Here is a 72,089-nt window from a genome sequence, read left to right as displayed (position 1 = left end):
CTAGCAAGCCGGGTAACTATGCAGTGCCATTGACAATACTCACTCCAGTTTACCACTTCCTGAGTCTGCTAATCTACCATGGGATTGTACAGAGTGAGCCAAGGAAGTCCAAGAACCACAGGAGAGGGCAGATCCTCTAGCAGATAACAGTCAAATACTTCAGAGTGCATGGCCCCTACCTGAAGATGTAAACTTCGGACTACTTGAGTAAAATACCCCTGTCTCAAGGGGGCAGAGTCGATTGGCAATAATGGGTATGGGTCTGGACAGTGTATGTAGACTGAGGCCCCGGACAGACCTAGCGTTTATTAAGTTAAACCTCGCCCCACTATCCGGAAATGCAGACATATCTACCTTAATTTCACCCAGCTGAATTCCAACTGGCAGAAAAAATTCTCTCTTACCCACGAAGGTGATAAGTACACCTGGGTTGCTAACCTCCCCGCAACCTGGCCTCCTTAGTTTTCCGGTGGCTGTTTTACAGTGAGGTCGGGAAGGACACGTGCCCACAAAATGGCCCTTTTTGCCACAGTAAAAATACCCTTTGCTTTTCAAGATGAGATGCCGCACCCAACTGCATGGGTTCCCCAGATTACTCAGACCCGATTTCCCTTGTCTTTGGCCCTCCCACACATTGGGGTGTCTCCCTATGTCTTTAGCAAAGACGGAAATCAACCCTGATGGCCAGAGACATGGCTGCCTCAAGGGAAACTGGAGTCTTACACAGGGCTAAGGCATTCTTCACCCTTACTGATAGCCCCTCACAGAACAGTCTACAGAGTGCGGCGTCATTCTACTTAGTGTCTGTGGACACCTCTGCAACCCAGAGCAATACTCCTCCGCTGACCGGTCTCCCTGCTGGAGCTGGCGCAGTGTGGACTCAGCCAAGGAGATGCAGTCAGGGTAATTGTATATAAGACCCAGCACCAGAAAAAATTCCTCCACCATCTGAAGCGACTGGGAGTCAGAAGAGAAAGTGCCCATGCTTGCGAGTCCCCCTGAGTGAGCAAGATTATTAACCCCACACGTTGCTCCTCTGTACCTAAGGAACCAGGACGTAGCCTAAAGTACAGTTTACAGGCCTCCCTGAAAACAACAAAGTTATCAAGCCCAACAGAAAACCTGTCAGGCAAAGCAATCTTGGGCTCCACTAAGGGTTAGGGTGCTGCAAAATGATAGTGTGCAAATCTGCCACCACCAGGCTGAGCTATTGCAGTTACCCTGACAGAGCAGTATTAGGATCCATAATGGATCAAAAAAAGGTTTTGGTCAGAGCTAGTGTCACGACTCGGTAGTCAGGTGACCAGAGACCAGGGGCTCCTTCCCTGTCCCTAACATTAGGGGGTGCCCTAGCTTGCCATGTTCCCTGGGTTACTTCTGAAAGTGAAGTTCCCCGAGGCCATGTACCTTGCCTTATCTCCTGAATCTGCCCTCCATTTGTACCTTTCCCCCACCGAGGGAAGAGGGGAGTAGTTGTACGTCGTAGTACACCAACCAGACGAACAAGGTAACACGAACAGAGGCAATAGAAAATAACAGGCATACAAATATTCACTCACAAATAACAGAGGAATGTACCGGGGAGTGGATGATGGGGAAAAAGCAAAATAGAAGGAAAGCAAGCAACAGTCACAGATAAATCCACTTAACGCCTTCTCAAAAACCACAAACAACTATCCTCACAGCCATGCAGCATAAGCTAGCTCTGACGATGTGTGTCAGTCAGGACCCAGACTATATAGGGTATAGAAGTGGCTAACCGTGCTCAGCTGAGAACCCTAGCTTCCAGAGCTCTCAACATGGCAGATTAACCCTTGCACTGCTGGAAGAAATGTACACCGTTTAAAAAGAAGGTGAAGTGCCTCTTTTCAGCACAGAAGTAGGAGCAATCAGAAGCTGCAGTCTTCTGGCTTCTATCTGTCCTGGAAACCCTGTGAAAGGCAATACACAGCAGAGGTGGAAAGCAGAGCAGGAGAGGATGTCGCTATCTGTATTTGATTTTTTACAGCTATGCAGTCATTTCAGCACCACTACTTTTGTTAAACTGCAAAAAACCCTTTAAGAACAACAACAACACTGTAAGAAAAAAAGAAATGGATTATAAAGCCAAGTTTCATAAGCCTGCTATCACTGACTATATATCTATTTATCTAAAAAAAAATGGAGGCAACATAGCAAAAAAAGTGCAACATTACTGGAACGTTTCGGTTCACATTCTGAACTTTTTTCAAGGTTCTATCTACTGAAAATATGAAAAAAATAAAAGCACTAATAATCTGTACAAAAACGGTTGAAAACCCTTCAAAATTATCACCAAAAACCTCTTACGTAAAAAATACTCCAAAAATGGAGGTAGCACTCCAAATTTAGATGAAAAAATGGATTTTACTTAGCCCATGGGCCATTTGGTCTGAAAGCCTTTCTCTCTTTATTGAGATGCCACATGGGCTAATTAAAATCCATTTTTTTCATCTATCTATCTATCTATCTATCTATCTATCTATCTATCTATCTATCTATCATCTATCTACCCACCTTTCTAGCTAGCTCATATCTACTTGCTTACTCACCTGGGTAAAACTTGAATGGTCCCAATCAAACACAGGGTGGCCAAGTATTTGTTTGTGATTTTCCTATTTTCCCTTCCCATCTCGGAGGGAATATCAGTTATTTAGTGTTTTGTTTTTTTTAATAATTGCAGTGTTTGTGTTGAGGGAGAGGCCTGGGAAGATTCACAATGTCAATGGCCATAAGTTTGTCTTCTAACCCACAACTCCCCACTCCAGCCCCAGCTTCCTGCACCCACTTGGCTGTTGGACATCCAATGATCACTGAGTACATGTCTGGAGGACTAATAAAGTCTGCATTTACTCCATGACCATGTTCCTTTTCTGTGACCATGTTCCTTTACTCTGACCATGTTCCCTGTCCTGTGACCATGTTCCTTTCCTGTAACCATTTTTCAGTCCTGTAGTCATGTTCCTTATTTGTGACCATGTTTCTTTTATCTAACCATGTTCCAGTCCTGTGACCGTGTTCCTTTTCTCTGTCCATGTTCGTTTCCTGTGACCATGTTTCAGTCCTGTGACCATTTTCCAGTACTGTGCCATGTTCCTTTTCTGTGGCCATGTTCTTTTTCTCTGACCATGTTCCAGTCCTGTGACATTGATCCTTTTCTCTGTCCATGTTCCTTTCCTGTGACCATGTTTCAGTCCTGTGACCATTTTCCAGTACTGTGCCATGTTCCTTTTCTGTGGCCATGTTCTTTTTCTCTGACCATGTTCCAGTCCTGTGACCATGTTCTCTTCCTGTGACAGATAGGGCCCAGAGTGCATAGAGAAAGGACTTATAGTCCGGTGTGAGCAATGACACATTCTTGGGTGTCCCTAGCAGTGAGAGGAGACCATGACAGAGATGGCATGATGCAGAGCAGAAATGACGAAGAGTAAATGAGAGACAGTGGTTTACAGGAGACGGGTCCTGGGAGAGGATGCCTAGTAGTACGGCCCAGAGTTTATAACTCCTAAAGGTAATAGGTCTAGACAGAACAGAGTGTTCAAGATGAAGATAGTGCCCCAGGTGGAAGTTCCAGAGCATCAGCATCAGAGAATATAAGTATTGGCCATACTGGCACCATAGCTCCCCTAAGGGGAAAGAAGAGACCTGGCATCGAAGGTTGAGTAAAGAACTCTTGCTACCTGAACTGTAGTGTCGAGCTGGGTTGTAGTGAAGTAGTGAGGATAGGAATAGAGAAGACAGAGGACAAGTAAAGAGGATTGAATTTGTGTGAGGAAAATGTTACACATTATGAAGGAAACGTTTGAGAAGATATTTTCCCGCTATCTACTGTATATAACCCTCGACAAGCTAATGTTCAGTAAAAAGTTTTTTTGACTGTGGTCTCTTTTCTAAACATCTGGTCTCGGCCAACCAGCAACATCGGTTACATAAGGCTTCACGCCACTTTACTTACAGGCACATTGCAAAGCTGTGGGCACCACGTCTGTTCAGCACCATATTCTGCCCTAGACATAAAACCTATAGAAATGTACCCGCAGGTGACACGGTGTCCATATAGAGCAATAACCTACATACAAACCTACATTATCAGTACAGATAGTATGCAGAGAGCTGCTCTACTCCCTCTAGTGGTGACTGCTGAACCTCTCAATTCAAACACAGTTTAGTGTAAGTTTTTGTGTCTTTTATAGTGTGTTTTTCAGAATTCATGGATATTGCCCCCCCCCCCCCCCCCCCCTGGCTACAAACACCAGCTCATAGCCGCCACAGAAATGGCGCATCTGTAAGATGTGCCAATTCCGGCACTTAAGACCCCGTCACACATAGCGAGATCGCTAGCGAGATCGCTGCTGAGTCACAAGTTTTGTGACGCAACAGCGACCTCAGTAGCGATCTCGCTATGTGTGACACGTACCAGCGACCAGGCCCCTGCTGTGAGATCGCTGGTCGTGTCAGAATGGCCTGGACCTTTTTTTGATCGTTGAGGTCCCGCTGACATCGCTGAATCGGTGTGTGTGACACCGATCCAGCGATGTCTTCACTGGTAACCAGGGTAAACATCGGGTTACTAAGCGCAGGGCCGCGCTTAGTAACCCGATGTTTACCCTGGTTACCAGCGTAAATGTAAAAAAAAAAAAAACAGTACATACTCGCCTTCTGATGTCCGTCAGGTCCCTTGCCGTCTGCTTCCCGCTCTGACTGAGTGCCGCCGTACAGTGAGAGCACAGCACAGCAGTGACGTCACCGCTGCGCTCTGCTCTCACTGTATGGCGGCACTCAGAGCAGGAAGCAGACGGCAAGGGACCTGACGGACATCAGAAGGCGAGTATGTACTGTTTTTTTTTTTTGGGTAACCAGGGTAAACATCGGGTTACTAAGCGCGGCCCTGCGCTTAGTAACCCGATGTTTACCCTGGTTACCCGGGTGCTGCAGGGGGACTTCGGCATCGTTGAAGACAGTTTCAACGATGCCGAAGTCGTTCCCCTGATCGTTGGTCGCTGGAGAGAGCGGTCTGTGTGACAGCTCCCCAGCGACCACACAGCGACTTACCAACGATCACGGCCAGGTCGTATCGCTGGTCGTGATCGTTGGTAAATCGCTATGTGAGACGGGGCCTATAGCCTCTCTCTTCCCACTGCCTTGTAGTGGTGGCATAAGGGGTTAATATCACCTTTGTATTGTAAGGTGACATCAAGACAGCTTAGTAATGGAGAGGCGTCAATAAGACACTTATCCATTACTAATCCTATATATGTTACAGGATTAAATAAAGACACAGCCAGAATAAAGTATTTTAATGAAATAAAACACAACACATTTTTCCCATCTTTATTGTACGCCTAATTCTTGCTATGCAATCGATATCCTGCAATAAAAAAGTAAATAAACCAACACAAATACTCCCTGGTCCGATGTAGTCCATTTAATAACGAGTGACCCACGACAATCTCCCCTATAGAGCTGTCACATCAGGAGATGTGACACCTCTACAGGGCCTCCAGGGACACACTGACAGGAGACAATAGCTCCTGCAGTGTTATTACTGATGGTTCAATGAGTTCATGCTCTCACTTTACGGCACTGCTGCGTGAGAATTTTCCCATGCAGCGGTGCTGCAAGTGACAGTATGAGCTCTACTGAACTCACAGCGGCAGAGGGATACAGTGCGGGGGATTACCTCCTGCCATTGTATCACTGGAGCCCCTGGAGAGCAGTCACATCTTCCGATGTGACAACTCTCCACGGGCGATCGTCGTGTGACACTCGTTATTAAATGGACTACATTGGACCAGGGAGTTGGTTTATTATTTTATATTTTTTACAGGTGATTGAGGGAGTCGGGGAATAGCTGTATGGTGAGTATCTACTGTATGTTGTATGTACTGTATGTCTATACTGTATGTGTGTATGTGGGGGTTTTTTACACAGTAGCCGGATGATGGGACTACTGCTGTCCGATCATTGGCTAGCTGTCACTGTAGCAGGCATAGCCGGATGGGACTAGTAGTCCCATTGGACGATACCTGCCTACACAAGACCCACACACACACACACAGCCGCACACACACAACTCCGCACACCCCCTCACACACCCGTAGACACATACAGATGCACACAGACACCCACACACAGACACACACATCTTCTCCACACACACACAGTCTCCGCCCACACACAGTCTCCGCCCACACACTCTTCCTCCTCCCTATCTGCAGCGTTTCTCGCACCCAACTCAGCAGCAAAACCGCAGATCTTTTTAAACCTGCGATTCTGCAGCGGATTTGACTTAATCAATGGAAGTCAATGGGTGCAGAAACGCTGCAGATCTGCAAAAAGAATTGACATGTTGAGGAAAATAAAACGCTGCAAATCCGCTCGTTTTTTTCCGCAGCATGTGCACACCAATTCTAGATTTCCCATTGACTAACATTGCTTGTGCACTACACTGTGGATTTGATGCAATTCCGCACGTCCAAAAATGCTGCGGAAACGCATCAAAATCTGCAACGTGTGCACACAGCTTAACTGATGAAGGTCAGAACTATCGAAACGTTTTGCAGTACTACAATTCTGGACTGAATTAAAAGTTCTTCTTCACTTCATTAAGTTGAGTGCCGGGTTATACATTTTACTATTACATGGTGTGAGAACCTACCTTGGCACCTCCCTAACAGTAGTGCTCACGGTGTTTGTTTGTTTCCATTGCACTGAGGAGAGGCTTCCTTCGGGCCACTCTGCCATAAAGGCCCGACTGGTGGAGGGCTGTAGTGATAGTTGACGTTATGGAACTTTCTCCCATCTCCCTACTGCATCTCTGGAGCTCAGCCACAGTGATCTTGGGGTTCTTCTTTACCCCTCTAACCAAGGCTCTTCTCCCACGATTGCTCAGTTTGGCTGGACGGCCAGGTCTAGGAAGACTGCTGGTGGTCCCAAACTTCTTCCATTTAAGGATTATGGAGGCCACTGTGCTCTTAGGAACCTTGAGTACTGCAGAAATTCTTTTGTAACCTTGGCCAGATCTGTGCCTTGCCACAATTCTGTCTCTGAGCTCCTTGGCCAGTTCCTTTGACCTCATGATTCTCATTTGGTCTGACATGCGCTCTGAGGTCTTAGGGTACCGTCTCACATAACGATTTACCAACGATCACGACCTGCGATACGACCTGGCCGTGATCGTTGGTAAGTCGTTGTGTGGTCGCTGGGGAGCTGTCACACAGACCGCTCTCCAGCGACCAACGATGCCGAGGTTCGCTGGTAACCAGGGTAAACATCGGGTTACTAAGCGCAGGGCCGCGCTTAGTAACTCGATGTTTACCGTGGTTACCAGCGTAAAAGTAAAAAAAAAAAAACCGTACATACTCACCATCTGATGTCCGTCAGGTCCCTTGCCGTCTGCTTCCCGCTCTGACTGAGTGCCGCCGTACAGTGAGAGCAGAGCGCAGCGGTGACGTCACTGCTGTGATCTGCTCTCACTTTCCGGCCGGCAGACAGTCAGAGCGGGAAGCGGACGGCAAGGGACCTGACGGACATCAGATGGTGAGTATGTACGGTTTGTTTTTTTTTACTTTTACGCTGGTAACCACGGTAAACATCGGGTTACTAAGCGCGGCCCTGCGCTTAGTAACCCGATGTTTACCCTGGTTACCAGCGAACGCATCGCTGGATCGCTGTCACACACAACGATCCAGCGATGACAGCGGAAGATCCAGCGACGAAAGAAAGTTTCAAACGATCTGCTACGACGTACGATTCTCAGCAGGGTCCCTGATCGCAGTAGCGTGTCAGACACTGCGAGATCGTAACGATATCGCTAGAACGTCACGAATCGTGCCGTCGTAGCGATGAAAATGCCACTGTGTGACGGTACCCTTATATAGACAGTTGTGCGCTGTTCCAAATCAAGTCCTATCAGTTTAATTACACACAGCTGGACTCCAATGAAGGAGTAGAACCATCTCCAGGAGGATCACAAGGAAGTGGACAGCATGTGACTTAAATATGAGTGTCTAAGCAAAGGGGCTGAATACTTATGACCATGTGATATTTCAGTTTTTCTTTTTTAATAAATTTGCAAAAATTTCTACACTTCTGTTTTTTTTCAGTCAAGATGGGCTGCAGAATGTACATTAATGAGAAAAAAAATGAACTCTTTTGAATTTACCAAATGGCTGCAATGAAACAAAGAATGAAAACTTTAAAGGGGTCTGAATACTTTCCGCACGCCCTGGATATATATATATAAACGAAAAAAGGAAAACAGCACAAAAAACTGAAGAAAAAAGTGGATAAGGATGTATTATCCTTGAAAAAGGATAATACATCCGAAACGTTGCCGTTTGGGCAATAAAGTCCACTTTTTTCTTCAGTTCTTTGTGCTGTTTTCCTTTTTTTGTTCTTATTGTTGCAAACCATTGGACTACTGGTTGGGTGGTTGGGAAAGCTTTGCATGATACTTGAGGTAATATCGGATGCTGTTCCAATTTTTTCCTATTATATATATACAGTATATATATATATATATATATACACTCACCGGCCACTTTATTAGGTACACCATGCTAGTAACGGGTTGGACCCCCTTTTGCCTTCAGAACTGCCTCAATTCTTCGTGGCATAGATTCAACAAGGTGCTGGAAGCATTCCTCAGAGATTTTGGTCCATATTGACAGTTGCCGCAGATTTGTCGGCTGCACATCCCAAAGATGCTCCATACAAGGCAGGATGGATCCATGCTTTCATGTTGTTTACGCCAAATTCTGACCCTACCATCCGAATGTCGCAGCAGAAATCGAGACTCATCAGACCAAGCAACGTTTTTCCAATCTTCTACTGTCCAATTTCGATGAGCTTGTACAAATTGTAGCCTCAGTTTCCTGTTCTTAGCTGAAAGGAGTGGTACCCGGTGTGGTCTTCTGCTGCTGTAGCCCATCTGCCTCAAAGTTCGATGCACTGTGCGTTCAGAGATGCTCTTAGGCCTACCTTGGTTGTAACGGGTGGCGATTTGAGTCACTGTTGCCTTTCTATCAGCTCGAACCAGTCTGCCCATTCTCCTCTGACCTCTGGCATCAACAAGGCATTTCCGCCCAAAGAACTGCCGCTCACTGGATTTTTTTTCTATTTCGGACCATTCTCTGTAAACCCTAGAGATGGTTGTGCGTGAAAATCCCAGTAGATCAGCAGTTTCTGAAATACTCAGACCAGCCCTTCTGGCACCAACAACCATGCCACGTTCAAAGGCACTCAAATCACCTTTCTTCCCCATACTGATGCTCGGTTTGAACTGCAGGAGATTGTCTTGACCATGTCTACATGCCTAAATGCACTGAGTTGCCGCCATGTGATTGGCTGATTAGAAATTAAGTGTTAACAAGAAGTTGGACAGGTGTACCTAATAAAGTGGCCAGTGAGTGTATATATATATATATATACTAGATGGTGGCCCGATTCTAACGCATCAGGTATTCTAGAATATGCATGTCCACGTACTATATTGCCCAGCCACATAGTATATTGCCCAGCCACGTAGTATATTGCCCAGCTACGTAGTATACTGCTCAGCCACGTATGTCACAGGTTAAAAAATAAAAAATAAACATATACTCACCTTCTGAGGGCCCCTTGTAGTCCTGTCGCCTGTGTGCGGTGCACGCGGCAGCTTCCGGTCCCAGGGTTGGTATGAGCGCAGGACCTGTGATGACGTCGCAGTCACATGACCGTGACGTCATGGCAGGTCCTTCTCGCGCAGGCGCGCAGGGCATGTGATGCCGCTTGCATGGAGCGGTCACTGGAGCGTCGCGAGGAGCGGGGAAGGTGAGTATATAATGATTTTTATTTTTTTTTATTATTTTTCACATTAGATCTTTTTACTATTGACGCTGCATAGGCAGCATCAATAGTAAAAACTTGGTGACACAGGGTTAATAGCGGCGGTAATGGAGTGAGTTAACCCCGGCATAACGCGGTCCGTTACCGCTGGCATTAACCTTGTGTGAGCGGTTGCTTCGGGGAGTATGGAGCGGGCGCCGGGCGCTGACTGCAGGGGAGTAGGAAGGGACTAATCGGACTGTGGGCATCGCTGATTGGTCGCTGCAGCCATGACAGGCAGCTGGCGAGACCAATCAGCGTCGCGGGATTTCGGTGACGGAAGTTGCCGACAGAAAGACGGAAGTACCCCTTAGACAATTTTATATATATACAATATATATATATATATATATATATATATATATATATATATATATATATATATATATATATTGCGCTGCATGTTTTATTTAAAAATAAAAAAATGCACCAAAATAGCGTGTGCCCGTATTTGGGTGCAATTTTTTTTAAGGAGTATGAATAGATTTTATTTTCATGTCAAATTTGAATTAACCCCTTAGTTCCTAGAACTAATTGTGAGACCTTTATAAATTAAGTTTACTGCGTCGGGCTAAAATAAGTACATTCGAGCGATGGAAAATGTTATAACGTTTATTTTAAAGTTATCTAAATAGCAATTTTGTGGCAGAATCGCCACGTACACCAGCAATTCTCCCATCATGCACAGTGTCATTTGGTTCTGTTTAATGGAAGGAGGGGGTGCGCTTTGGGCCAGAAATAGAAGGCTTTTCCTTCTGCCACGTCTTTAGTCCAATCAGCGCTATGTTATTTAGTGAGCCTCGGCCCAGATGTTTTCTGTCTTGCAGGGACATGCAGCGTAGAGGCAGCTGCTGCTCTTTGATTGCACAGTAATCAGGTTTGTACATGGAAGAGACCGTAATAATCAATCTCAGATTACACAGTGTAATCCTTTTATAGCACTTTTGTCACTGAATTTACCCTGAAAGCAAAAAAAAAGCCCAAATCCGTTTAGCACATATTTTGCCAGATTGCGTCAGGATCAGGGTCCTATCACCACTATTAAAAGAACAGTCAATACATATTTTTTATTTTTTTTATTTTATTTTTTTGAATGTATATCTCTTTACTTTTATTTCAGAGTCAATATAGTCTAAGGCATACCATACTAAAACATATTCCTGCAAATGTGAGACATCGATTGCAAACAAGATTTGCTGTTTTGCACACCCCAAAAAGTACTTTCCCTAATAAATTCACTCAAAACCATGTAGCAAAAATGACTACAACCCTATTAAAGCTTTAGTTGCAAAGTTAAAGTTTAGCCAACAAAATTCTTATTTGCAAAAATTCAACAACCAGTAAGTCTAATTATTCATTAAGCAGGTGTCCAGGAATGGCACCACATGGAAGAGAAATGTCACAAGACCTGAGAAAGAAAATAATTTCTTTACACAATAAAGGTGAAGGCTACAAGAAGAGCAGCAAAGCTTTACACATCAGTCAGAACACTGTAGCAAAAGTGATACATCCAGTCCAACCATGGAAGTTAACACCTAAACAGCAGTGTGTTTTGACGGGAAGGGTTGAACAAAATTGACATGCAAGTTCACTGCAGTTAGCTAAAGAAGTAGAAAGCCAAAGCAAAGTGAGTGTTTCTTGCAATGTTATACTGCATAGACTGCAGAGGCATATCATGCATGGTGTGGCCTAGAAAGCCTATCCTAAAGCCCATGCACAAAAAAGCCCACCTACAATTTGCCTAGACCCATTCTAAACTATATGAAGACTACTGGGACTATGAAGTGATGACACCAAGATAAATGTTTTTTTGGAACTGATGGTTTCAAAACTGTATGGCATTGCAAAGGTGAGGAGTACAAAGAAACATGCATGTTGCCTACAGTGAAACATGGTGGTGGCTGTGTCCTTATATGGAACTGCGTAAGCACTGCTGGTGTTGAGGAGCTACATTTCATTGATGGCATCATGAATTCACAGATGTGCTGCTCTTTCTTGAAAAAGAAGATGCTGCCATGCCCTTGGTAGACATGCACTTTTACAACATGACAATGATCCAAAGCACACATCTGTTGCATTTCTGAAAAAGAACAGGGTGAAAGTTATTCATTGACCAAGTGTCTCCTGATCTGTACTCAACTGAACACAACACCTATGGGGAATTCTGAAGAGAAAAGCTGTCATCACTCTCCATCCAGCATCCAGACTCTAAAACAGCTTGTTCTTTTAGAATGAAGAAATATAGATGTTGTAGTATGTCACCAATTTTCTCAATCCATGCCTAGAAGACTTGGTGCTGTCCTTAGAAATGACGGCGGTCATACAAAATGCTAGATATAGCAGTTTTTATGAGTGTGTACTTATTTGTGCATCAATCACCATATTTTTCAGACTATAAGACGCACTTAGTGGCGCCGGTGGAGCGGGGTCACAGGAGGCAGGGTTGCCGCTGCAGAAAGCTGGTGGCTGCAGGAGGGGGCAATGCTGCGGGCCTTGGTCTGGAAGAAGGGGGTGTCCTGGCGGGGCAAGGCAGAAGCCATTGATCTCCCGGTGGTGAACTTCTGGAAAATGACGGTGGTGCAAAGTAGGAGCAGAGTCCCTGCTACGCACATTTATTGTCACTCTCTTACTGTCTCTGTTAAAGAAGGGGGGCCTCAAACTGTCCCTGGAATTAGGACCCTAACTATCCCTGTCCCTGGGGGGGCCCAAGTCTTCGACCTTACTATGCTCCTGTTAAACCCTGATCTGTCCCCTCCCCAGAAATGTAACGTAAACAAGACACAAAGACAAAACAGGAATAACAGAAAGCAACAAACATACAAACACTCACCAAAGGTAAAGAGATACAGTATATAGAGAAGGAGAGGAATGTACCAACCAAATGGGAATAGGACAATATGGAAAGCATTCACCCAAAACCAGCACGCAACAATCTCCAGCAGCAACAACGATCTCCAGTTCAGTACAGCATCTCCAAGGAGCTAGGAAGCAAAGCTTTCACTGGCAAGGCAGAGAAAGTTTGGCCATGTTTTATAGGGAGAGGTAATGACCAGATCAGAAGCAGCTGAAAATGGAGCTGAAAGTTTCTGACCAGCATAGAAAGGGTGTTTAACCTCTTCAGCACCAAAGGAAACCGCATCCATTTAATATGGGACACAAACACACAGGCTAAATGCAAGATCTGTGAATCACAATACGAAGTGATCTTCTAGCCCCAGATCTCCCAGGAGGACGTGACACACTCGTGACATTTATCTCCCGGTGGTGGACTTCAGATGGCGCCAGTGTCACCTCATGCGCAGATTTAGATCTTGGCTCAATGACAGCTGAAATTTTTATCATTACCATTTTGAAATCTGTATGCCTTTCTAATCTCTTTTTATTCAATTTTTGTGAAAGGAGAGGGGACCAAAAAAAACCTCAACAATTCCGCCATTTTACCATTTTGATTTTGTATTTCCATTTCAACGTTCATCCCATAGAACAATATATTATTATGACATTTTATTGACTAATAAAGTCGCGAAACTTAATAAGTTACTTTTTTATGTTTTATTTTTATTCTGGGATGGTAATGTAAACTTGAATATTTTTCACTTTTAAAAAGTATTTTTCTTTTTTTTCTTAGTCTCCCTAATTACCTGATCGCTGTTACACCCGAAGTTGGAACACATGTTTCGGGCTTAACAAAGAGGAGCGTATCTAAGCGGCTACCTGGTGTTCACTGGAGCTCCTGATGGTGGAGAGTCAGGTACGCAGACACGGATAGGACTCTGCCTCTTTTCAAACTTCTAGATTCTAGAACCTCTGCACAATGGTTACTGACATGGACACGGACTTGGGCTCCATTCAAACTGCTGGTTCAGGATCCACGGGTAGTACGGTTACTGACATGGAGTCTCAGACAGGGCTGATTCAGAGACTGATAGGACAGTCTGGATACACGGAACACTCTGATAGACAAACGTTCAGACACACGGATCTCGGAAACTGAATCAGGTACTGACTGCCCTCAGACTAGGGGACGAGGTTCAGGTGCTGGCCACATTGGGACCAGGGGTTCGGATTACAGGGACTAGCCAAACATGGACCAGGGGACAAGGTTCAGGCCCTGGCTTCACTAGGACCATGGGACTACGGTTCAGGACTGGCCATGCAAGGACCAGGGTCTTCAGGTTCAGGACACTGGACACACCAGGACAAAGGGACCTAACTAGTTGCACCACTATCACACTAATGAAACTCGTTGCTTCCATACCTCCCTATAGGGTAGGGTACCTGTTATCCAAGATACCTCCCAGCTATTGGCCAGAGACCATCTTGCAGGTGGGCACTGGCCCTCTAAGAACAGGGCTGCGCACGCATTAGGCACGCCTCCAGGAACAAGCCCAAGAAGGAGGAAACATGTCAAGGGACACGCAGAGCAACCGGGAGGTAACACGTGGCCGTGGCGGTGAGTCTGTCGACATCCCTGCATGGAAAGGGAGTTACTATTGCTTGTGCAATACACTAGTGTATTGCATTGTATTTTATCATTACTAATCTTCTATCCTTTAGTTGTTCATGGCTGCCAAAGCCAAAGGCATCGCACTGGGAACAATGGGTGCCGGAAGGTAAATCCAATTTCCCCATTTCCAACCTCTTAAATGCCACTTTCATGATTGACTGTAAAGGTGGAAAAGAGGATGTAATACCCCTCTGAAGTCCCATGGGTATGGTGGTGACCATAAAGAAGACACCTTGAGAGAGCAAGTCTTCGGTCCAGAGTGCGTTGTGTAGCAGGTAAGTAACCTGTTTGTTACAGATCCTGGTCACAGGCAATCATTGAAAGGAGGGGCGGGTGTAAATGTTGGAGAAGTGGACATAGTACACCCTCTGAAGATCCCTGTTGTTATATTCTGTGCAAATTGTATTTTTATTGTATTGTTTTATCCTGCTAATGTCTCCAGTTCCTGCTAGTCAGGGGTGTGAGGGTTAACTGTAGGGCCGGCCCAGAGTTGAAGTGGAGTAATGGGAACTACTGTCTTTAATTCCTGGTTTTTATATTCATATTGTATCACCGAGACGTAAAAGTCATGACATTTTGGAATCAGAGGACGGATAAACATGTTAATGATCTGTAAATGATGAAAAAAATGGAAACAACATTTTCAAAACATCTCGATCTATTTAGTACCAAGTATGAGCGCAACGTGCAGAAGTAACAGCGTCTCAAAGAAAATGGACTCTCAGCTTACTGTGGTGTCAGGGAAAGTGAGGACCAGAGTGAGAAAGCAGAAAGATTGTGCTGAGCTTTCTAACAAGTCTTTTCCTCACTGCAGAGGGGGATTCACATCTGCACAGCGCAGTACTGCTGTATGATTTCCTCTGCTGTTTATCTCTGTGTGATAACTAAAGAATGAGGATCAGGAATCCCTTTCTGTGTGCTCTGCTGTTTATGGGAGACATCTATGATGTCTCCTCCTTCCAGCTCAGAGTCAATTGCCAATTAAAAAACAGAGCCTGAGGAGGGGAAACTGGTGAACATGTCAGATAATGGCCAGAAATAATTTTATTCCTCATGTATATAGACATTGCAGCTCTTTGTAAAAGGTTATATGAAAGTTTAGTTACCCTGCTGGATAAAGGTGGCCTTAGGACAGGGGCGGACATATCGTTGGTACAGCCAGGGGCCCAACAGTTAACGGGGTCCATTTTCACCTCTTAAGGTGGTGGAACTGTGTATTATGATGAGCTCTTGGGCTGCAGAGGGCCCATATATACTGTTCTTGCGCAGGAGCCCTCTCTTGACTACTCTTTGGAGTAGAAGATTAAACGGGGTTGGAGGAACACCTAAAACTTTTCAATCTTTACAACCTCTTCTCTAAATAAGGACCGTCTGGCATCATAATCCCAACCATCAGGATCAAGCTGGATGAAGTTGCTGCCAGCCGCACATTTTTTCTGCAGTGACCTCTGTAGGAGAAGTTTGGTATTACATTAAGTCTTTAAATTCCATGTGTGATCACATAACATATGGTCATGCAAAGTCCTCCAGTACAGTACCCCCAGGCTACAAAAGGGGAGTCTCATATTTAAAGTTTCTATGCCCAAATAGGCCATCAGCATACCGATGACAATTTTTTATTACGGCTCTTCCAACAAATTTTTATAGAAGGTCATATAACCAGAACCAAAAACCCCACTGTGACAGACATTCACACTGAAGAACTGTGAGCAAATTTATTTTGGCTGAGAGAAGCACTACTTTTATGAATATTTGAGCATAGAGATGGAAAAAAAAATACACAGCGGATTTAAAGGGGCTTGACTTTTTTTTTTTAATATGGCCCATAAGAGATGACTGACTACTAACCACATGCTTGCTCTTGGTAATGGCTCAGACCAAATACATAAATAAACTGGGATAGGACTGTATATTTTGTAATGCCAGGCAGGAAACATGATTCACCGAGCTGTCAGTTCACCTCTTACAAGCAAGTATCTATTGAAAACTCACATCCCGAAAACACGACAGCATCACTGTACTCTGTAGGTGAGAACTACACCAACTTCATATGGAAAACAACTAACACCTAATGCCACAAAAACATCGGGTATCTGGACGCTCCTAGCTGGCCTACTCAGTGCTGGATTTACAGCTACACTGCTCAGTGGTACTGTATAATGACCTCCATGTTGCTGCTGCAGCTGCTTTCTAGTATTTACCTAACCTACATTTTTAAGTCATAGCTAAAAATTTGTTCATTTTCACAGATTTTTTTTATTTATTATTACTTTGGTCAGATTCAAGTTATTTCTGTGACCATTGTGGGTCTTTCTGTCATTAAACGAGGAGTACCAACAATTTTGACCACGTGTGTATTTGAAGTAACAATGAGATCTCACTTTGCAATGAGGAGGGGCAACAGCCTGAAACACGTGTCTGCAAATAGATATTCTGTTTTGTCTTTTATCTTAAGTCACAGGTCAAGGCTCATTAATCGGTCGATATTGACTTTTAGGATTGCTACTTTCAATACAAGGCACTAGAGTTCTATTACTCTTCCTCTCTGAAGAGGAAAAGACAATTTACATATTTAATTTCCCAGAGAAGCGTTGCATGGCCTATAAGTCTCCTTATATTGGAATACAACTCTCCACAAGAAGAGACGTCTGAGTTAGAGACCTCTCACAGCGAAATCTCTTGCTTTGCACTGAGGAGGGGCAAACACCAAGGAACACGTCTGCATATAGAGATTTTGGTTTGGCTTTTATCGTAAGCCAGGGGACAAGGCTCATGAAAGGGCCAATATTGAGTTTTAGGATCTCTACTTCCAGTAAGTGGCACTAGAATTCAAGTCCTCCTCGTCTCTGAAGAGGCAATTTTCATATCTAATTTCCCAGAAGACCATTGTATAGCCTATAAGTCTCCTTACACTGCCATGTGAGGCATTTCGCTCCCCACAATGACTTCCAATAGGTGGCACTAGAGTTCAAGTCGTCTTCGTCTCTGAAGAGGCAATTTTGCATATCTAATTTCCCAGAAGACTTTGTATAGCCTATAAGTCTCCTTACACTGGCATGTGAGGCATTTCACTCCCCACAATGTCTTCCAATAGGTGGCACTAGAGTTCAAGTCATCTTCGTCACTGAAGAGGCAATTTTCATATCTAATAATAATAATAATAATCTTTATTTATATAGCACCAACATATTCCGCAGCGCTTTACAGTTTAACAGTTTCAAACACAACAGTCATGGGTAACAATGTTAACAATACAGTAATAAAGCAAAATAAGACAAAATAAGACGACCCTGCTCGTGAGAGCTTACAATCTACAATGAGGTGGGGGAGATACAAAGTACAGGTGTGTATTTTCAATGATGTATTTACAATGATGGTCCAGCCATCTTCAGGGGGTGGGGGGTAGATGGAGATAGTGAATGGGCTACACACACACAAACATAAAATGAGTTTGATTAGGGAACGTGATAGGCCGCTCTGAACAAATGAGTTTTGAGCGAGCGCCTAAAACTATGCAAATTGTGGATGGTCCTAATATCTTGGGGTAGAACATTCCAGAGGATTGGCGCAGCACGGGAGAAGTCTTGGAGTCGGGAGTGGGAGGTACGGATTAGTGCAGAGGTTAGTCGAAAGTCATTTGCAGAGCGCAGCGGTCGGCTAGGCCGATAGACAGAAATGAGGGAGGAGATGTAAGGCGGTGCCGCACTGTGGAGAGCTTTGTGGGTGAGAACAAGTACTTTGAATTGTATCCTGTAATGAATGGGCAGCCAGTGTAATGACTGGCGAAGAGCGGACGCGTCCGAATAACGATTAGCTACATGGACGACCCTGGCTGCTGCATTAAGGATAGACTGGAGAGGGGAAAGTCGAGTGAGGGGGAGGCCAATTAATAGAGAGTTGCAGTAGTCCAGACGGGAGTGGATCAGGGCGACAGTGAGAGTTTTTGTTGTCTCCATGGTGAGAAAAGGGCGGATTCTAGAGATGTTCTTTAGGTGTAAGCGGCACGAGCGGGCAAGAGATTGTATGTGGGAGGTGAAGGAGAGATCGGAGTCAAACATAACACCCAGACAGTGCGCCTGCTGCCTGGGTGTTATTATGGTGCCACCCACGGAGAGGGAAATGCCAGATTTAGGGTATGTGCACACGTCCGGATTTCTTGCAGAAATTTCCTGAAGAAAACCGGAAATTTTCTGCAAGAAATCCGCATTTTTTTTTTCTGTTTTTTTTCCGTTTTTTTCGCGTTTTTTTAGCATTCTGCAAGCGTAATTAGCTTGCAGAATGCTAAAGTTTTCCAAGCGATCTGTAGCATCGCTTGGAAAACTGACTGACAGGTTGGTCACACTTGTCAAACATACTGTTTGACAAGTGTGACCAACTTTTTACTATAGATGCTGCTTATGCAGCATCTATAGTAAAAGATAGAATGTTTAAAAATAATAAAGAAAATTAAAAAATGGTTATACTCACCCTCTGCAGCCTCCGTTCCTATAGATGCCGGCGTGGTTCAGGGCCTTCGGTGATGTCACGGCTTGTGATTGGTCGCGAGCGGTCACATGAGCGGTCACGCGACCAATCACAAGACAGTGACGTCACCGCAGGTCCTGAACCACACCATCTATAGGAACAGAAGCGGCAGCATGCAGCGGTGAGAGGTGGGAACACTCCGGGGACATCGAAGGTGAGTATAGGACTATTTTTTATTTTAATTCTTTTTTTTCGACCAATTATATGGTGCCCAGTCCGTGGAGGAGAGTCTCCTCTCCTCCACTCTGGGTACAAACCGCACATAATCTGCTTACTTCCCGCATGGTGGGCACAGCCCCGTGCGGGAAGTAAGCAGATCAATGCACTCCTAGGTGTGCGGAATCCCCGCAATTCCGCATTTTTAATGAACATGTTGCTTTTTTTTCCGTGATGCGATTTTTTCGCGGAAAAAATCGCAACATTTGCACAAAAAATGCGGAATACCCTGTAAATAATAGGAGGCATAGGTTAGCGTTTTTTTCGTGTTTTTATCACGTTTTATAGCGAAAAAACGCGAAAAAAACGCGAAAAATCCTGAACGTGTGCACATGGCCTTAGGGAGGCTAGTAGAAGGCGGGAGCAGAAGAAGTTCAGTTTTGGAGAGATTGAGTTTCAGATAGAGAGCGGACATGATGTTAGAGACTGCAGACAGACAGTCAGTTCTGTAGTACAGCGGGGGTAAGGTCAGGGGATGACGTGTATAGTTGTGTGTCATCAGCATAAAGATGGTACTGAAAGCCAAATCTGCTGATGGTCTGTCCAATTGGGGCCGTGTAGAGGGAGAAGAGAAGGGGGCCAAGGACTGAGCCCTGGGGTACCCCGACAGTGAGAGGAAGAGGAGATGAAGTGGAGCCAGAGAACAGAACACTGAAGGAGTGGTCAGAAAGATAGGAGAGAACCAGGAGAGAGCAGTGTCCTTAATGCCTAGTGACTGGAGCCTAGAGAGTAGGAGAGGGTGGTCAACAGTGTCGAAAGCTGCAGAATTTCCCAGAAGACCATTGTATAGCCTATAAGTCTCCTTACACTGGCATGTGAGGCATTTCCCTCCCCACAATGTCTTCCAGTAGGTGGCACTAGAGTTCAAGCCAAGGCGATTTGCATATTCAGAGGGGATTTTGAAACAGATCTGCTTTGGAATCCGCTACAAAAAGCTATGTGTGAACATTGGCTTATAAATTGAATTGGGCAGATTTGGGATCCTTGAAACAAATTTTGTATTGGGGTCCGTTGGAGTAACTGTACAGATTTGTATTGTCTATTTGGTTTCGCTTTTAGTAGTAGTACGTTGGATATGTTGGGGTACTGGTGACGGTAGCTTGTATTTGGGGTGTTTTGCGTTCTTTAGTCACATTAATGTCTCCGCTGATGATATTGGGGTAGACGGATACTGTAATTATCATCTAATTCCTGGCATTAAAGTTTTGGAGTCTAGGCGGATTGCTCTGGCCTGAATTTTATTTTTTTGGGGGGCTGTGTCCTTAGTACAGGACTGAAGGGGGGGCAGGATGGGGCTAGCACAGCCCACCATGGAAGAATGAGAAAGACAGACAGCCCAGGCCCACCCACCCCATCCCTGCCCTCTGCTAACTTGTCCTGCACCCTTCAGATTTCTTCAGACCATCGCAGAGGCTGAAGCTCTCTCCTCGCTTATCCCAAGGTATGGGTTTTTGTTTTTAGCCTGCCTCCTCCAATAACGCAGCTGGTACTATAGCGCTTAGATTAATTACATTATCGCTCTTGGCTATAATAGTCCATCAGAACCAAGTAGGTGAGACAGAGGCGTAGCAGAGCCGAGTTTGTCATTTGATCCAACTTTTTGTAATACTGCATTCTTCTGTGGTCTTACATAGGACTGCTGCTAAACGGCAATCTGCAAAGCATTAAATTCAGCTCTGCTATATCTCTCCCTATACGCAAGGTAGAATATTGTAAGAGTCCGCCGAGGATTGCAGATTATTAGATCACAAACTCTTTATCTTATACACATTTGTCAGTTTCATCTTTTATGATGAAACTAAAATGGTTCTTAAAATTCCAATAGTTGCATCCACAGAAGAAAGTTCTATAGATTATGTTTGCCCTCTTGTAAGTCCATAATGTGAGGCTGCCGGTGGGGATGAGGAGGAATCTCAACAATCCACTAAGAACACTTCATCTGTGATAGTGGAAGTGCCAGGAACGTATATATATATAGTGCTTTACATAGGACTGCAGGCGAACCTAGCACAAATGCCGGTAATGGAGTGATGTATTCAAACCCCACACATTTTCTTCTACTACTACATAGATATATATAAATATATAGATAATAGATAGATAGATGATAGATAGATAGATAAATAGATAATAGATAAAACAGTTTGTCATGATCTATGAAGACACTATTTGCATATTTATAATACATGTCACATCTATCTATCTTTTTTCTTTCTATAGTTCTTTCTTTCTAAAATAGAATTTCATGATATATCAATCTATCTATTATCTATCTTTTATTTCTTATTTCTTTCTGTCTACAGTAGCACTTCATTGTTTCTTTCTTTCTTTCCTTCTTTCTTTCTAGCTATCATCTATGTCATATCTATTATCGATCTATCTATTATCTATCAATCATCTATCTAATCTATTATCTATCTATTATCTATCTATTTATCTATTATCTATCTATCTATTGTATATCATCTATCTATCTTTATTTTCCTTTCTATATACAGTAGCACTTCATGATGTTTCTTTCTGTCTATGAATTTATGTATGTATCTCATATCTATTTATATTCTTTCTTTCTTTCTTTCTTCCTTAGTTCCTTCCTTTATTTCATTCTCGCCTCTATCTATATCTCTATCTCATATACTGTATGTTTGTCTATTGTCTCTGTCTGATGTGATCATTATTAATATTGCGCCGCCTTGTCACGTTTTGGGACGCTGTATGACAGTGGAAAACAACAGACCTAAAATAACAGCATAAAAGTAAATCCACGGATGTAGCAGTGCCGAGTTTGTTATCTGTCCCAGCTCGCATTGATAACACAAATTCTTTCTCTGATTTTATAAAGAAATTCTGATAAACCGACTGTTATTCCATGTAATTATCCCGTCACGTTAAACAATGAGCTTCGTTCGAATGGTAAAAATGACAAAGTCAGCTCTGCTGCATCTAGGAAAGGGGAGTTGGGAAAAACAACATCTGTAAAAGCAGAGTTGCAGCTGTTGATACAAATCCTGCGTGGCAGGGTCCTGTGTGGTGCAGAGGGGAAAAAGGGGTTAACACGAGCATTGTCTGCCACATAAGCAAAAAGGGGGGAAGGGAGGGTGGGAGACAAGAGAGGAGGGGGTCCTGTTATGTGGGAGAGAGAATCCACTGTGCAAAGTTGCTGGGAGCTCAGCTCCACCCTGCCTGGCGCTCCTCTCACATTACTCAGGCTCTGAGGAATGCTGGGTGCTATAGTAACGTGGCCAGGTCCTCCTTCACCGGCTCATCACCATCATCATCACTGTCTTGTCTAGGATGTTCAGAGTAGTTGGTCTATCAAGGACTCACCTTTATAAAGTCTCCACTTACGGCCCATACCTTATTTTATCAGACCGTGTCCAATAAAATGAAAAATCCTCTCCTTATCGTCAGTCAAGGTTCTTTTTTTTTCCTTTTTTTATATATTTTTTTGTATTTTTTTTTACCTTTTATCACTTTCACTTGACGATCACTTCTAAAGATCGTTAAAGATGTTTTTAATTAAAAATGCCCTTTTTAAACACATGTTAATAGTTACCTTTAGTTCTTAAAATTTTACAACGTTTCACTCTGAAATCTTCATTCCTTTGCTCGTTTTCAGACCCCTTGTATACAATTTGTAGAGTGGTCCAGATTTCATGATTTTTCTCTCTTGAGAGTGTCCCTCCCAGTAATGTAGGCTGGATGTAAGGTCTGTGTCTATTCAGGGTGCTGATGTCTTCATTAGTTTATATAGCAGCACAGCTTCTATCCTGCACGTGTTTTTTTCTTCGTGTTCTTTCCTCCTTTTCTATAGCCTTTTGATCTGCCCTCCTTGAGACTGTTTACGCTTTCTCCCCGGCCCACGGTGTAGAGATCTGTGTAGAATCATCTCGCTACTGATATGTCGTACACTGAGAGAAATGATGTGAAGAGGAAAAAGAACCCTCACCAACAAAAGAAACAGCTCTGACAGATTTCTAACATTTTAGCAAAAGTAGGCAACTAGATAAATGACTCACAAACACTCCACAGCAGCGAAATAGTAGATAATATTTCGGTTGTTTTCTTTTGAATTTAAGAGGCAAAGAAACAATAAAAACTAAGTGTAAAGGGTCAGTGGTGGTGGTGGGTTACACATATTAGCTGCACTGGCTTGCAGGTAGATCTAGTCCTCTAGTGATAATCTCCTGCTGATAAAACACTGATTGTACTGAAACTACAGCAAACTGCCAAGCAGGTGACACATCGCTAATTACCATATACCATATTTTGTTATTTTTTAAATCCGCCATATAGTTCCAGAGATATAGACCTTTAGTGCTAATTTGATGGTCTTTACTAAGGAAGCGTGACTCACAGGGTAATAATGCAGAACATCCTAAAGACACGCCCCTGAGGATCCTAAAGAATTGTTTTTAGGTAGTATTGAAAGTAAAAAAATAAGTTCATACTCATAATAGTAAAACACTTTACTACGTAAAGAAAGGATCTGCTCGGGGAACCTTATTTTTGTTTCTTTTTGAAGACAGACTTTTTTTTTTATTAAATTAGCCTGGAGATCACTTGATTGTCATGGAACTGATTTTAAATATATACATTTTTCCTACAGTGGCCACTACTGGGGAAATGGAGTATTACATGCTAGTTGCTTAAATGAATATCTGTCTATGTAATTCATATATAGAGTTGTAAACTCTCTCCTCGATCTGGTTAGCTGATGGGACGGCTTTTCTAAAGGTATTGCTTTGACGAGATAGACCTTTAATTCTTAACTGCCAGGCATCCTCCAGGGGGTCCCAGTGGTCAAATCTCCAGCGATCAGGAATTTTTTCCCTATCCCTTGTATTGGGGATTACTTCCAAACTTTATATAACCCTTTTAATAACCCTTTCATGGCTTATATGTGGAAATCTCCAGACAAGTAATCAGCAGATGACAAACATCTAAACCCTGTATGAAAATTTTTGGCAGATGACATAAGGTCATTCATTACTTGATATCAGACCAACAGCCACAATTCTAAAGTTATTAGTCAGTTTTTAATAGCCTCTTGGACTCTCCTGGTATTTGTCTGACTCTATGGCCTCATACCGCAAACCCTATAAAATACCAGACTAGTATCCTATATTTTCTTTATGCAGCAGTACAACGCAAGCATGTGATGACTCAACAAGTATGACTGTGCTGAAAAAAACCTCCACGAGGTCCAAAAATTATCATTTGCCTGATAATTTTTAGACAAAACAACCCACATAAACTCAGAGAATGAGTAGAGATGAGCGAACTTTAAAGTCCAGGGTTCATAGCGAACACTAAGTGTTCGGTGCTGAACTCCAAACATGGACTTCTCCCGGAAGTCCATTTTAATGTTCGCAGTTTTGGGGGAAGGAGACAGAGAGGGAAACCGAGTTCAGGTCCCAATACATGTCAAAGGGGTTCAAGTTCTAGTTCAGGTAAAGTTCCGGAACTAAACTTTGAACATAAAGTGTGGTTGGGTACCAGAACCAGAACTTTCCCGAGTCCTCTTTTATCTGTCTTTTTCTTATGACCACAGACCACATCAGAGTTGAATGTGTAGGGAAACAAAGATCCTGTAAAAGTCAAACAGCGCAAAATTTGTAATGGGACCGATTGCAAAATTGATTTTTTATTTTACCCCAAATACATTCATTTAGGTAAAATAAAATTGTCCCCTAAGGTGGACAACCCCTTTAAGGTAAACCCACTTGTACATCGGATGCTTATGTAATAGCAGTCCCATTATAGCTTTGTTATTTTGGAAAGTTTTCTCCTAAAGTCTCCACTCAGGCAGATGCCACGTTCCTCCGAATATATGGCCGATGACGTTAGTGCGATGATCCCTCTGTACACAGTCCTACTTCACAGGTGGATTTTATTCAGGCTTCAGACCAAGATAAATTTCCTGCTCCTTCATTTTTAGCTCAGTATGGCCGCACCTGGGGGAACAATGTTTCACCATTTGTGCTCCTCAAAAACCCATGTAGCGTAACCTACTCCTTTGTTCTCTTAAAGGTAAAATTGCATAGTGCTTGTAAAAACGAGCAACTTTGCAATTTAGCCCTTATTAAAAATCCCCTCCATTCTCAAAAATGGAGGAATATTTTATTTTATAGCATATAGCTCGTCGCCTAGATTACCGGATACCTCTGTATTTCCAGCTTGGCCAGTTACGTAGGCAAGGAGGGCATGGCACAAGCAGGCACTATGCTGAAGCTAGCCGGATAGCTGAGTCCGACCAGCCTCAAGGGGTGCAAGGGGCGTTCAGAGACAGAACCGGGCTTCTGTACAAAAACAGTATATGGACTCTGTCCAGTCTTCTAGTTCATTAAATGCCCCTTTTATGTACTGCTTTGGGGTAGAAATGGCACCCCTTAACTTTTGGGTCCCTACAGTTTAACAAATGGTGCACCCTTGACCTGTGCTTCTCGGATGTTGCAGAGGTAACGTTACCTCTGCCAGCATCATGGTAGAACACAGTTTGGACCACACTACTTAGCCAAAATGTCAATCTTCAGGATTACACTTCACCCGGTAAAGTAGACTGCCAGGATTCAAGGTGGATTCATCTTGAGACAACCCATTTAACTTAAGTGTAGACTTAACAGATGTTGAGATTGCCCTCTAGACATGTTATTCGACAAGTTTGTGCAGGTTCCTCTGGAGAAAAACACTTTCATGGTGTGGAGAAAATCTTTTTATGTTCCTTCTTCAAATTCTAGTGTCCAATCCATTGCTTGACTCTCTCTGTAACTCCAATAGACGTCAATGAAGTGGTGGACACATCTCTCCGCTGACATCAATGGAAAGAGTCATTGACTTAAACTAGGAAACGGAAATCATAGGGCCCCCCAATCTGCCAATAGGCAATAGCTTCACACCTATTTAAAGGGAGTCTGTCAGTCCCATTGACAAAATATACTAAGCTCATAGCCTGATACTGACAGATGAGAAGTGCTTCTCCCACGCGTAGTGGCCACAGATCTCTGTCGTGACTGATGGAATGGAATGTGCAAATGGATCGCACTATCTCTAGTTATACTGCTTTGGCAGTGGTCTCACTTTTTATCCTGGACATCTGCCATTGGAAGCCCCAGAAATATTACATTTTTTGGCCTCTAAATAAAGTCCCATTTAGATAAGCGGAGAATTACCCGTAAATAAGTAAATAACCCACAAGCAAACACAACAGTTGTTTGTCAGATGATTGGACTGTTCATGACGCCATTGATTCCATTGTCCTCGGCAGCACATTGTTCGGTTTAGACAGGAGATGTGCTGTTGATAAAATGATATTCTAAGCACATAAAACAATTGTGTAAATGATCGCTTTGTGGGCATAGAATTGTGGTTGGCCAGTCTAGAGAGGCCATTTAATGTCTACTGATTGGCTCGTATATAGCCTTTGGGTTCCTTTAACGGCCATGGCTGTCTAGTCTAAATGGGCTCTGAGAGTTTAACTGGAAACGTGTATGGTTAGCTTTAGGGTAGCCATGTACCTTAGGTATCTGTCTAATTGCTAATTTGTCTCATGTTATCTCCCTAGATTCACCCATTCACATGACCATTCCACCTATGTCCAACCATACACATTAGATGGCTGTTGGCTGAATGAACAGCCATCTCAGTCTACTCTCCCATAGACAGGGACTCACTCGTTCGACAAAGAGCTCCTGTGATCTCTATGAGAAAGCTGCTGACTGACATGTCGGCCGGCAGCTTACTTGAGGGAGGACAACCCGATCGGAATTCCAAAATCGAATTGACATCTCCTCGACCATCAGTTGGATGGAGCCTCCATACATATTAGACCGTCAGCCAAACCCATCGATATCGGCGAGGTCCACTAACATTAGTCCACAGTGTATAGGTCCTTAAATGGATTGTCCGGTCTTAGGCTTCAAATTTTCGGCGCCACAAGTATGTGATTTGCATATATGCGGTCACATGACGACTAAACTGTTTCCCGCCTCGCTCAGTGCAAGTGAAACAAGAGACTAGACAAGTCTAGTTGGAATGTGACCGGAAGTATGCAAATGACCGCCAACTCCCGATGCCGATACCGGAGAATCCTGAGAGTGCGCAGTTGAAGCGATGTGAGGGTTCACAAGTCTGCAGTCACATAAAGTGACTGCAGACTTGTAGACTAAGGCCGGACAACCCTTTTAAGCCGCCGCCAAAATTATCTGACAGCAACTTACCTACCTGTTGAGCAAAATTATTGAGGTGATCCGTATCTTCTCCTGGTCATCTGTTCTGGTATAGAGTTTTTCTGCAGAACCATTAACAATGATCATCAGCTGATTATGTATGTGGGTCATGAACCCTCTCTTCCAACGGGATGGATCAGACATGTTGAAATCGAACATGCTCAATCTCTCTTTCTACTGACATTGAAATGTATTCAACATTAACTTATCCGCGAGCATTTACAAAATGGAAAAACAAAATTAAAACTTCCCATCTATGACTCGAAAGGAACAGATGTTCAACTCATTGACCAAAACGGGTTAACGGCAACAGTTGCTTCATCTTCCATGATGAATCCGGCCAATGTGTATTTCTCTGTCCATGAAATGTACTAAGTAAAATGTTTCCAGACACCGATGAGGCCGTAGAAGAAGTCTCTTTTCATAAACTTAGTTTACTCTTCTGAAATAAACTTGTTTTTTCCTTGCTGTGAGATCACGACGAGCTGAGGTTTGTTTGCTACAGGACACATTTCCCTCTTAGGAGCCTTCCAACCAAAATACATACTGTTCTGTACTTCTGTGTCAATGGGTTTGCGAGAACTTTTCATTGATATGTTGGGGGGGTCAATAAAAAAAACAAAATAGGGTTCACTTCATCATGGTCTTCCATAGCGGCAAAGGCCGAACGAGTTGGACTCTCACCACATATATTTCCACAAAGATTTTTAATATATTTTTGGCTGAAGTTATATCTTTACTTTTATACATTTTGTTTTAAGAGTTTTTGATTTCTCTATTTTTTTATTATTTCCTTTAAATGTTAATAAATTTAGTATGAGAAAGGAGCCTGTCATCAAACAGCCTGAATATATAGGGAGGTACCACAATCGTCTCAGCCCGGCTGTTGCTTTTGGTTAGCGAAAGTGTTTTCTCCCTCTGATCTGAAATGTGACTAAATAATCCTGTTTATTTTTGGGCTTGCGGACATAAAGAATGTACTCCCGGCGCGCGTTTGCCGAGTGCCAGGAAATGTCCAGAAAAACAGGGTGCCCCGGCCTGTGCAAAGCCTATCGGGGCATCTGGACTAAAGAAAGGCTGCCAAAAGTGGCAGTACTTTTCCACCCGACGCTCATGAAAGCCAAAAAGGCTGAACTGACCCCCAACCTGAGACACTGCACAGAGGGGGGAGCCATGGCCAGGGAATAGAATGAAAAGAAGTTTTTTGGCTGACTCCATCTGACCATTTTTACGGAGTGCACTGGGAATGAAAATGAACTTTTGTAGGTCAAACTCTTATTTAAAGGGATTTTTATAAAACAAGTTATTCCCAATCCATAGGAAAGGGGATAAATTGCTGATCACAGAAAGTCTGAAAGCTGGGACTTCCAACGATCCCAAGATCAGGACTCTGGAACTCCAAGAACAGGGTTCTGGAGCTCCATCCTGAATGGAACAGAGGTTCGCATTGAGCCCCATCCTGAATGGAGCAGAGGTTCACATTTTCAACCTCCGATTTACTCATTGTTGATGGGACTGTTAAGTACAGCACTCAGCGATATCTGTCAAACCCATAGATAATGAGTGAAGCTAAGGTCAAGCATGCGCACCTCCACTGCACATAGATCAGGGTTCATTCTCTGACAACTAGAGCCCTGATCTTGGGCTCATTTGTGAACCCAGTGGATGGATTGCCAGCAATCAACAAGTTTTTACCCATCGCACAGACAGGTAATATATATATATTATACTCAACTTTAACAGATGTTGTCGGGGAAAGAAGGATCCCAGTGTTGGGATTTCAGTGGGGTAATAAGTTGACCATAAGTTCTTGGCCGAGTCGGAAGAGATATCTGTTGGCCACACAAACATTATCGAATGTGTATGGCCAGGTTAAGTTAACACGTAAATAATAGAAAAATAAAACTCCTATAATAATTTTTGCTGTCAAGCCCAGGGGACTGAATACCATGATTTTTTAAAAGGGTGTTCTCAAATTTGGACATCCCGATCACTGTGGAACAGACTGCTGAGACCCTATGGATCCCGAGAACTCTGAAGAGTTCCTTGTGAATGGAGCAGTGGTCGATTATGCTCTTGATTCATTGGGATTGATAGGTGTACCAGGGGTCAAACCTCCAGTGATCGGAAAGTTATCATCTGTCCTATTGATAGGGGGTAACTTCCAAATTTGAAAATACCATTTTGAGGGTTGATACACACAGTGATGTCCTGTTCTGGGACCATGTAAAATGCAGCTTAACACCAAGCATTCAAATGTCCATACTCAGATGGTGCCCAGCATATTCTTTGGACATTCACTACAAATGGGAAACCATATTTTTTCTATCGGAGTACTGCCATGGCCATATTTCTTACCCAAATTTCAGACATCCATTTTTTAGGGATTTTTGGTAACAAATATTAGTATGAATCACAATCACGATATATAGACAATCTACCATCTTGCTGAGCCTCTTTAAAAATTAGTTGGAAAGTCCAAATGTGTGAGCAATCACTAGGAAATACAGTTCTGCTCATGTCATCCTTTCACGGAACCTGTAGAGATTTTTACTGCAGACCGGAAATGATGTCTTTTAGGGAATCCGACAGCAGGTTTTACTGTGTAATCTGAGAGCAGCATAATATAGGGGCAGAGAGCCTTATTCGAGCGATGTGTCACTTACTGGGCTGCTTGGTGGAGTTTTCATCAAATCCCTGTTTTGCCTGCTGTAGGTGTAGCAATGCTTTTAATGCTGAGCTGTGTATAATCCCGCCCACACCACTGATTGGCAGCTCTCTGTGTACACTGTCAGCAAACTGCCAATCAGTGGTGGGGGCGGAGTTACACAGATTAGCCTGACTGCTGTACACATGACATCTAGTCAGGCAGTTAAAATTTCCTGCTGATAAAACACTGATTATATTGAAACTACTACACATAGCCTAATAAGTGATACATCACCATGATCAGGCTCACTTACCCTGTATTATTCTACTCTCAGTTTAAATAGCAAAAACTGTTGACAGATTCACTTTAACCTGAAGGTGACGCCCTTGTTACCCGGCAATACTTGAAATCATTCAATAACTTCAAATTCTGCTCCTCTACCCGTTAGGACTTGTTCCATGCCCTGAGCAACTTTGTCTTTGACATTTGTGCTTGTGATCCCACTCTGCTAATATCTCATTCGCAGGGTCCAGGAAAGATCTAAACAAATGTCTATTTTTTTTCCCAGCCAGTAACAATGGGGTAGATTGCACTTTAAGTTTTGCTGCAATGCTGGAACAGTGGTTGCTTTTTACTCAACCAAAGTTTCATCACATTAAAGGGGTTACCCAACACTGTAACAATGACGGCCTAGCCTAAGGAAAGGTCATCAATGTCAGATCGGTGGAGGAGTGACAACCGCCAATCCCACCGATCAGCTGTTCTCAGTGTTGGCGGTGGCCGGAACTGCTCAGTTATGGAGCTGCACAGCGCAGCCCCATCGACTGTATAGTGTCCGCGGCCAGGTACTGCACATCCACTAATTAAGTCAATAGGGGGCAGATGTGTGATACCCGGCTCTGGCCACTAACGGGGCTTTGCTGTGTGGTTTCAGATGCCACCAACACTCGGATTGTTGCATCCCACCATCAGACATTGATGACCTTTCCTAAGGATAGGCCATCGATGTTAAAGTCCCGGACAACCCCTTTAAGGATATGTTCATAAATGCGTCAAAATGCAACAAAAACATGAATATTTTACCCAGCATTTTTTTTTTAGCCAACACTATGTAAACTATATACAGTATGTATTTTAGCCACATGTAAACATACCCTAAGAGTTCGTTCAGCCGAGCATATTAAATGGGCCCTCAGGGTTCGTGTGCACCATTGGACTGCATACGAAGAGCACACGCACCCATTATAGCCAATGCTATACGGACCATTGGTCTGATTTTCCGGACCTGACAAGCGCATGTAAATACCAAGCTTCTCCTGCACATTTACACACATTTGCTTTACATGCTACAATTATCTTGAACTTTTCTTTTTTTTTTCCAGATCAGGTAGCACAATGAGAGTCTGGATCTTCTTCGTCTTGTGCCTGGCTGGCAAAGCACTAGCTGCACCTGTAAGTGACCATTTACCTACTGTGAAATCAATCTTTTCTTGACCCTGATAGACTTAAGTACAGTTGAGGAAGGCAAAACCAACGTCAACCTAGATGACCTATTGTCCTATAGCATTGATCCAGAGGATCTTTTCCCCTGTTCTCGATCCCTGTTCTGCTGTGGACCAATTAAGAAAGTCGGAACTGCTTAATAGATCAAGCTCAACTTACCAGGCTTCTCAAAATGGACTAAATACCAGGAGACCTGACAAATTAAAGAGGTCTCATTTATAGCAAATCGAAATGATAGATGTAGATCCCACCTTGGCTATTTTCAGAACTCATATAGAATTTATGGGTATGCACCGCCAGTTTTCCATTCTCGGAGGCATGAGTTGAGATGTTCTTGAGATGTGTGCAGGCTCCACATTTTTCTGACATCGATGGCAAATCCTGTGGCCATAAATGTTCTTTTTAGGTCTCACCCATTAAGCTAAACCATCTTCCATTGCTGCATTGGCCTAAGAGGTTTTCTTGTCTTCCCAAAATGGCATAATATGCTATGTTTAGTTCTAGGTTTGTGTGTGACATTTATTTATCACATTCTCATTTTGGTCTTTTATCTTGATGTCTAGTTGAGTTGGAAATATTTGTGGTACCTTGGTGTTCACTAACTCAGTTCTCTTCTCTTTAATCAGCAACAGGATGCTTTGCCAGAAGAGGAGGAGGTGATAGAAGATGTTGTGACTGAGGTGAGACAACATAAGCATCTCATAGTTGTCCATTGAAAATCCAAAGTGCAGGATCCTTTTTTTCCCTCGCATCATTTGTTGGAGGAGAGTCCAGAGATCCCCATACAGCTTGACTTTTGGCTGATCTTGCCAATATCAGCCAACTTTAGTCTACTGTGTATAGGGCCCTCAGCATCTTACACTGAATGACCAAGAACTTGTCAGGTGCTTTGCTCATCTTCATGCTTTACTTTTACAGGAGACAGCAGTGGGGGCTAACCCCGTGCAGGTAGAAGTTGGAGAGTTTGATGAAGCAATAGATGAGGAAGAAGAGGATCCCACCACACAAGAAAGTAAGGATTGCTTTCAGCTGATGCTAAAGCATCCATATTTGTTCACGATAGCTTCAATGGCCAACAGCTTTATCTCCTGAATCCTCAAACAAATGAACACTTTGTTTGGAATTGATTACTGCCAGACACCTCTGGTGGTGGCTTATTTTCCCTACATACAAAAGAATTGAAACCCAACACAATCCTTATTTGTGAGGCCCTCAAAAACATATGATAGTTGAATGCAGCACGTTCAGCCAACCTTAATACATATGGGGACCTTAAAACCCCTCCTAGAGCATCCAGTAGGCTCTTGGAGAACGGTGAGACCTCCTGGACTCTTGGAAGAGTTGGCAAATATCTCAGGTGCAACTAAAGTCTCTCGAAAACCTCCTGGAAACCAGCAGTTCTTGTACTCCTTGTATTCCTGTTTGCAGTTGTGTGGCCATGACCTCACAAATTGGTAGACTAGGATCGAGAATTGGGACGATTATGCTAATTACACTTTAATCACACTCTGATCAGCATTTGAACAGATTGTGATCACAGTGTGATTTTCTCGGATGAGGAGAAGATAGAAAAATCAGCATGAGGAAAATATCGGACATGTGCATGGCCCCACAGAATAACATTCGTCCAGGTGCGATCCGATGTTTTGTCGGATTGAACGAAGACTGAAAATACAGTCGTCTGCGCAAGCCCTTAGGTTAAATGCTTTCATCAGTGCTCTTTGCTCACCACCTTAGCAATATGATTATATTACTGCTTATTTAGACATATCTACTATTCATAAGCCACATTTTGTTCCCCATAGATCCTTGCCTAAATCATCACTGCAAGCACGGCAAGGTGTGTGAAGTAGACGAGAACAACACTCCAATGTGCGTGTGCCAAGACCCATCTACCTGCCCTGCAAGTGTAGGCGAGTTTGAGAAGGTACGTCTCCAAACAGATCTTGTAAGTCACAGAGCACTCAACTCCATGAATGGAAAATGGGTTTAGACAAGACGTCCTAGAGTTCATAGATCTCATTCGCACCATTGGGTCCCAAGTTTAGATTTGTTCGATATTTCGAAGGTCCTGAGCAATGCAACTCTCGACAAATTTCATTAGATGATGAAAAAAAAGAAATTCATTCAAGTCATCCAGATTCGCTTTTGAGCCTGAAGCGACGTATTCAGAGAATTTGCACATTCCAGGATAGAGGTTGTCTGAATATGAATAAGAGGGAACTTTAGGGGACACGTTTCTACACATAATTTTCAATGAGTAAATGCGAAGATCTAGAAAATGTATTATTTATTTATATTATTACTATTGGAAATGTCATTGTCATCTGTGTACAATTCTTCCAAGCCTCATAAACATCATTTTCATTGTCAGGAAATGATCTGTTGATTATATTAAATTTTTATATTTAACACATATTTTTTTTAAAAATTGCTGTTTTTTTTTTTTTCACTTTTTCTTATTTTTGTTTATTTATTTTTTTCATGATCTAAATATAAAAAAAATCTTGAAATGTTCCTGTTCTTGCTTTGGCTACAAAGCCTAATAGTAGACTGATATTTCTAGTTCATTTTTCAGGAGTTATTTTATTAATAGGAAGGATTACAATGGCATTTATCATCTACTATCTCATGGGCAAAAATTTGGACCTAGACCCCCACCAACATGTTGGTCAGATGGACGGACCCCTGTAACAATATCCTCCTTCCTGGCCCCTATCCTGTAATAATGTCCTCCATCCTGTCTCTCTTCTCCGACACATCTCCAATTATTATTCTTACCAGCCCACCTTCCTGTAGCAAGCAGTGCCTTCTTCCTTCTCCACAGCTGATGTATTGGGGCGGGGTAGGGCACATATGTCAGTGACGTCATGTCCCACCTGTGCTTGGCATGCCAACATTAGGTGCCAGCCTCTTAATGTGATTGTGGTGCAGGGAGCCGGCAGCTCTCTCTCCCGTGATACATTTTGTCATTCAAGGACACACATTCAGCTGAAAACAGCACTGGCTATGGTGGCAGCACTGGCAATGGTGGGTCCCCTGACTCCACGACCTCAGTTGTGGTCGAATCCTCTGTAACCACAAATCGTTACGCCCCTGTTCCTGCCACTCTGCGCAGAGATCTTTGCACAGGTCAAAGAGCATGCTCAAAACATGTCAATAAACACATCTACATTTTTGCTGTCTAAGGATCTGTGTTATACGGACTGACCAGCAGCACGATACGACCACTGATCACTAAACCTTTACCAATCAGTGGTCAGTGAAGTGCCTATATACATAGGTAGACCAAAGTAAACGATGCACACTGAGCAATCTAATAGGTCGCTCAGTGCCAATAGTCCTGTTTACATAGGACGATGCTCCGTCGAGAACGATGATGTTTGGTGATCCTCACAATCCTGCAAGACAATCGTGAAATAGGTGTTTTTAAGAATAGTCGTTTACAATTATCTTCCAGTGTATTGCAGAATTCTAAATAATATTTGCAGCTAATATATGCGATACATTTCTGCCAGATGGATGCACACTAGGACGGAAGAACCATAGGATTTAAAGAAACAAACTTTATAATTAAATTGCTTGTACACTACTAAGACAACCCCCTTCTTAAACTAAATGTTCAGCCCTGATAAATAATAAAGCCTATACTCCCCTCCCATGCCGGCTCCGATCCAATGGTTTCGGCACTCATGGTCCCGGGGCTGGCATGCGGTGGAATGACACGTGCCACATCAGTGCTGGTGTCACTGTCTCCGCCTTCGGACAAACATGAACAGGAAGTCCGAAAGTCCGGGCTTCCTCTTCATATTCAGTTCTTTTGAAGGGGAGAAGATGACAGGCACAGGGGTCACGTGTCATAACACCACATCACAGGAAAGTGAGTGCTGACACCGCGGGGACAGTGCCGGCACATGAGATGAGTATAGGCTTTATTATTTTATCATTTAGTTTAAGAAAGTGTTGTCCTAATAGTGGACAACCCCTTTAACTTTTCGGTTCCTTCAAACTCCTGAAATTGAAAGAACTTCACATATTCTTTCTATGGCACTTACTAAAATTAATTTTTTTTTCCCATCCACCTTCTCTCGTAGGTCTGTGCCACAGACAACAAGACCTATGACTCTTCCTGCCATTTCTTTGCCACCAAATGTACCCTGGAAGGAACAAAGAAGGGTCACAAGCTGCACCTGGATTACATTGGACCATGCAAATGTGAGTAACTAAGATCTTTATCCCAGTGAACTGTTCCTTTTGTAGTAACCGGTACAGAATAGCGAAATCTGGCCAATTAATTTGCCAAATTGACTATTAAAAGATTATTTGATTAATATTTTCCAAGCAATGGCAGAAGTAAAAGGGGTTTTCCAAGTAGACATCAACAAGTTATGCCTTGAATATCCAATTGGGTGGGTGTCCGATGTCAATTATCCCTGCCGCTCACTTGAATGAAGTACCATCCCACTTCATCTGCCAACAGCTCTTCTCGGCTCTTTTTGAAGGCCAGATGGTCAACCCATTGAAGTCAACGGATAACCATGTGATTTCTTAAAAGCTGTGTGGAGTTAATGTAAGACAAATGAGCCAAACTCTTAAATGATGGGCAATACTATCAATACTTTCAGTTGCATGAATACAATGGTCAGTAGAAGACTAAAATGCTTCCTTGTCGAATAATGGGTTTTGGTTTGTAGACCAAAATTATCACTGGAATTGAGATTTCCTGAAAATGTCCTGTACTACTTTCCTAAACAATTGTTTTAGAATAAAGGTTCCTCCTTCTTGATTGTGCACTTATGGCTCACATTTTCCACTGGTGGCCCTCGGGGGTCATTTCATTTTGGTTGGCTGGTTAGAGCATGTGAAGAACGATGATTCTTACAGTTGCGAGGAGTCAGATGTCTACATCCTGCTAGCTCAGCGCTCCACATGAACTTAACCAATGAGCATTGCAGTCTCCCCCAGGGACTAATTCCTAAGGTTCACAGATCTGTTCTAGCCTGCAATGCAATGTTTTATGTGGAAAATTTAGCTCATTCTGGAAAAATATAGCTAGAGCTGGTTTTATACATGAGCTTTCATCAATTCCAAAAGTTACTATGAACACCCTCGGGGGCATTTTGTTTTTAACTTGATCTAAAAATATTTTTTTGCAATTGGGTTTCATTAAAAATTTTGCACCATGGCGCTTAAAAAAAGCACAGTGCTTAAAAGGAAGGCAGTAATGTGAAATATGAATTTAAGGGGTTATTCTAGAATGGATACTTATGACTTCTACACAGGTTAGGTGATAAGCGCATGATCACTGGAGGTGCCATCAGTGGGGGACAAACATGAGGCCAGCGCTTGGCTAATGGCTTTATCAGTCAGTTCCATACACTTTGAATGGAGTGGCATTCTTTATTTTGACATCTGCTCCATTCATACAGGGGACTCTGGACCAATGATGGAACCCCAGTGGTCATCTTTCCTGTAGAAGAAGCAGTAGCACTCATGTCTATGAGATGTATTTGGTATGACACTCATCCTTCTATACTCAGGGGTTGTCCAGATTTGGGGTTCAAATCTTCAGTCATTCTTTGTGACTGCAGACCTATGAATCCTCATAGATCTTTTTACTTGATTATCTCCATGGAGATAAGAGATGAAAAGGTTCCACAGTTGGAATTCCGACCAGTTGACCCTTCTCTCCTCCAACATCAGGGGACCATCAGAAGGCCCTCATTTACATTAGACTGTAGGATAATCCCACTGATATCGACAGGTTGGACCAACCTTAGTCTAATGTGTACAGAGGTCTCTAATGAAGACTATGTTGATGGTGCATCTAACCTAACTAGTCAGAGAAGACATTGAAAGGTCCTTGGGTTTCATATGTAATCTTCAACCTAAATCCTGTACTTGATGAGCAACACCATTCACTTTGCCCATAGAACTTTTGGCACTGTTCATGTGCCTGAAAGACCAATTTACAAGGCAGTCTTTGTTGCAGAAAAGTCAATTACCCGAGCTTCTCACACTTCACAGTGGTCTCTTTGTCAGAGTAAGAATGTCTATTATCCCGCCTGTTGTCACTTCAAGGGGAAGTATCTTTTTCAAAAGAGAACCTTGAAGAGTGACATTCTTGAACCACGAGACCTAATCCCTTTTCTAGAGTATGTACTGTATCACTGAAAATGGCCATACTTACCGACACATCGGCAAGTTAAAACTTGGATGAATACGTAGGTGGGCTGCGTTGCTGGAAAAAATAATTTCTTCAAAAATGATGAGAATAAGGTTTTTCATGTACAACGCGTTTCAACACCACACCGGCATTTTTATCAAGTGAAAAAAAGAAATGTCTGGGATAGGAAATTTGTGCTTTTTAGAACTGTTTTTAACCACATATCAGCCAAAAAAAGAGAGAATATGACATGACATAAAAATGATTATCTGAACAAGAAAAAAACTGACAGCTCTTTAAACTGAATAGATTAAATCAACCTGAAAATGTACCTCGTCAAGAATAAGGGTAAATGGCCCAGTCTTGTACTGGTTAATGAGCGAGTCTGATTTGTTTTTGGCTTATTTGTAGTATTACTTACAATTTTTGCTTATCTCATAGTGAAGTGGAGATAATCTGCAGCCAGGAGCCTGACAGCAGCCTCTCATAGACAACATAGGAACATTTGGCCGGGAGCCAAACATTCTTGTGTATGGAGGAGTCTGGGAAGATATCTGATGGTCGAACCATTGTTCGGCCAACAGCTGTCAAATTTATCTGGGGGTCTTAAGTTGTTGGCTCCTTGCACAGGATTGGGGTAAAGATTACATATGTTCTTCAATTGTCAATTAAGCTAGATGTCGATATCTAAAACTTGGGTGACTAGGCCCTCATATGAATTAAGCTAAAGTTGGCCAAACCCGTTGATATCGGTGGGATTCTCCAACAGTCTAATATACATAAGGGCTTCCCTACTGTTCCCTGACAGTTGAAATTGATGTCAGAGGAGAGAAGGATCGGCTTGGCGGAACAGGATTAAGGGTGAAGATTATGTATGATCTTCTATTGTCTTCTCTGGTCAAGTAAGCTGTCAATCTCTAAGATTTGATTGACTCCTTAAGACCTCCAGACACATTAGACTAGCTGAACGCGCCGGTATCCACGGGTTCGGCCAACACTCTAAAGTGTATAAGTGTGCCAGACAACTAACTGTACAGGTAGATGTTGATTTTGCGTCTCTGATTTTGGGCCGTCGAACGCTTTGTTCTCACAGATGTAAGCTACCAGCAGAGATGCCTCTTGGCGGCTTTTTCATAGAGAACAAAGAAGTGCTTGGCCCAGCGAGAGCTCTTGTGTATGAAAAATATGACTGAGATGGCTGTCAGCTGAATGATCAGCCGTGGCATCTTTTGGCCAACACTCATCCAATGAGTGTGGTTGGCTTTAGTAAATGGTCTTCACCAAAAGAGATGATGTTCCGTCCTCCATCTTTATAAAACTCATCTACTTTTTAACTTAAACACACAGGAAGTGAAAAAACCCTGGTGTCAACAAAGATTGGCTTCAAACATGGTTGTCTTTGCTATACCTTTGGAGCTCATTATTGAATCAGAGCCTGGGCCACTGGAGAATTCTTAGCTTCTTAGGCCACAGCTTACATGCACAGATTTGACTTCATTTCCTTCTTTCTCTACAGTCATTCCTCCCTGTGTGGACTCCGAGCTGAACGAGTTCCCCCTGCGCATGCGCGACTGGCTGAAGAACGTCCTGGTCAGCCTGTATGAGCGTGACGATGACAACAACTTGCTCAATGAGAAACAGAAGATAAGGGTATTGAAACAAAAAATCTTCATTTCCGGGACCATAACTTTTGGTTTTCATTTTATCTATTGCACTAAATGTGCTTTTGATCTATGAACAGACTTTTTTTTACCCAACATCTAAAATTACATCCCATAAGTCACTCGATGCACCCGGAAAATAGCTTTGTTGGGTAGAAGAACTGGCCATAGATGTAATGATCATTAGTAGTGATTGTTACTGTAGTTAATAATTGCTAAATGATTTGTTCCGGTTCAACCTGGTCCTTTGGCCAGATATCACGGTCCAAAAACATTCTTATGCGTTAGTGGAAAATCAAGGTTGGTACTCCAGTCACAGTTTAGTTTAGCATTGTATGAGATAAATACATTTGGAAATGCTAATTTATAATACTTCATAGAATCATAGAATGTTAGAGTTGGAAGGGACCTCAAGGGTCATCGTGTCCAACCCCCTGCTCAATGCAGGATTCACTAAACCATCTCAGACAGATGTCTGTCCAGCCTCTGTTTGAAGACTTCCATTGAAGGAGAACTCACCACCTCTTGTGGCAGCCTGTTCCTCCCAATTCAAATGATTTTCCATGGAAAAAAACGTTTTGCGTTTTTCCTTCTTCTAGACAAGCATTCATGTTAAAAAGAAAATGGTGATGCTGAATGTATTTGGTCAGCCGTGGTCAACAACAGAAACAGATTGGGGTCAATTCTTTTCCATATCTAGATCCAGATGGTACATTTTGCAACTTTTATGAACTGAGGAACTTTTTAGATCCAATTTCTATGTATTGAGTAAACATTGAGGGGTCATGTAGCTCATCTAGCTGGGAGTTTTACAGTCATATTCCACAATAATGTACCAGATCTGGTTTAATTCCAAAACTCACAAGCCTAATGTTAAGTGCTCCCTACTTAGCCCAGAATAAACAATATATTTTTGACTTCCTGACTTCCCAATTTGCTAGCACATAGGCTATCCTCTATACTCCGGGTCAAGAGACTGTTATTCTCTTGTAGGTCAAATAATCTGTGGTAAAGTTGATCTGCCACGACATTCTCCTTGCCAAATGATGAATCTGCTTACCCAGATCAAGTCATGGATTAAGACATAGATTGGTTTACCTTTTTAACTTATGGCTTTGTCCAAAGCAAGAACATTCATAGACCAGCCAGGTTGTGCTGAGAGCGGTCGGATCTCTAGTGTATGGATGACTTAAGAAAACATCAAATCAGCACTAGGAAGAGCGTTTTTTGACTAGTTCACAACTAAATAATATCATACAACAGGACGTCAATAAGAAAACATCCACAGAACATATCTCACTTTCCTACAGGTGAAGAAGATCCATGAAAACGAGAAGCGTCTTCAAGCTGGAGACCACACCATGGAGCTGCTGGCACGTGACTTTGAGAAGAACTACAACATGTATGTCTTCCCCGTGCACTGGCAGTTTGGACAGCTGGACCAGCACCCCATTGATGGGTATGTAGTGTGATTATGGTATAAAACCACAATTACAATTATTATTTTTTTTAAATTAAGACAAAATATGGTAGCTTTGTTCCGAAGTCGTCAGATATTGAACGTTGCATGTGGACCTATATTTGGATATTTTGGGCATGTATTGTACTACTGAACCAAACTTGTGCCGATTGTTATTAATTCCCTAAATTACCCATTGTTAATGTATTCTGCCCCTAGATACCTTTCCCACACCGAGCTGTCTCCTCTCCGCGCTCCTCTTATTCCCATGGAGCACTGCACAACTCGTTTCTTCGACGAATGCGATATTGACGATGACAAATACATTGCTTTAGATGAATGGGCCAAGTGCTTTGGAATCAAGGAGCGTAAGTACAAGTACCAGATAATGACTGGATAAACGTTCTACTCACTCACATGAGCAGTGATTATACATTTATCACCTCTCCTATGTATTTAATGGATCACTAAGGGGAAAGTTGCATTATGTACTTACTCAAAAGCCGATGGTTGTTGGTTTTCTTGACCATGTATGTACCATTTCTGAGTCATGGCCAGTTTTCTATCCCCTCTCCCCCATATTCATGAATATTCGGCTCAGCCAGTTGAGAGAGTTGAGTAATCAACACCCGACTCATCTGGCACTCAACTCATCGTGTGACTGAATTCCAACCAACCATGGATTTTGGAAGAGATTTGGATGGTCCACATTTTATCTAATGTGCATTAGGGGTTTATATAACCAATGAATAGACATAACATTTAGTGACATGCTCCATTTTTCATTGTTTCTTGCAGAGGACATCGACCAGAATATGATCGTCTAAGTGACATCGGCGGATTTTTTTGTCTCACCTGAAATTATTTGTGTAATATTTTATTTTGTATCTCCTCTTTCACATTCTAGTTTGTAATATTTGTCTCTCGGGGGTTGGGCGGCAAAACAAAAAAAAAATGGTGCTAACTTTAGAACAGATTTTATTAACGGTGCTGAGACCAAGGCAACAAGACGCATTAGTGCTTGGAGGAGATGACAGCGCGTCACCACTAGCTCAGAAATCCATTGTTTGACCAGATCAAATTTCTATCGTTCTCTTTATGTTTCTTTTCTCTGACTCCTGATTTCCGACTTTCTATCCCTCTGAACAAAGACGAATAGGGCGGCTTGCAATGCTAGCATTAAACCTCGTGTTGCCTATGTTCTCATTCTATTCAATGGCTACCCCCTCCCCGAATGGAGTGTTAAAGCAGGACTTTAACCCCTTCTCTGCTGGAGTAGCCCCCCAAGTTTTGCCGAGAGACTCTAGCAATGGAGGGGTTAACCCCTGACTGGTATGCAGGGGTGGGTGGGTGGTGGGATTTGATTTGCCATGTGGCCGGACTTCCATATCGGTTTGCTGTGGAGAGGTTCCATCAAGAGTGGTTCTCCTGGAATGTCAATGTTGATTTAGAGAGTTTGGCCTAACAATCGAAAACTGAGGCTCCTAAAAGAATAAAAAATTGAAAAGTATCTCCTTATATTTTGCATTTTCTGAAACTGCTTCTTGTCACGTGCTTTATTGTATAGATTGAAATAAACCATCATGAATATGATAGAATCTGCTGACCCAGAACTCCTGTAGTGTCAGGACTCTAGTCTATATAGCCTAAAGAACCAAACATATGTCCTGTGAACAGATCTTCTCATCACTTCTCATTTATCTAAAGCTGTTCTTGGAAAAGTCATCATGGGAATGCCCATTTCCTTAGAAACCACCAAATAGGGGCTGACTAGGGATTTTGAAGCCCCTGCAGCAAAATTGTCATGGGCTTCATATCATGTAATGCCTAATTCCTCACTGGTAGCCCGCTACTAGTATTCTGTGATCTTGGAAAACCCTCTCTTAATTGTGTTCCAGAAAGAAGCCGCCTTATCTCCTTTGTTTTCTCATAGACTTCAGATCAAAACAATCTTTGGTCCATCAAGAAGAAACTTTCCCAACCATACCCCATAACCCAACCTTGATTAATTTACCATAGGAGTCTTGGAAAGTCTTGGATGGCCTGCGCCGTCAGCGGTTCTCCAGCTGCAGATTTGTATGAATCACTGCAAATAGCAAATTAGCCATCCTTATGGGAGTGTAAGGAGGGTGATGGTATAAGAATATAGGAATCCTTAATGGTGCCTTCTACTCCTTAATAGTTTACAGGTTCCCCACTCACGGATGACTGAAGAAATAGAGTAGTGACGAGCAAACATGGTCGAATAACATCTTATCTGAGCATGCTCGGGTGTTATCTGAGTATCTCGTGTGTGCTCGTATATTATGTTCGAGTCCCTGCTGCTGCATGATTTGTGGCTGTTTGACATCCTCAGCACATATCCGTATTCCTTAATAAACAGGCAATGCCTGTATGTGTTGAGGCTGTCTAACAGCCGCAAATCATGCCACCACGGGGACTCGAACATAACGTATGAGTACGAAAGAGATACTCAGATAACACCCAAGCATGCTCAGATAAGACGTATTCCGAGCACGTTCACTCATCACTAAAATACAGGTGTACACATGGGATGTGCAAAAACATTTATATTCATAAAAAGTCAACAAGCTTGATGGTTACAGAGTCTCTGAAGAGGCAATGAACTTGAACGTTCCAACAATCTCCCAAGAAGCAACGGCTTGGTAACAACACAGGTGGACAATTGGTATTTATGACAATGGTGAGCTGGCACTTGCAACACTTTACATAAATTCATCACCGCCAGCAGTGGCATCATCTGACTGGAGTATTTCAAATATATAAAACATATCATAGCAAGTAAAAAATATGAGCCGGAGCATGCATTGGTATATCAGCTTATGCTCCGGCTCATTTCTTTTGGTTTTGCTGTACTTTTTTGTACAGCGGTGTGGAGCCTCTTTCTGAGCTAGGTATTTCATCTATATAACTGTTCACGGGCAGGTTTCTGAACAGTCAGGTCTGGGACCAGCTCTGCCCTTATCAACACTGAGGTCGGCTGAGACAAGATGAGGTTTTAACACTAGAGACAAGACCGTTCTGATTGGGTACACCTTGTCGCGGTGGGATGGCTTTTACATTTTTTTTATCAAAATTATGATAACTAAGTGCCCTATGTTATTTACATGTACTATTATAATTTTCTTATTTGATTATTACACGGTATATGCTCATTTCGTTTTTTTTCTTGGGTTTTACATCCCATAGCACAAGATTGCATAAATATGACAATTGCATAGTAATGAGGCAGTATAGGTCGTATTTTAATCTTAACACCTTTAACAGTAACTTATTGCAACTGACAGAGGATATCTCAGTTCTTGGCAGTTTATAATGTAAAGGGTTGAGGTGACATAAGTCCATAATTTCCCAAAAAAGGAAATGAAAATTTGTCCATGCTCGGGTGTTCTACGAGTATCTTGGGCGTGCTCGTAGATTATGTTCGAGTCCCCGCGGCTTCATGATTTGCGGCTGCTAGACAGCCTGAATACATGTGGGGATTCCCTAACAAACAGGCAATCCCTGCATGTGTTCAGGTTGTCTAACAGGTGCAAATCATGCAGCTGCGGGGACACAAACATAATCTGCGAGCACGCCCAAGATACTCGGAGAACACCCGAACATGTTGGGAAAACTCGAGTAATGAGCACACTCACTCATCACTATTGACAATACAAGGTCCATGAAAAAATGGTAGCTTGCCCGGTTTCATCCGACTGCTATCTGCTTTTTAGTTTAAAGGGGTAATCCCCTTTCAGAAATCTTTATGCCATACTCGGAGTTATAAAAAAATTAGTAATTTTTGCCCTCCCCGGGGTCAGCGTTGCCCTCTCTCGGTGTTTTGGTTGGAGTGCTGACATTATGACCCCAATTACTGAGCTCAACGACTCTTGCCGTCAACTGTAGCGGAGCTGCTGAGCACAGTGATTGGACGATCGACTGCAGTGCTGTTAATGTGACGCCACAATTGCAACCAAACGACAGAGCAGAGATGCATCACTGGGAGGGCAAGTAATACTCTGTTTATTAATACCTAACACAGCATAACGTTAGTAATCGACCTTCACAATGTATTTTTCAGTCTAGTTATGCAGCGAAAATCCAAGAAAACTCTGATTTTGTCTCTAAAAGATGAGGAATTGTAATTCTTTGCCAAATACCTACACATCAACAGTGTAATTTGATCCAGTCTGGTCTGCATCAAGCTGCCTAGTCACAAAAAGTGCGAATACATCAACCACGGAGAATGGAGAAGGAAGGCTGAAAGCTCTTGGCATGGCCAGAACTGGCTGGCATCCACCTTCTGTCTGAGACTTGCCCAAACCATCCCGAAAAGTTGTCATAAAAGGGTTTCCTAAGCTTCCCCGTAGCTAATCCATCAAAACCACCCTAGTTAAAGCCCAGAAGTAATCTTTAATGTCAATGCATACATCCTGGCACGGACCCTCCACTAACGGACACACTATGTCAGATATATAAAGAAACTGATGACTACTTAGCATTAACCCCAGAAGGACAATGCGATTTTTCATTTTTGCATCCCCCCCTTCCCCCCTTATTCCAAGAGCCATGACTTTTTTATTTTACCGTTGACATATCCATATGAGGACTTTCTTTTTTTTGCAGCATGAGTTGTACATTTGAATGACACGTGATGGCCTGGAAAGCAGGGAAAAAATATAAGTTCGGAGAAATTGCAAAAAAAGGGTCAACTCCACCATTGTTTTTTGGGTTTTGTCTTTACAACGTTCATTATACAGTAAAAATGACTTGACAATATGATTTTGCAGGTCAGTACGATTATGGAGATGCCAAGCATGCAATTTCTATTTTGATCAGACTTTTACGGATATGGAGGCATCATATACGTGTATTTTTAGCTTTTCTGTTATTTCCCTATTTTGAATGGGGAAAAGGAGCGATGATTCAAACTTTTAATTTAATTTTATTTTTTTCTTATTTTTTTAATTTATTTTACTTTATTTTGTAGTTCCCTTATTGTGTGATTGCTTGTACTATATACTGTGATACCATAGTGTTGCTGAATATAACAAAATTAACAGTCAAAGGAGTACTGTCATGACTGGCACAGGGTCTTCAACAGACCCCCAACCATCGTGGCAACCCATTGGCACCCTTTGATTGCATCGTAGGGGTTCCGATAGGCAATCAGAACAGTGTCTTCCTCTAGTTGCACATCGTAAATACTGATGTCAGAGATTGACAACGGCATCTAACAGGCATAACGGCTGCAGGCGGAGCTCCGTTCCACAAGCAGCTGTTAGAGGTAGATGATGGCTGAATTACACAGCCATCATCTGCCGGCAAATGCCAGCAGATGCAGTTTCCAAGAAAGGGAGCAATAAGGGAGCTATGATATGACATGCCGGTATGTCATAATTTGGTAAGGGGCTAAGAAAAATGAAATCCGAGCTCTGACTGGTTGATATGGGCAACAGACAATTTGTCTTTTAGACACTTTTAATGAATGAGGCCTACATTATTTTGAGCTGTCAGTCAATTGTAAACTGTCTTTTTTGCCTGTCAAAGCGCAGTGGGGTTAGATTCTGTAAAAATAATAAAAATAAAAAAACACTTAAAATGAATCATCCTCACCTGCTGTCACTCTCCTAGATCGAGTGCCGAATGCCCCATGGTCCGCGCCATTCAACCATTCACAAGACCACGGCGGCTTGTGATAGGCCGCAGCGGTTAGGTTACTTGAACCATGTACTGTATAATCGGGAAAAACCTCCAACGAAGGTTAGTAGTATTCTAAGGTTGCCTGGCTGACGCACTGAAAGAATGGCTACCATGAGGAAATTAACTTTATTCTTCTCAGCAGCCTCCAACTATCAGTCATCGAGGCGCTGCCAACAGTTGCCTTGCAGTATATAGTGAGCAGCAGCTGTAACCACACCTCAGCACTGACTGACAGCCGGCTGATGCACTGCCCTCATCTATGACTGAAAGCCAGAGGCACGAGAAGCAATGGAATTAAACTGAAAGGGAGAAGAAACAGATTAGATATTAGAAAAAACTTTTTGACAGTTAGGGTATGTGCACACGTCCGGATTTCTTGCAGAAATTTCCTGAAGAAAACCGGAAATTTTCTGCAAGAAATCCGCATTTTTTTTTTTGCGTTTTTTTTCCGTTTTTTTTCGCGGTTTTTTTAGCATTCTGCAAGCGTAATTAGCTTGCAGAATGCTAAAGTTTTCCAAGCGATCTGTAGCATCGCTTGGAAAACTGACTGACAGGTTGGTCACACTTGTCAAACATAGTGTTTGACAAGTGTGACCAAATTTTTACTATAGATGCTGCTTATGCAGCATCTATAGTAAAAGATAGAATGTTTAAAAATAATAAAAAAATAAAAAAAATGCTTATACTCACCTGCAGACCTCAGCGGCGTCCGTTCCGTATAGATGGTGTGTGCGCGCAGGACCTTCCATGACGTCGCGGTCACGTGAGTGGTCACATGACCGGTCTCGACCAATCACAGGACCGTGACATCATCGCAGGTCCTTCACCGCACACCAGCTACAGGAACCGAAGCGGCAGCATGCAGCTGAGAGGCGGGAAGACATCGAAGGTGAGTATATGACTATTTTTTATTTTAATTCTTTTTTTTTGACCAATTATATGGTGCCCAGTCCGTGGAGGAGAGTCTCCTCTCCTCCACCCTGGGTACCAACCGCACATAATCTGCTTACTTTCCGCATGGTGTGCACAGCCCCGTGCGGGAAGTAAGCAGATCAATGCACTCCTAGGTGTGCGGAATCCCCGCAATTCCGCATTTTTAATGAACATGTTGCTTTTTTTTCCGCGATGCGATTTTTTCCGTGGAAAAAATCGCAACATTTGCACAAAAAATGCGGAATACACTGTAAATAATAGGAGGCATAGGTTAGCGTTTTTTTCGCGTTTTTATCACGTTTTTATAGCGAAAAAACGCGAAAAATCCTGAACGTGTGCACATGGCCTGAGGGTAATCAATGAGTGTGCGGTGCCCCAGAGTCCTGGTCATCGCAGTGGTATTGCTTTCCTCTCGGGGAGAGTGATGCTACGTTTCTACGTTTGGAGGCAAAGAAGGATAACTGCATCCAGGTATCACAAACATGCAACATGTTTCACACTCCAGGCCACCAGGGGGAGCTCCTGCTCCTATTTATTAAGTCACTCCCCACATAGGTAAAACTGGTCGCCTGTAGGGAAAGTTAGTTAGTTGCTGGCTGAGCTCAGATCATTTAGTTGGTCCCTGACAGGGGTGGGATCCTGTCAGCGAATGAAGGAGAAAGGACACGGAGCTGTGCATGCCCTCAGAGCTGCAGCTCCCAGAACGAGACATTCAGAAGGAGAACTGTATGTGAAGGGAGTCCCAGCAAAGGAGAGGATACCAGAAGGGACCAGCCCTACACAGGCTGCCTCCTTCTGAGGCTCAGAAGCCCGGTAGCCGGAACACCGAGGGAGTAAGGACCTTTATGCTTTGCTCCAGAGACCGGCAGACAGCTAATTGCAAGTTACCTGTCCACCCTACACCCAGGAGGCAAGGTGGCAACCCATTGAGGCCGGGGCATGCTAGAGTCCCTATAAACAGCCTCAAGCTACCAGTCATATGGGTATTTTCCTATCCTATATGGGGGACAGAGAGAGAGACACCACATCTGTGAGACCCTTATGTGAAGCCATAGGCAGTAAGGGACTACACCACTGCAGCGCAAGGGAAGGCTACTGATTTCCACCTGGACAAGGGGACTCTGGTCTTGCCTCCAAACTGGCCAGATCCTGCCTGCCCTGTGATCTGGTGCCCTGGACTGTGGATGCTGAAGTCTTCAGTAAAGGTAAAGAGACTGCAACCTTGTGTCCTTGTTCCTCTCTGCGCCTCTCACCATCCACCATCTACACACCGGGAAGCCCTGGGGATATACTTTACCTGTGGGAAGGTACACCATCTAGCTGCCATAACATCACCCCAGCGGATCCCTTAAAGTAGCGTCGGTCACCCTGACCGAATACTACAGGTGGCGTTACGAACATTCCCCTTAACGACCTTTCCCTTTTACACGGACGTCCCAGGGCCACCGACCGGGTCAGTCAGCCACCATGTCATCCCCCTGTGAACCGAAGGACCTGGTACCGAGTACCCCACGGTCCCATGGGGGCGATCCATTTTGGCATCACGAACAGGATCTACTAAAGCCTGAAAAATTGGGTCATGTGAGCCTAAAGACTGTGCCAGAACTGTGCCCAACCGTGATTTGTGCTAAAAGACTGTGTGACTAATGAACCGTTATTTGCCGCCAAAAATTCCCACCAAAACCGCCGCCATTACAGCGCCACGAGGAGCGCCGGAGAAGAAGGGCCTGCCATCGTGGGCGTGAACCAACTGAGAAAAAAATAATGGCCGCCTAGTCCAAATATCTCTGCACCCTGAGGACGTGTCCGTCAACAGCAGAGATCCGCCTCCTGATTCTAAATGGCGGGAGGAGACCAAGAAGAAAGAACCGCCCCTGGAGGAGAGAGCGAGAAAGAGACCTGGACGGAGAGAGCCACGTTGAAGACGCCATGGCCAGCAGCCCGGAACCAGAGCGTGGGGTGTAAGCGGAGGACTCCCCCAGCCCCCTGGAAAGACACCAGTCGGCCCTGAATTCCTGCAGGCCGGAGTGGAGGAGCTCATTGACCAGCTCCTGCAGATGCAGCTAAATGCTGGGACCACCCGCAAGCTAGCACCCACGGAAGCCGTGCAGGAGCCGTGTCCCGTCCAGCAGCCCTTACCATCGGAGGAGCCTGGCACCGGAGATACTGCGGAAGGTAGGAAAGACACCCCTGCTCCGGTAGCCGAAGACCTCCTAGTGGGCCCCGTAGCTGCACCACGCTGCCGTGGGTCCGCCCGACTCCAGATCCTGGAGGAATGGGACCAGGTCACGCGGATGGAGAGCTTCATGAAGGCTCCGATTGCACCTACCACCTTGCCAGGTGAACTATATGCGGAGAAGACCGTGTATCGTTGGGTCAACCCTGGACCCGACCTCATGGGGTTCCCCAGGACCGCTAAGCAGGAGGGAGACACCCTAGAGGTCCTGAGCTGGGACGAGTACCAGCGGCAGCTCGCCCACAAATGGGAGGCACAGGAGGAAGACCACCAGGCCCAGTGCAGAGCCTTTGACAAAAGGGATCTGCAGGCTAAGGCCCAGGCCCACAAGGACTGCTCTGTTTACCAAGCCCTGCGTAAGCAGGGCATAGTAGTGACCTTTGAACTAACTGGAGGCTGGGGCTTCATCAAAGAGCAGGGACTCTATGTGGAGATCTTTGTTAACAGGAGGGACGTGGAGTCTCACCTTTGGGAAGAACACCCGGATAGGGATCTGTATCCTGGAGATTGTGTCACATATACCAGACATTTTGGCGCCAAAGGGTAGTTCGCTCTGAATGTGCATAAATACCAAGACCCAGTCACCAAGCCACCTAGCACCAAGAAGCTAACGTGCCACCTCATGCATTCACAATGCCCCCTTGTGCCAAAGCGGCCACAGCCATTACTACCCCTACAGTCACTCCTGCTTGTACCCTTACCAAAACGATAGTATGCACCATCACTACTACAGAGACTGCAGTAGCCACAGGACCAACCATCACCTGCACCCAAGCTGTTGCGGAACAGAGATCAGTGGGCACCCAGACCCCCATCAGAAGTGAAGGCGCCCCATACGTAGCACCTGGTAGCCGCCCGTACCCTAAAGGACTGCCTCCGCCAGTGCTACCTCCGGAACTGCTATAAAAGAACAAGACCTGAACAATGACTGTAAATAGTTAATTCTTCATCCTTTTGCTGCTAAAGTTCATTGAACTCGACCAGGGTTATTTCTTAAAGGGGTCCTCAGTTCCTGGAGGATCCTATGTTTTTGCACATGTTTGCACGAGTTGCTTTAAAGAACCTTAGAGTCATGGACAGTGAGTGGCTCACAAACTGTTCCTGTATATAGTTTGCACTTTCTTAAAAGTGCTCCCTACTGGTTTTACAAGAGGAAGCTTTTACAGAGACTGCTTCCATAAAGACTGTTCTAATGTTGCTAGAAAGTGTTTTGTTTTACAGAGACCTGAAGAAAAACCAGTTTGGCGCGGCAGGATTCCAGGTCTAGATACACGCCTTGTAGCCCGCCCAAGGCCAACATTGGGGGTTAATAACGGGTCCCTCGCCTCGTTCCTGCTGTTACAGCGTTATTGACTGACTTGAGTATTAATACTTTGCACTACCTCATTAAGAAAGACTTAAGTTCACCCTAAAAGGGAATGTTTGCTAGTTGCACTTTGCTAGAGTATATTAAAGAGTTAATATACTAAATATAGTAATGAAAGCTGAAGTTTGAATTCAGTCAGAATGGTGTTTCAATATAGCCAATAGTGAATATTGATGTCCTGATGCACTCTTGATAAAATAAAGAAAATAAAGTAACCCGCGGGAGTTAGTCGAAAACTTTGCACTTGAAGAAGAATAAAAGTAGTAAGATGTTGATTTGCACTTGAATAAAGATAGAATGTTTGCCTTTGCACTTAACAGATAGTATACCCGGTCGGGTAATTGTATTTCATAGTTAGTAACTGTTCACTCTTATTAAAAGTGTGCACACAATGTAAATATGTTTTTGTTATGCAACATTCAAGAGTTCTCACCTCCTATAAAGGGAAGCATCAGTTTATATTAATTTCTTTTATAGCATTTCAAAAATTTGTATGTCTTTTTGCTAACCTGTAATTGTTGTTTTCTTTTCCCAGTCCGGGAGTACTAGATTTAACCGGGGGGTCCTGGTCGTCGCAGTGGTATTGCTTTCCTCTCGGGGAGAGTGATGCTACGTTTGGAGGCAAAGAAGGATAACTGCATCCAGGTATCACAAACATGCAACACATTTCACACTCCAGGCCACCAAGGGGAGCTCCTGCTCCTATTTATTAGGTCACTCCCCACATAGGTAAAACTGGTCGCCTGTAGTGAAAGTTAGTTAGTTGCTGGCTGAGCTCAGCTCAGTTAGTTGGTCCCTGACAGGGGTGGAATCCTGTCAGCGAACGAAGGAGAAAGGACACGGAGCTGTGCATGCCCTCAGAGCTGCAGCTCCCAGAAAGAGACATTCAGAAGGAGAACTGTATTGCAGCGAGCGTGAAGGGAGTCGCAGCAAAGGAGTGGATACCAGAAGGGGACCAGTCCAACACAGGCTGCCTCATTCTGAGGCACAGAAGCCCGGTAGCCAGAACACCGAGGGAGTAAGGACCTTTATGCTTTGCTCCAGAGACTGGCAGGACAGATAATTGCCAGTTACCTGTCCGCCCTACACCCAGGAGGCACGGTGGCAACCCATTGAGGCTGGGGCATGCTAAAGTCACTATAAACAGCCTAAGCCACCAGTCATACGGGTATTGTCCTATACTATATGGAGGACAGAGAGAGAGACACCACATCTGTGAGACCCTTATGTGAAGCCATAGGCAGTAAGGGACTACACCACTGCAGCGCAAAAGAAGGCTACTGATTTCCACCTGGACAAGGGGACTCTGGACTTGCCTCCAAACCGGCCGGACCCTGCCTGCCCTGTGATCTGGTGCCCTGGACTGTGGATGCTGAAGTCTTCAGTAAAGGTAAAGAGACTGCAATCTTGTGTCCTTGTTCTTCTCTGCGCCTCTCACCATCCACCATCTACACACCGGGAAGCCCTGGGGATATACTTCACCTGTGGGAAGGCATACCATCTAGCTGCCATAACATCACCCCAGCGGACCCCTTAAAGCAGTGTCGGTCACCCTGACCGAATAGCACAGGTGGCGTCACGAACATTCCCCTTAAAGACCTTTCCCTTTTACACGGACGTCCCAGGGCCACAGACCGGGTCAGCCACCGTGACATCCCCCTGTGAACCGAAGGACCCGGTACCGAGTACCCCACGGCCCCATGGGGGTGATCCAAGTGGAACAGGCTGCCATTAGAGATGGTGAGTTCTCCTTCAATGGAAGTCTTCAACCAGAAGCTGGACAGACATTTGTCTTAGATGGTTTAGTGAATCCTGCATTGAGCAGGGGGTTGGACACGACGACCCTGGAGATCCCTTCCAACTCTAACATGCTATGATTCTATGATTTACTCATATGGTCCAAAGAGACCACTTGGGTCCTCCTATACTCCAGGAGTCAGGTGTGAAGGCAACTCCTACACCCACTATAGTTAGTCATACTCATGGACATCTGGAAGGCCCATTATCAGCATGGAACTGCCTCGTCTTGTCTCTACCGGCCTCCCTATTTATAAGTGATGATGTGAAATAATATTTCCAATACAATATTATCTAAGCTTTGCAGCTCCTTACAGACACCAGGATGATGTGTTTGGAGCAGTGACAGCGGCTACTTTATCACAGGGAATGTGTAGTAAAATTCCCTACAAGCCTGGGTCACGTGGGCAATCACCAGCTGGTATCTCCAACCTAAAAACCCATACCATTCCCCCAACCTGCTATCCATCAGTTCCTTCACAGCCTGTGACTCCAGCTGTAACTGTTCCTCCTCCGGCTGAGAACTACATTCCTTCCCACTGACTTCTCCCAAGTCTCTGCCAGCAGCCAACCTCAGACAGCAGATGTGATCATGTAAGAAAAGACTTGCTAACCCCTGCCTGTCCGGAAAGCCTCATTATTTCCACTGCAGCATTGTCATTCTTCGCATTCACCATTCTCGATGGATATCAGGCCCTATTTATCATTTGCAATTCCTTGAAGGCATTTTCCTTTTTTATCTTTTGTACTCGCTGCCGTTTTTTTCCTCCAAATTCTCTTTATTTTTCGCTTTAACCAATTTTTGACACTTTTCCGCACCAAAAGTCCTTTAAAAAGTTGCGTGTTAGTCTACAAATGCGTCAAACGTAAGCATTACTAAAGGGAGTGAGATGAACATTCAATGCGTCATTTCATGGTGTCGCTGTCTAATATATCTGAAACACGCAAAGTTGCAGAGAAAAAAAAAAGACATAAAAAAAGAAAGACAATGTAAAAAGTGGTATAAAATATATAAAGAATAATTCTAAAAGCACTAAAAAAAAAAAGCAAATTACTCCGGAGATATAGAGAAACAGCAATGATGAGTTGGGGCCAATTATATTTAGCTGTCTGCAGAGCTGCGCTCATACTGCAGCTGTCCTGTAGATGTAGGAGAACATAGACTTTCATGGTTAATGCATTTCCCTGTAGAATAAAGGGAAAGTCTTGGGAAACTAATCTTCTAAGACGCTTGTCAAAGGGGGAAAAATCGACTACGGTTTAAGATCACAAAGTTCACCAATTTAATTTTATCATATGTTTCAGTCTGATTGAATTTACACTTTAGTATTAAACTTGTAAAACCTATTTTAATTATTTAAAATAATTATTTCATTAAAAGTAGTATAGTTAAGTACATATTACCAGATTTTACAATATACACTGTACAGTATACATTCTTAATCAGATCTGTTAGACCTGATGAGGCTGGTGTATCTACTTTATGAGTCCAGGTAAAGAATGAGAGAGCGCGTGAGCCCAAGTGTATTCAGTCTCTCGCCCCACCCAGGTTTAATAACAGTTGCAGGTGGTACTGAGTAGTGTGAGATCTCAGCAGGGAGGAGGGACACTGAGAAACAGACAGGCTAGGTGGGCAGAGATCGATTATAAAGGTATTATAAGGATCAATACAGATTCTTGCTATGGGGCCCCATAATTTCTATGTATTGTGAATGCTGAATAAAACGTCTGGAGAATCCACCTCTCCAGGTGAGACATAACATTACCAAACATTCTTTCCGGGTCATAACAAATTAGGAAAGAGTAAATATGTTTAGATGATTAGCTGTATATTTTTGTAATGAGTGAATCTCAGATTTTCCATTAAAAACTGCATATTTCTCTGGGGAGAATGTCTTTAGAATTCCATGAAAAAAGTTAATTATTCCTCAATGGGAAACAATAAAATGATTATTTTGTACATCCAAGACCAAGGCTGAAAAACCTCCTGGGTGCTAGTTCTCACTGCTCCCCACACCCTACAGAGCAGGACTCACTTATACCCCTGGGTTCTCAGATAGGATAGACACTTTTAAAACATTCTTAGAAAACAAATGTACCCATATACTGTTACCTATGTGAGTCGCCCACCAGGGCAGCGGGGTACTCGGCACCGGGTCCGGTCACTATTAAAGGGGATGTCACGGTGGTTGCGACCCGGTCCATGGCCCTGGGACTCACTGTAAAAGGGAAAGGTCTTTAAAGGGGAATTGGGAATAAGTCTGTTGTGACACCACCTGTGGTGTTCGGTCAATAGGGGGACTGATGCTACTTTAAAGGGGTCCTCTGGGGGATGTTGTTGCAGCAATGATGGTGACGCTTCCCACAGGTGAAGCGGGGTCCCCAGGTTTCCTAGAGTGTATGGTGATGATGGTGTTTGCCGGTCAATGAGTAAAGGACACAAGTTGTAAAGTCTTTACATTATTTACTGTAGTTGGCAGGCCACAGTCCAGGGCACCGGCAACAGGTGAATTAGGAGTCCAGACAGTCCAGAGACAAGTGAAATCCCCTTGGCAAGTCAGGTTGACAGCCTTCCACTGTGCGCTTGCTATAGTCCCTTGCTGTCTGTAATGTCCTAACAAGGTCCTGGTTTTTTCCCCTGTCCTGGGACAGGTACCTGTATGGTAAGGCAGCTTGAGCTGTTCCTTCTGGGGTCTCTGCACGGCGACTCCAGGCTCCATGGTGCTGCTGTACCACAGGCTTAATTTGGGCAGTATATCTGTAGTTCTGTTCCCTCTGGTTCTGCTAGGTGTCCTACAGTTCCACACCGGGCTCCCGGTACCCAGTTTCTGCACTTTGGCTCCTCGGAGGCCCACTTGCAGCCTCCTTGAGCCCTAAAATCTCTCCTCTGCTCCTTTCCTGTCTGCTCTCCAGACTCAACTACACTCACTGGTCTCTCTGGACCAACTGTCTGACTCCTCCATCAAACCAGGATCTTTATTCAGGGAAGCTGCCCTAAAACAGGGTTTTGAGCTCCCCCTCCTGGTCTGGATTCATAAAGTATGAGGATACCTGACCATCAAACCTACTGTATATGAGCTTGTTGATCATCTTAATCTAAACTCTATCTTCTGACAAGACTTTTCCCAACATTTTGGAATATGCCTCTAGGAATTTTTACTAGTTTCATCCAAAACAGCATTTTTGAGGTCAAGTATTGGTGCTGAATGAGCGGGTTTGATACTAGTCTTTAGTAAAAATAGGAGACTTAACCCAAACTCAAGAAAACAATCTCACATCATTATCCCTCCTCTACCAATTTCATTGTAGGAATAGTGATGGGCGAACCCAAGCGGTAAAGTTCAGTGTCCGTACTGAACACCTAGTATCCATGTTGTTTGGGTTCGGCAGCCCGCACATCCGTTGTTTCCCATACTGTCATATGTGTGACAGTGCGAGAAATACCGGCTCTGATCAGCGACAATTTCGTTACTGCCAATCAGAGCACTGCGGTTTTCATGCATGAACAAATGACAGTGTGTCAGCCAGCAGCTGTGACCAGCGGTATAAAGGTTACCGCTGGTCACAGGCATCGGCTGATGAGAGTACTATTCCCATCACTGTACGCCTGGTCTCGCTGATAGCAGGGAGAGCAGGCATACAATGATGAGAGTATTCCTCAGCTGGCACCTGTGCAATAAACAAATAATTTTTAAAAAATATTGCCCTCTATTTCTGCTATCCAGCTCAGGGAAAACGGACACATGTTGGCTGCAGCCCTCAGTTATCTTGGCTGGTTATCAAAAATAAAGGGGTCCTCATGCCATTTTAAAAAATTATTTAAATACTTTAAAAAAATGGCATCGGGTCCTCCCAATTTGACAAGCAGCTAAGCTAAAGCAGACAGCTGGTAGCTGGTATTCCGAGCCTGGGAAGGTGGCATGAATATTGGCCCTCCTCAGTCTAAAAATAGCAGACCGAAGCCTTCCCACAAAAGGCGCATCTATTTGATGCACCAACTCTGGCGCTTTGCCTGGATCTTTTCACTTGCCCTGGTGTGGTGGCAAGAGGCGTAATATTTGTGGGGTTGATGTCAGCTTTGTAAAATAAAATGTACTGCCTTATTTGACTGTATACGAGTTGGTGACTCTAGGTTCAGCACCTGTTCACACTTAGGGTACCGTCACACAGTGCCATTTTCATCGCTACGACGGCACGATTAGTCTACTGTATGTTTGGATGTGACGGTCAGTTTTTTGAGCTTTGTAAAGTAAGCTGACATCAAGTCCACAAGTTAGTAACGAAGAAGTGTCTATAAGACGTCCCAATTATTAAACTCATAGTCAAAAGTAATAAAAACACAGACAAAGTAAAAAAAGTCCTTCATTTCAAAGAAAAACACAGACTCCTTAATTTGAAAGAAACACTCCCCACCTTCTTCCAAGTATTTATAACTGTAAAATTAAAAATAATAAAACACCATTTCCCTCACTTGTCCGACTATAATCCATATGTCCCACAACATGCTCTAAGTCTGCTACATCTGAATTGCATGACTGAGCAGTGGCATGATGTGACCGCTCGGCGGTAAATCCAGGAGGCACTGAACTGAGCCTGAGAGCGCAGCTTCTGTGACCTGCAGTGATGTCATTGAGATTACCGCCAGTCACAGGCAATGGTTCCCAGGATCAGCTCAGTGTCTACTTTATTTATTTATTTCAATTAAAGGACTTTTTCTGTGTGTGTCTTCATCTAATTTTCACTACGGAGTTAGTAATGGGGGTGTCTTATAGATGCCTTTCCATTAAAAACCCCTGGACAATAACCCCTGACATTGCAAAGCTGACATCAACCTCAAAAATATTACCTCTCTTGCCATCGAACCAAGGCAAGTAGGAAGAGCAAGGCTAAGCACCATAATTGGCGCATCTTATGGTTGCACCAATTCTGGGGCAGCTCAGGGCTGATATTCTAAATTTGGGAGGGGACCAATATCATGGCCCCTTTCCTAGGCTACTAATATCAGTCTGCATTGCTTCCTTTTTTTTATTTATTTATTTATAAGTACAGTAAAATACACACCCAAGGTAACATTAGTTCATAGCCTCAGGGTGTTTCAGCAGTTGGAAACTCCAGTAACTTTAAAATGTCTCTCAAAGTTTCCCATGAGGTTTCTGGGCCTCGCGGCTGCCAGAAGACTTGGTGGCTGTGAACTCTGGTAACATTTAATGTGATGAATGCCAGAGTGCTGGACTTGCGGTCATTTATCAGTCCGGCACTGGCACTTGCAAAGTAAGAAAAACAGCTGCTATGAACTCAGGTGACCTTACTGTACTTGTTAATAAATAAAAAATATAAATAAAAAAAATCGGGTTGGGTCACCTGTAATTTTCACAACCAGCTGAGGGAAAGCTGACGGCTGGGGATTGTGGTCAATATTCTGGGAACGGACCAATATCCATAAAGGTTCCCAGGCTATTAATATCTGCTCAGCTGTTTGCTTAGTCTTTACTGGTTGTTAAAAGGAAGACGGCCCCCAAAAATTACATGGGGTCCCCTCTATATCCAATAACCAGCAAAGGCTAAACAGACAGCTGCATGCTGATATTAATAGCCTCCATAAGGGTCATGTATATTGGCCCCCATCACAGACTTATAACATCAGTCCTCAGCCACCCAAAAACGGCACATCCATTAGTTGCGCCAATAAATTCTGGCGCTTAGCACTCGGCTCTTCTCACTTGCCCTGGTGCAGTGGCTGTAATTACAGTATAAGATGGATAGGTATATACACATAGAATATAATAAACATTTAAATAATGGATGGTTGTATGATGCTTAGAGTAAATAGATATGCATGTTGTCATGAATAACAGCATCCCATCACTGTTACCAGTTTGTCGCAGATGACACCGGAGAGAACACACAGATCTCAACGCTGCCACCATCTTGTCAGGGGAAAGCATTTTCGATGCCTCCAATTGTCAGGGCAATCATGCAATTTTCTGACAAGTGATGGATGAGGCCTCGACTGCTTCCACTACAAGACCAGTCATTGGGGATCTCACATTGAACATGGTATTGTCAGGAATGGTAGCTCTGTACCTGATCGGGTCCCTCGTGCTCCCGGGTGGGCTTCAGCTCTCTAGTGGGTTGCCTATCACCCTTCACTGGCCATGAGGGGTGGGGTGTCACCTCCGGGGGAGTGGAGCTTATGGAGGTGCTCGCTTAGTCCAGATATCGCATTCTAGTATAAGCAGGTTGCGGGATGCAGTGACAGACAGAAGACAGAGCAAGGGTTAACAAATGTAACGGTTTTAATTTAACAGGGGGTTAACTCCACACAGGGAGATGAAGGGTTAAACAGGGGAATAGCAGTCCAATTGCGGGGAATATGCAGGGTAAATAAACATAGTGACAGTAGTTCGGTGGTGCACTTATCGTGCCAGAAGTTTTTCAGAATGCAGGTAGCATTTGGGGGTTGGTGGCACCATCAACGGCTGGCGCGGTGTTTGTCCAAGGAGATTCAGCTGGTAACGGTGGTCCGTCGTCGGGCGGCAGCTGTCGGTCTCCGGTACCTTCCGCTGAGCCCCTAGTCTATGAACATATGTGGCTGGAGGAAGCAAGGCCACAGCACGATCAGAGCCCCCCGTGGGCGGGAAGGTATATGGTGGTAAGGTGGGCCACAAACGTCTGTCCAGTAACATGATGCGTCTCTGCGACACGTGCGCTGTACTTACGGTCACGAAGTCCAAGACACCTCGCTAACTGCCAGTTACCGGGCACGCTGCACTTCTCTCTCTGCAATCCCTGCTGGGCATAGCGGGAGTACACGGACGTGGGCCAGTGCAGCCCCAGTGCTCAAGGGCCGGAGCACTTCTCTCTCTGTGCTGCGTGCTGCCTGTTCCCACCAAGACTGCCTGCTTCCGCGCATGCTGTGGCGGTTGCCCCTTAGCCACACCCCCTATTTCCTAGTGCAAAGGTCTGTCCGGTCTCTGGTTCCTTCCCCCAGACAACAGAGGAGACAGCCCCGACAGTTCCTGACCCGGCATAGGACAGTTACCCGCGGCTCGGTTTTCCTTCTTACACAGCATCGATGGGTGGCTGTACACCGCTACTCCCAGCGATTATGCTGTGCGGTGTTAGCTGCTGCTAGCGCATGCAGGACTCCGCACCTGCTTGGGCAGTCAGATGGTGTGAGGTTCCCTCCAGTCTTCTCTCCCCTGCTCTGTTTAGGGGGATGGAGATTGGGTGTTGCCCAAGTGTGATCAGGTGACTGCTGGGCGGGGGATTTAAACCTGCCATTTCCTCCTTTTGTTACTGATTATTCTCAGTTCTGGTGGGTGGTTAAGGTCAGTGTTTCTGTACTTCAGAGGAGGTTCATGCTTTGGTGCCTGTGCTTGGTTTATCATTGTTCACCTCAGTTCATGCAGTTGCACTGCGGTTTCTTGGTTCTGGAGTGTTTGCCCTGTCTGCCGTGTGTGCGTCTGGCTGCTCGATGCCTTGGAAGGGCTCTGCTAAAGTTCCCCCTTGCCAGGACCAGGAGGCGTGTGAAGAGTATACCCGGCCCTCAAGGGTGTGCTGCAGTGAGACGGCTAGTGCCAAGTGTGACCGGCACACTGCTCTTGCTGGCTAGCAGTAGGTCAGTTCACCATCACCCAGCATTACATATACACCTCCAATGCATAGAATATACATTTATACCCAGGAACGGTCATTGCCAACTCCACAATAACAAAAAAACTACTAGCTGCCACCACCAATTTTTTAAACAGGCCAATTGGACACCAGGTACAGGTAGTGTATGGCTTCAGGTGTGTGGTTTACAGAGCAAGAGGAACAGAGCTATAACATTTTAACAAAGTAAAAGCACTGGCACCAGAAGCTAAATGTCACTAGTACTGGAGTTCCTTAAGGAACATCATAGTTAACACCGGTGAATAGGGATCTCGGGTGCTCACCTATAAAACAGTTCATGCAATAAATGAGCAAGAGAAAACATAAGGTTGCAATCGCCGTGCCTTAAAAGTCCTTTATTCAATAACATTTAATGAATGATGTGAACATTTGTCTGACAACGGCCACCTTATCTCTTTTTTTGGACATCTATTACATTTTATATATTTAATCCGCAAAAGTAGGCAGTGTTTATAAAAAATATACAAAAATAATACAAAATAGGAACAAAACAATACAGTATATACAGTTGCATAGAATATAAAGGAATAACGAAAGAGAATTACTAAACCTGATGCCACAGAAATGCCTCCGAGCTTAGCGGAGGGAAGCATTCCGATTGGGGAAAGCAATCATCTTCACAGAAAACTATGACTTCCAGAATGAACAATGACGCAAACCCAAATACTCCTTTTTATTAGCTCCAGGTAAGGCCCACATACCTCCCCTTTATGAGCCCATGCGGGGGCTCATCCATCGGATTGTTATTAAGTTGGACGGGTTCCAATGGCCCTACAGTGATGTGAGTGAATGCGTTATGTTCGTCCCTTCGCTACGACGCAGAAAATCTATACCCCATAAATATCGGATCAATGCAAAACCCCCAATATTCATATCTGATCACCAGAAACAAAAAGTCTAAGAAGATTCCTTGAAGAAAGCCTTTGTGTAAACAAATCCTCATTTTGGAATCTGGTTCCCAGAATTGATCATCCTGTTTCAATTACCTGGTCACTGCAGGGGGGTGCTACTTCAATGGAGATCACACATCTCTCTCTCTCTCTCTCCCCTGTTTTAATCAGTTCTTCTCTCCCTAGCTATAATTAGTTACACATGTTCAATGTGCAGTTCTACTTTAAAGGAGGATGTATACAAAAAAAACAAAAGAAAGTAAACAGGATAAATGCAAATAATGCACCAAGGTGAGACAATATGGGAGCCTCACAAAGGGAGAACTAAGTCAGTGCAAACAAAGGAGCAGATCAGGGTGCAAAATCAAATCACAACCATACATAATAATAATAATAATAATAATAATATGATTAATGCACCTGTAAACAATGCAATAAAATCAGGAGCTGGTATTTTTAGGCTGGGAATGACTCAATAACCAGGGATCTTTCCAGCCTGTTAATATCAGCACTCAGCTATCTGCTTTACCTTTGCTGGTTACAATTATTTAATTAAAAAAAAGCTGTCCGATAAGCACCACAGGGTGCAATTTTAAATGTCAGGTGGTTGTGACATTATATGTCTATATGTCTGTCTGCCTGTCTATATCTATCATCTATATATATTATCTAACTCTATATCATTCATTACTGTCCAAAAATGCTAGAAAAACGTTGGTGAAAAAAAAATCCATCAAAAACGTTGAAAAACACAACAATAAAAATACATACTATCCTAACATGTTTCCATCTATATTGTGCCACTGATGTTCATGATTTACTTATATTGCTGAAATATGATACTGAACGTCCAAAAACGGAACCCATCTGCTTTTGTAGATGAAGCCTTTAGGGATTATCTCCACGTCCCTTGTTATCATCTTCCGGAATTTATCAGGAATGTATTTCTCCGGCATTGAAGCGACGGTCGTAGTTCTTGGAGTCACTAAAACAAAGTCAATCATTTGTACTCTCTAGGACAATGCCACCGACAGCACACTCAGAACCAAAGGGACCCGTGATACATAATGTGCTGCTGGTACGTAACCGCCGAGAAAAAAAAAAAAACGCTGGAGGGCATTTATCTATAATTCTGTCTCTTCTGCAATCCAAAAGCTGAAGGGAATTCTTCCATACCTGCTCAGAACTGACGAAGGCTTGGTAATAGCCATACTCAAGTGAGTCACCCTGTACCAGGAGAGAGATTCACCCCAGTCCATAAAATAAAGGTGCTTCACGGGCACGTAGACTCCATAGGAATCACAAGCTTGGCCGGATTGTTCCACTACTATCTAGAAAAGTGGCGCCATCATCACAATTTTTCCTATTTATTACGTTTGATAAAGTTCAATTTTGTGTAAAAATTTTTTCACAGTTTTCATGCGTAATGAGATCTTGCGGCCAAGCAAATTGTACCTTACACAGACTTAATACTTTACAGCTCAGAATCATACTTTAATCATCATTATCACTCGTGTGGAAGGTTAAATGAAGATCAACACATATAGTGACTGAAGACTTGTAAATCCTGACAGGGCGGATTCTCCCTTGATTTCCGTACATACAGTCACATGCCAACTAGACGTGCATGGCCTCACTCGTTACCACACACTTATGACACAACTAGTTGGAATGTGGCCGGAAGTATTCAAATTGCATACTTGAAGTCACATGATCGCGCCGAAGAATCCTGACATAGTACACTGTGCTCGCTGTGAGGATTCCCAAGCCTTCAGTCACATAGATTGACTGCAGAATTGGATCCCAAGTCTGGACAACCCTTTTAAATACCACTTTATGCAAGGCACCTTAGCCTAGGTTTCTATTGGGATTCTTTGTTGCAGATTTTGTCGTTTTTTTCATAATTTTTTTAGCAATACGGTAAACCCCATTATTACCCTCAGGGTTCGTTTCCAGCTCAGACTTAGTTTTCTATGATTACTTTGTATGGTGAGATCACTCCTAGAGTGCTTATGTGTTTGAGATAGGGAAACTTAAGAAAAACTCCCATTAGTGACAGAATCTAATGTGAGGGATTTCGATCTGTGTATTTGTGCTGGTTTTTCTCCATCTCCTCAGCATATACCCGCAGCTATTCCCTGTGACAATATCGCCTCCTGCTGATGCTTTTCAATCATAACTGTTCACCATAGTGATCCTACAAGAGTTTGGAAACATGCAATTGACCTTTTACTTTTGGGAAGTAGAGCAAGTGATACAAAAGAATACTGATGGACCTTTAAATGCATTTTTTTCAAGAGAATAAAAACAGTCTGTTTTACATATGAAGATATTTTCTATAGAGCTCTCTTTTTTTAATGGGGTATTCAAAATTAAAGGGTCACTGACTAATACCCTGATTACAGGGTGTCCTGTTGCTCCAACTCATGTGATCAAAGGATCTGCAGGAATTCCCAGCATCACAGTCTCCATTGAAAACAATTAACTTCTTATGTAGTGAATGAAATGTCTTGACGGTATATACGCTGCTCAAAAAAATAAAGGGAACACTAAAATAAAACATCCTAGATATCACTGAATAAAATATTACAATTGCAAATCTTTATTCATTACATAGTGGTCTGTGTTGAGAGCAATAACACAAAAATGATCAATGTAAATCAAAATTAATATCCCACGGAGGTCTAGATTTGGAATGATACTCAAAATCAAAATGGAAAATCAAATTACAAGCTGATCCAACTTCAGTGGAAATGCCTCAAGACAAGGAAATGATGCTCAGTAGTGTGTGTGGCCTCCACGTGTCTGTATGACCTCCCTACACCTGGGCATGCTCCTCATGAGGCTGCAGATGTTCTCCTGAGGGATCTCCTCCCAGATCTGGATTAGAGCATCCGCCAACTCCTGGACAGTCTGTGGTGCAACGTGAAAATGGTGGATGGTGCGAGACATGATGTCCCAGATGTGCTCAATCAGATTCAGGTCTGGGGAACGGGAGGGCCAGTCCATAGCTTCAATGCCTTCATCTTGCAGGAACTGCTAACATACTCCAGCCACATGAGGTCTGGCATTGTCCTGCATTAGGAGGAACCCAGGGCTAACCGCAACAGCATATGGTCTCATAAGGGGTCTGAGGATCTCATCTCGGTACCTAATGGCCAGTCAGGCTACCTCTGGCGAGCACATGGAGGACTGTGCAGCCCTCCAAAGAAATGCCACCCCACACCATTACTGACCCACTGCCAAACTGGTCATGCTGGAGGATGCTGCAGGCAGCAAAATGTTCTCCACAGACTGTGTCACGTCTGTCACATGTTCTCAGTGTGAATCTGCTCTCATCCATGAAGAGCACAGGGTGCCAATGTCGAATTAGCCAATCTTGGTGTTCTTTGGCTAAGACCACTCGCCCTGCACGGTGTTGGGCTGTAAGCCCAATATACGGGTATACTCTTCCAGCTGATATTAACTGTAAGCAAAACACCCACTCTTGGACAGACGTCAGGCCCTCACACCAGCCTCATGGAGTCTGCTTCTGACAGTTTGAGCAGACACATGGATGTTTGTGCTGGAGGTCATTTTGCAGGGCTCTGGCACTGCTCCTCCTGTTCCTCCTTGCACAAAGGTAGCGGTCCTGCTGCTGGGTTGTTACCCTCCTACAGCCCCCTCCATGTCTCCTGGTGTACTGATCTGTCTCCTGGTATTTGCTCCATGCTCTGGACACTGTGCTGACAGACACAGCAAACCTTCTTGCCACAGCTCGCATTGATGTGCCATCCTGGATGAGCTGCACTATCTGAGCAACTTCTGTGGGTTGTAGACACCACCTCATGCTACTCTACTATAGGGGTGAGAGCAATGACAAAATGCAAAAGAGACAAAATGAACAGCTAAAAAGGATGAGAACAGAGAAATGGTCTGTGGTCACCCCCTGCAGAACCAATCCTTTATAGGGGTTATCTTGCTAATTGCCTATCATTTCTACCTGTTGTCTGTTCCATTTGCACAACAGCAGGAGAAATTGATTCACAATCAGTGTTTCTTCATAACTGGACAGGTTGATTTCACAGAAATGTGATTCACTTGGAGATACATTGTGTTGTTTAAGTATTCCCTTTATTTTTTATGAGTAATATATATACTGTATATACTCATGTATAAGCGGAGCTTTTCAGCACATTTTTTTGTGCTGAAAACACGTCCCTTAGCTTATACACGAGTCATTGTCCCAGAAGATGCGGGGGAGGGGGAGCGGCGGAGCAGTGGGTCACAGGAGGAAGGAGCCGGTGGCTGCGGCTAAAGCTTGTGCCCTCTGCTAAAGAGAAATGAATATTCACTGCACTGACAATGAATATTCATTTCTCTTATAGCGCGCACAGTTACAGCCGCAGCAGCGGGCTTCCAGCAGCGGTTGGGCTATCACGGGTGCTCACTTATTAAGGTAATGAATATTCACCTCTCTCCACTCCCATAGGCGTGGAGAGAGGTGAATATTCATTAACTTAATGAGTGGGGACACGTGATCGCTAAGCCGGAAGAGCTGCTTGCACCAGAACGAGATGGTGCGAGGGCGCGCAAGGAAGGTACGTAGGATTTTTTTTTATTGGGATGAAGAGAGGTGCATACAAGGATAAGAGATAAGGAGCCATACATGCCAGCATGGGGATAAGGAGCAGTGCATGCAAGGACAGGGACAGGGAGCCATGCATACACGGACAGCGACAGGGAGCCATGTGCAGCGCCCCAGAGTCCTGGTCGTTGCAGTACTGTGGCTCCGCCACTAAGGGGGGCTATGGTACGTCTGATGGCACTGAAGGAGTTCATCTGACCAGGTATCACATACACCAATACATTTCACAGCCGGGCCTCCAGGGGGAGCTAAGGGTGCTATTTATTAGGGCACTCCTCACCGTGTGGGTAAACTGGGGGTCAGGCAGGAAGTTAGAGAGAAAGCTGACTGGGTTGGAACCAGGCAACACCTTGTGGCAGAGGGTGTTGTGGGGGAAGATTCGGTAGGGTCCCTGTCAGGTTTGGGACCCTGACAGAGGCCTGGCAATGAGAAAGAATGTCACGGGACCGTGCCTGCTCAGCATAGCGGCGGTACCCCAAGAAAGGATAAGAAGTGAGATTTATTGTGCTGAGTGAGAAACGAGATCAAAGCAAGAAGGAGAATACCAGTAGGAGTCGTGCTGTAAGATCGAGGCAACATCCTACTGAGGCGCACAACCGGCGGCCGGAACGCCGAGGAAGTATTTCTATATATAGCTCCAGGCCATACTTCAAACCAACGGCAGGACAGTCAGTCTCAGGCGGGCTGTCTCACATACATCACCTATGAAGACATGGGGGGCGCACTAGGAGAGGGGCGACTCTAGGGTCCCGGAAGAGCTCCGAGCCTACTCGTCATATGGGTGCCGTCCTAACCAGAACATCAGGGAGGGACGGAGGAGAAGAACATCATCTGAACGAGTTGTGAGGGAACACGAGAAACAGACACAACAGTTGTGGGGACTATCCCGTAAGCTCAGCAGGGGAGGACCACAACACATAGCGCTAGCAGGAAGGCACAGATTTCCACCTGCGAAGAGAACTCTGGAGGTGCCATTGGACCGGCCGGACTTGCGCAGCCTGGTGAACCGTATTCCGGACTGAGGACCCAGAGACCTTCAGTAAAGAGGTAAAGGGACTGCAACCTGGTGTCCTCGTTATTTACTGCGACCGGCACTACACCGCACTACTACCACCATTCACATCCATTATTTACTGTACGCCCCTCAGCAGGGTCACGGACTGGGCCTAGCCACCGTGACAACCCCAGAGCAGAGACTCAAGAGGCCCGGTACCGGGTACCCCTTGGCCCTGCAGCAGTGGGGGCGCTACACATGCATACAAGGACAGGGATGGGGAGCCATGCATACAAGGACAGGGATGGGGAGCCATGCAGACAAGGATGGGGATGGAGAGCCATGCAGACAAGGATGGGGATGAGGAACCATGCATACCAAGATAGGGATGAGAGGACAATGCATACCCGGCTTATACTTGAGTCAGTAAATTTTCCCAGCTTTTCGTGGCAAAATTACGTGCCTTGGGTCGACTTATACACGAGCATATACGGTAGATATATGCAGGTGCTTCTCACAAAATTAGAATATCATCAAAAAGTTAATTTATTTCAGTTCTTCAATACGAAAAGTGAAACTCATGTATTGTATAGAGTCATTACAAACAGAGTGATCTATTTCAAGTGTTTATTTCTGTTAATGTTGATGATTATGGCTTACAGCCAATGAAAACCCAAAAGTCATTATCTCAGTAAAATAGAATAATTAACAAAAAACACCTGCAAAGGCTTCCTAAGCGTTTAAAAAGGTACCTGAGTCTGTTTCAGTAGCTCCATAATCATGGGGAAGACTGCTGACTTGACAGATGTCCAGAAGGCTGTCATTGACACACTCCACAAGGAGGGTAAGCCACAAAAGGTCATTGCTAAAGAAGCTGGCTGTTCACAGAGTGCTGTATTCAAGCATATGAATGGAAAGTTGAGTGGAAGGAAAAAGTGTGGTAGAAAAAGGTGCACAAGCAACCGGGATAACCGCAGCCTTGAGAGGATTGTTAAGAAAATGTCATTCAAAAATGTGGGGGAGATTACAAAGGAGTGGACTGCAGCTGGAGTCATTGCTTCAAGAGCCACCACACACAGACGTATCCAGGACATGGGCTACAAGTGTCACATTCCTTGTGTCAAGCCACTCATGACCAATACACAACGCCAGAAGTGTCTTACCTGGGCCAAGGAGAAAAAGAACTGGACTGTTGCTCAATGGTTCAAGGCAGGGTCGGACTGGCCCCTAAGGGACCTTTTTAAATGCTTAGGAAGCCTTTGTAGGTGTTTTTTGTCAATTATTCTAATTTACTGAGATAATGACTTTTGGGTTTTCGTTGGCTGTAAGTAGTGATGAGTGAGTGTGCTCGTTACTTGAGTTTTCCCAGCATGCTCGGGCGGTCTCCAAGTATCTTGGATGTGCTCGTAGATTATGTTTGTGTCCCCTCAGCTGAATGATTTGCGGCTGCTAGACAGCCTGAATACATGTGGGGATTCCCTAACAAACAGGCAATCCCTGCATGTGTGCAGGTTGTCTAACAGCCGCAAATCATGCAGAGGCAGGAACACAAACAATAAAACTAGCACACCCAAGATACTCGGAGAACACCCGAGCATGCTGGGAAACCTCGAGTAACGAGCACACTCGCTCATCACTAGCTGTAAGCCATAATCATCAACATTAATAGAAATAACCATTAGAAATAGATCACTCTGTTTGCAACGACTCTATATAATATATGAGTTTCACTATTTGTATTGAAGAACTGAAATAAATTAACTTTTGATGGTATTCTAATTCTGTGAGAAGCACCTATATATATCTACACTCACCGGCCACTTTATTAGGTACACCATGCTAGTAACGAGTTGGACCCCCTTTTGCCTTCAGAACTGCCTCAATTCTTCGTGGCATAGATTCAACAAGGTGCTGGAAGCATTCCTCAGAGATTTTGATCCATATTGACATGATGGCATCACACAGTTGCCGCAGATTTGTCGGCTGCACATCCCAAAGATGCTCCATACAAGGCAGGATGGATCCATGCTTTCATGTTGTTTACACCAAATTCTGACCCTACCATCCGAATGTCGCAGCAGAAATCGAGACTCATCAGACCAAGCAACGTTTTTCCAATCTTCTACTGTCCAATTTCGATGAGCTTGTACAAATTGTAGCCTCAGTTTCCTGTTCTTAGCTGAAAGGAGTGGTACCCGGTGTGGTCTTCTGCTGCTGTAGCCCATCTGCCTCAAAGTTCGACGCACTGTGCGTTCAGAGATGCTCTTAGGCCTACCTTGGTTGTAACGGGTGGCGATTTGAGTCACTGTTGCCTTTCTATCAGCTCGAACCAGTCTGCCCATTCTCCTCTGACCTCTGGCATCAACAAGGCATTTCCGCCCACAGAACTGCCGCTCACTGGATTTTTTTTCTTTTTCGGACCATTCTCTGTAAACCCTAGAGATGGTTGTGCGTGAAAATCCCAGTAGATCAGCAGTTTCTGAAATACTCAGACCAGCCCTTCTGGCACCAACAACCATGCCACGTTCAAAGGCACTCAAATCACCTTTCTTCCCCATACTGATGCTCGGTTTGAACTGCAGGAGATTGTCTTGACCATGTCTACATGCCTAAATGCACTGAGTTGCCGCCATGTGATTGGCTGATTAGAAATTAAGTGTTAACAAGAAGTTGGACAGGTGTACCTAATAAAGTGGCCAGTGAGTGTATATATAGATCATAAAAATAAAAGAAACACTTCAACAACACAATGTATCTCCAAGTTAGGCTACTTTCACACTAGCGTCGTGCACTGCACTTCGCTATGCGTCGTTTTGGAGAAAAAACGCATCCTGCAAAAGTGCTTGCAGGATGCGTTTTTTCTCCATTGACTTGCATTAGCAACGCAGTGCGACGGTTGCGTCGTGTTGCGTCGGACCGTCGCCACCAAAAAACGTTGCTTGTAACCTTTTTTGGTGCGTCATTCCCATCTTTTCCCACCGCGCATGCGCGGAACTCTGCCCCCGCCTCCCCGCACCTCACAATGGGGCAGCGGATGCGTTGAAAAACAGCATCCGCTGCCCCCGTTGTGCGGCGCTTGCACAGTATGCGTCAATGCGCTGCAACATCGCATTGCGACGTGCAGTGCACGACGCAAATGTGATAGTAGCCTAAATCACATTTCTGTGAAATCAACCTGTCCAGTTATGAAGCAATACTGATTGTGAATCAATTTCTCCTGCTGTTGTGCAGATGTAACAGGCAACAGGTAGAAATGATAGGCAATTAGCAAGATAACCCCTATAAAGGATTGGTTCTGCAGGGGGTGACCACAGACCATTTCTCTGTTATCATCCTTTTTGACTGTTCTTTTGGTCACTTTTGCATTTTGTCATTGCTCTCACCCCTAGAGGTACAGTAGCATAAGGCCGTGTCTACAACCCATAGAAGTTGCTCAGATAGTGCAGCTCATCCAGGATGACACATCAATGCGAGCTATGGCAAGTAGGTTTGCTGTGTCTGTCAGCCCAGTGTCCAGAGCATGTAGCAGATACCAGGAGACAGGTCAGTACAACAGGAGACGTGAAGGGGGCCATAGGAGCAGCTGCCGGTGGTCACGTGTTCAGCTACTTAAAAGAAATAAATATACACTGCTTTCCACTCCCATGGGCGTGGAATGCTGTGAATATTCATTCCCTTTAGTAGCGGCACATGTGACCGGCGGCAGTTGCAGGAAGGCTCCAGCTGACACTGTTCTTGCTATGAAACAGAAATGAATACTGACTGCTCTCTACACACAGTACCTGCATTGAGAGCAGTGAAAATTTGGGCAGATGCCCTTCAGCTTGCAAGCAGCACATGATGCCACTGCCATGTGCTGCTTACAAGCATAAAGCAGCTGATGGCATCAGAACAAGACGCTGCAAGGGAGCGCCGGGAAGGTAAGTGTGATGGTTTTCAAAAAAAAATGTTTTCTGATGGGGCCTTGCATCCCAGTAGGGGGGTGGGGGCCAATCATACCAGGAAAAGGATGGGGCCATGCATATCAGGACGGGGATGGGGGCCAATCATACCAGGATGCTATTAAAGAGAAATTAATATTCGTTGCCCTCCATGCCCATGGGCATGGAATGCAATGAATATTTATTTCTCTTTAGCAGCGGGCACAGGAGTTAGCTGTAGTAACCAGCTCCTGTCTCTGTGACTCGCTGCTCCACCGATGCCGCTCCCCCACCTCCCCACCACAGCCAGAGCCTGTACATTTGGACTATAAGACGCATCCCCCATTTTCCTCTACATTTTTGGAGGAAAAAAGTGCGCCTTATAATTCGAAAATTAGATTTCCCTTCTATGTTAGCAAAATAGCGTTGGTTAAGTACTACCGTCACCTCTGCGCTACCGAATTCAGGTAGCCTGCTTACATCAATGTGTCTGGGCAGCTGTCTAACATCATTATAAAGAGGAAAAATGGGGCATCATAGTCATTGAAGGGAATCAGTCAGGAAATCAGGAAAGCAGTCTGTCAGTCATTACATGTCTCACACTGGTAGCTCCCCCTTTTTTTCTCGGGGAGATCTATGTCCAGCCCATAGATCTTAACAGCTCATTTGCATATCAGAAAAATTTGGATTTCTCTAGAATAAGACATCAGATTGCAGATATCAAGGAATCATTTTAATCAACCTCCAATTGACCAACATGTCCATATAGATGGCTTAGAAGGGTGGATTCTACTGGCAGATTTTCTTTAAATGGAAGCACAGGAGTATTAATATAAGAAAACAGGGTTTGGGGGGTGGAGAGGATGTTTTTTCCAGGACTATGCTCAGGATAGATCATCAGTATCAGAAATGTAGGAGACACAGCACCTCCACCAATCAGCTGTTGTCAGTTCCCGCTGTGGCTGGATATACAAGATGTACAGAGCTGGAACACAACAGCTCTCCACTCTTTGTAGTGGCCAATCTTGGGTACTGCAGATCAGCTCCCATTCACTTCACCAGGAGCTGTGTTGCTGTGCCAAACAATGGCCACTATGCAGTCCTATGGAGCTGTGATGTACTGACTCTGTTCACACTGCACAAC

At 44.0% G+C, this 72,089-nt stretch overlaps 1 protein-coding gene across 2 annotated transcripts; it reads left to right on the top strand.

Moving 5' to 3' along the window:
* The first annotated feature begins 20,488 nt into the window (after positions 1 to 20,488).
* SPARC (secreted protein acidic and cysteine rich) lies at positions 20,489 to 42,309 on the top strand. 2 transcript variants are annotated; one of them, XM_077266372.1, is made up of 10 exons: positions 20,489 to 20,573; positions 31,393 to 31,462; positions 32,140 to 32,193; positions 32,432 to 32,525; positions 33,319 to 33,440; positions 35,608 to 35,728; positions 39,196 to 39,329; positions 40,651 to 40,799; positions 41,019 to 41,167; positions 41,598 to 42,309. In XM_077266372.1, exons 2-10 carry the CDS (start codon positions 31,406 to 31,408, stop codon positions 41,624 to 41,626), a joined length of 909 nt encoding a protein of 302 aa, XP_077122487.1. In that variant the 5' UTR covers positions 20,489 to 20,573; positions 31,393 to 31,405; the 3' UTR covers positions 41,627 to 42,309. The 2 variants fall into 2 exon arrangements, with proteins under 2 accessions (XP_077122487.1, XP_077122486.1); XM_077266371.1 differs by having other exon boundaries at positions 20,553 to 20,573; positions 31,398 to 31,462.
* The last annotated feature ends 29,780 nt before the right edge of the window (positions 42,310 to 72,089 follow it).

This window comes from Ranitomeya variabilis, chromosome 5 (genome assembly GCF_051348905.1).
Source record: "Ranitomeya variabilis isolate aRanVar5 chromosome 5, aRanVar5.hap1, whole genome shotgun sequence".
NCBI lineage: Eukaryota > Metazoa > Chordata > Amphibia > Anura > Dendrobatidae > Ranitomeya > Ranitomeya variabilis.
This window is presented reverse-complemented; position numbering and strand designations above follow the sequence as displayed.

What these genes read in the sequence shown, in the direction of transcription:
- SPARC (XM_077266372.1), top strand. Translation starts at nt 31,406, where the DNA reads ATGAGAGTCTGGATCTTCTTCGTCTTGTGCCTGGCTGGCAAAGCACTA. An exon ending in GGATCCCACCACACAAGAAA is followed by an intron (nt 32,526 to 33,318) that starts GTAAGGATTGCT and finishes TGTTCCCCATAG; the next exon opens with ATCCTTGCCTAAATCATCAC. An exon ending in ATGAGAAACAGAAGATAAGG is followed by an intron (nt 39,330 to 40,650) that starts GTATTGAAACAA and finishes ACTTTCCTACAG; the next exon opens with GTGAAGAAGATCCATGAAAA.